Source organism: Ovis aries, chromosome 23, assembly GCF_016772045.2.
Source record: "Ovis aries strain OAR_USU_Benz2616 breed Rambouillet chromosome 23, ARS-UI_Ramb_v3.0, whole genome shotgun sequence".
Classification (NCBI taxonomy): Eukaryota; Metazoa; Chordata; class Mammalia; order Artiodactyla; family Bovidae; genus Ovis; species Ovis aries.
In genome coordinates this window covers 59,581,668-59,653,756 of record NC_056076.1, presented here as the reverse complement: position 1 = coordinate 59,653,756, position 72,089 = coordinate 59,581,668, and the positions used below count along the sequence as shown (strand labels likewise).

The following is a 72,089-nucleotide window of genomic DNA, read 5'->3' as shown; positions in this document are numbered from 1 at the left end:
CATTAAGAGCCAGTTAGTGCATTACATTGATGATATTATCATAATTGCTCCTCGGAGAATTAAGGAGCAGGAGTTAAGAACTGTAGTCACCTGCTTGACAAACACAGGCTGGCTGATAAATTCTGCTACAATTCAAAGCTCATTGAAATTCCTGGGAAATACATGGGTTAGAGCAGCCAGGGCCATTACCATTTGGTGGTTGAAGGCACAGACCTCTTCTAGTGGCTTTATTTCATTAATGAGAACACTGATCCTTGACAGCTCACTTATAGAGATAATTAAAGGCTGAAAAGGGATGAAAATTCAAGTTTTCTGACTTTCAGTTCATATTTTCCAACTACTCCAAAAATGAGTTTCTAATTTGTTTGAATACAAAATATTTTAATCATATAGAAGATGATTTAACAAATTTCCATTCACCCATCATTCAGATAAACAAAGCTTAATATTGTTTTTTCCGTTTGCTTGATAGTCAAGAAATGTAATTGGACAGACCCATCATAAGCACAGAAATTGAAACTGTAATCAGAAATCTTCCAGCAAACAAAAGCCCAGGTCCAGACAGCTTCACAGCTGAATTCTAGCAAAAATTTAGAGAAGAGCTAACACCTATCCTACTCAAGCTCTTCCAGAAAATTGCAGAGGAAGGTAACTTCCAAACTCATTCTATGAGGCCACCATCACCCTAATACCAAAACCTGACAAAGATGCCACAAAAAAAGAAAAAACTACAGGCCAATATCACTGATGAACATAGATGCAAAAATCCTTAACAAAATTCTAGCAATCAGAATCCAACAACACATTAAAAAGATCATACACTATGACCAAGTGGGCTTTATCCAAGGGATGCAAGGATTCTTCAATATCCACAAATCAATCAATGTAATTCACCACATTAACAAATTGAAAAATAAAAGTCATATGATTATCTCAATAGATGCAGAGAAAGCCTTTGACAAAATTCAACATCCATTTATGATAAAAACTTTCCAGAAAGCAGGAATAGAAGGAACATACCTCAATATACTAAAAGCTATATATGACAAACCCAAAGCAAATATTATCCTCAATGGTGAAAAATTGAAAGCATTTCCCCTAAAGTCAGGAACAAGACAAGGGTGCCCACTTTCACCACTACTATTTAACATAGTTCTGGAAGTTTTGGCCACAGCTATCAGAGCAGAAAAAGAAATAAAAGGAATCAAATTGGAAAAGAAGTAAAACTCTCACTGTTTGCAGATGACATGATCCTCTACATAGAAAACCCTAAAGACTCCACCAGAAAGTTACTAGAGCTAAAAAATGAATATAGTAAAGTTGCAGGATATAAAATCAACACAACACAGAAATCCCTTGCATTGCTATACACTAATAATGAGAAAGTAGAAAAAGAAATTAAGGAAACAATATTTCTGCTTTATTGACTATGCCAAAGCCTTTGACTATGTGGATCACAATAAACTGTGGAAAATTCTGAAAGAGATGGGAATACAGACCACCTGACCTGCCTCTTGAGAAACCTATATGCAGGTCAGGAAGCAACAGTTAGAAATGGACATGGAACAACAGATTGGTTCCAAATAGGAAAAGGAGCATGTCAAGGCTGTATATTGTCACCCTGCTTATTTAACTTCTATGCAGAGTACATCATGAGAAACACTGGGCTGGAAGAATCACAAGCTGGAATCAAGATTGCTGGGAGAAATATCAATAACCTCAGATATGCAGATGACACCACCCTTATGGAGGAAGCAAGAATCCTCTTGATGAAAGTGAAAGTGGAGAGTGAAAAAGTTGGCTTAAAGCTTAACATTCAGAAAATGAAGATCATGGCATCTGGTCCCATCACTTTATGGGAAATAGATGGGGAAACAGTAGAAACAGTGTCAGACTTTAATTTGGGGGGCTTCAAAATCACTGAAGATGGTGACTGCAGCCATGAAATTAAAAGATGCTTACTCCTTGGAAGAAAGGTTATTACCAACCTAGACAGCATATTGGAAAGCAGAGACATTACTTTGCCAACAAAGGTCCGTCTAGTCAAGGCTATGGTTTTTCCAGTGGTTGTGTATGGATGTGAGAGTTGGAATGTGAAGAAAGCTGAGCACCAAAGAATCAATGCTTTTGAACTGTGGTGTTGGAGAAGACTCTTGACAGTCCCTTGGACTGCAAGGAGATTGAACCAGTCCATTCTGAAGGAGATCAGCCCTGGGATTTCTTTGGAAGGAATGATGCTGAAGCTGAAGCTCCAGTACGTTGGCCACCTCATGCGAAGAGTTGACTCATTGGAAAAGACTCTGATGCTGGGAGGGATTGGGGGCAGGAGGAGAAGGGGATGACAGAGGATGAGACGGCATCACTGACTCGATGGACATGAGTCTGAGTGAACTCCGGGAGTTGGTGATGGACAGGGAGGCCTGGTGTGCTGCAATTCATGGGGTTCCAAAGAGTCGGACACGACTGAGCGACTGAACTGAACTGAACTGAAAGAAACTAAAGACCTATATATAGAAAACTATAAAACACTGGTGAAAGAAATCAATAGATGGAGAAATATACCATGTTCATGGATTGGAAGAATCAATATAGTGAAAATGAGTACACTACCCAAAGCAATCTACAGATTCAACACAATCCCTATCAAGCTACCAGCTGTATTTTTCACAGAGCTAGAACAAATAATTTCACAATTTGTATGGAAATACAAAAAACCTCGAATAGCCAAAGCAATCTTGAGAAAGAAGAATGAAGGAATCAACCGGCCTGACTTCAAGCTCTACTAAAAAGCCACAGTCATCAAGACAGTATGGTACTGGCACAAAGACAGAAATATAGAATAGAACAAAATAGAAAGCCCAGAGATAAATCCACACACCTATGGACACCTTATCTTTGACAAAGGAGGCAAGAATATACAATGGATTAAAGACAATCTCTTTAACAAGTAGTGCTGGGAAAACTGGTCAATCACTTGTAAAAGAATGAAACTAGAACACTTTCTAACACCATACACTAAAATAAACTCAAAATGGATTAAAGATCTAAGTGTAAGATTAGAAACTATAAAACTGCTAGAGGAGAACATAGGCAAAACACTCTCCGACATACATCACAGCAGGATCCTCTATGACCCACCCCCCAGAATATTGGAAATAAAAGCAAAAATAAACAAATGGGATCTAATTAAAATTAAAAGCTTCTGCACAACAAAGGAAAATATAAGCAAGGTGAACTGATAGCCTTCAGAATGGGAGAAAATAATAGCAAATGAAGCAACTGACAAACAACTAATCTCAAAAATATACAAGCAACTCCTGAAGCTCAATTCCAGAAAAATAAACAACCCAATCAAAAAATGGGCCAAAGAACTAAACAGACATTTCTCTAAAGAAGACATACAGATGGCTAACAAACACATGAAAAGATGCTCAACATCACTCATTATCAGAGAAACGCAAATCAAAAGCACAATGAGGTACCATTTCACACCAGTCAGAATGGCAGCGATCCAAAAGTCTACAAGCAATAAATGCTGGAGAGGGTGTGGAGAAAAGGGAACCCTCTTACACTGTTGGTGGGAATGCAAACTAGTACAGCCACTACGGAGAACAGTGTGGAGATTCCTTAAAAAACTGGGAATAGAACTGCCTTATGACCCAGCAATCCCATTGCTGGTCATACACACAGAGGAAACCAGAACTGAAAGAGACACGTATACCCCAATGTTCATTGCAGCACTGTTTATAATAGCCAGGACATGGAAGCAACCTAAATGTCATCAGCAGATGAATGGATAAGAAAGCTGTGGTACATATACACAATGGAGTATTACTCAGCCATTAAAAAGAATACATTTGAATCAGTTCTGATGAGGTGGATGAAACTGGAGCCCATTGTACAGAGTGAAGTAAGCCAGAAAGAAAAACACCAATACAGTACACTAACACATATATATGGAATTTAGAAAGATGGCAATGATAACCCTGTATGCGAGACAGCAAAAGAGACACAGATGTATAGAACAGTCTTTTGGACTCTGTGAGAGAGGGAGAGAGTGGGATGATTTGGGAGTGGGATGATTTGCATTGAAACATGTATAATATCATATAAGAAATGAATCACCAGTCTAGGTTCAATGCAGGATACAGGATGCTTGGGGCTGGTGCACTGGGATGACCCAGAGAGATGGTATGGGGAGGGAGGTGGGAGGGGGGGTTCAGGATTGGGAACACGTGTACACCCGTGGTGGATTCATGTTGATGTATGGCAAAACCAATACAGTATTGTAAAGTAAAATTTTAAAAAAAGAAATGTAATTGGTTTCTTCACTGTATCCTGGGCAGCAGTGTTAATTGTAGTTATCCTGTCAGATATTACATCCCTAGTGCTTCCCACTGGAAGATTAGACATTTTACCACCTTCCTACAATAGTTAACAATGCCCCCATGATATACAGGAAAATTATTGAGAGTCAATTCTAAGAGCTCTCATCAAAAGTAGAAAATTTTCCTTTCCTTTTCTCCTTTCTTTGTATTGTATCTACATGAGAAGATGGATGTTAGTAATCATTTCACAATGTACGTAAATCAAGCCATCATGCTGTAAGCCTTAAAGAAGGATATATGCCAATTATTTTTCAATAAAACTGGGAAAAAAAGAAACAGCAGTTTCCATGTTTTGTTGAAATGCTATTTCGACTGTTTCCTGTGTCAAGAAGAAAGTTATTAATCGTGAAATTGGCGCGTATCCTGCTCACCCATATTTTTGCTTTTCCATTACATATAAATGAATTCTCACTTTCAGCTCCAGCCATCCAGTAAGATACTGATCTGCTCCTCTGTCATAACCTGCGTCTGAACTACTTGAACTTTACAGAAAGTTTTGATATCCGGTAAGGCAAGTTCTTCTTCCTTATGCTCATACTTATGCTTCAGAATGACTTAGGTGTTCATGGTTCTCTGTTCCATTATCAGAAGTTTGAGATCAGGCTATGAAGTTTTGAAAAATAAACACAAAACCTCCGTTGAGAATTTGATTGAAACTGCTTTGAATGTAAAGATTACTTAAGAAAGCCTTCTGTTTTAAGACACTGAGTCTTCTTTTAGGTGAGCAAACACTGCTGAATGCAATTTGATGGTATTTTATTTAAAATATACAACTCAGTGGTCACAAGAGTGTTTGGTACAAAATGTAGTTTTATTATACTATTCTCTTTTGGTCTTACTAAAACAGAGTACATGTATATTTGGGAATTAGGGGTTACTTTCTTTTCTTATTCTGTGATGAAATTATATTATCTGTTTCTTGAGGCTGTCAAAAAAAACCCACCTACAAAAATACCAAGACTTATTGTCTGTCTCCACTATAGGGCAGCAAATTTACTGTGTCAACTGATTTAATGTTTTTACTTTCTTCTATTTTTATACTTCTTATTGAGAGTATTATGGGAATATGTTCTTCAAAATTATTAACATTAGTTTTTGCTTTGAATTTTATTATCATTTTTAAAATCTGTATTTGAGGCCCTGTTTCATCTTAAGTGTTAACATGTACTTCTATCCATTTATTGATCATTTTGCCAGAGGTTTGTTTTCTTTATTCAGAATATGAGAATACATCATTTAGTGAAATAATTTCTTTTTTATAATACTGAACTTATATCAGCAGTATAGAAGTCAAGAACTTTTGGAGGCAAATGTTTTTATATAAGCATTTGTTTTATCAAAACCTCATATTAAAGTTTTGACCTTTAGGTACAGACTGATGACATACATTTCAGACTTTTCCAATTTAGATTTATTCTTTATACCTTGAAAATAAAAGGATATTTTCTGAAATGCTCTTGAAAGGCTAGTTGAAATTAAAAACTGGATTCATTCTTTTTTGATTGTGTGTTTTATCTAGAAGAAAAAAAATCCTGAGGCAACTCTATTATAGAGACAAGAGGAGTTGTTGCCATATCCTTATTCCCCCCCCCCCTCACCGTAGCCCACCAGGCTCCTTTGTCCATGGGATTCTCCAGGCAAGAATACTGGAGCGGGCAGCCATTCCCTTCTGCAGGGGATCTTCCTGACCCAGGGATCAAATCCAGTCTCCTGAGTAATACGCAGATTCTTTATAGTCTGAGCCACCAGGGAAGCCAGACATCTATTCAAATACCAGAGATCTTTCTAAGAATACATTAAATGCTCAGATAATGAGCTCTTTGGGTCAACTGGATACTTTCAGTTCAGTTCAGTCGCTCAGTCATGTCCGACTCTTTGCAACCACATGGACTGCAGAGCGCCAGGCCTTCCTGTCCATCACCAACTCCCAGAGCTTGCTCAGACTCATGTCCATTGAGTCGGTGATGGCATCCAACCGTCCCATCCTCTGTCGTCCCCTTCTCCTCCCACCTTCAATCTTTCCCAGCATCAGGGGCTTTTCCAGTGAGTCAGCTCTTCACATCAGGTGGGAAAAGTGTTGGAGTTTCAGCTTCAACATCAGGCCTTCCAATGAACACCCGGGACTGATCTCCTTTAGGATGGACTGGTTGGATTTCCTTGCAGTCCAAGGGACTCGCAAGAGTCTTCTCCAACACCATAGTTCAAAAGCATCCATTCTTCAGTGCTCAACTTTCTTCACAGTCCAACTCTTACATCCATACATGACTACTGGAAAAACCGTAGCCTTGACTAGACAGACTTTTGTTGACAAAGTAATGTCTCTGCTTTTTAATATGCTGTCTAGGTTGGTCACAACTTTTCTTCCAAGGAGTAAGTTTCTTTTAATTTCATGGCTTCAGTCACCATCTGCAGTGATTTTGGAGCCCCCAAAAATGAAGTCTGACAGTTTCCACTGTTTCCCTATCTATTTGCCATGAAGTGATGGGACCAGATGCCATGATCTTTGTTTTCTGAATGTTGAGTTTTAAGCCAACTTTTTCACTCTCCTCTTTCACTTTCATCCAGAGGCTCTTTAGTTCTTCTTCACTTTCTGCCGTAAGGGTGGTGTCATCTGCATATTGAGGTTATTGATATTTCTCCCAGGAATCTTGATTCCAATTTGCGCTTCATCCAGCCCAGAATTTCTCATGATATTTCATTAGACATTGTGGTAGAGCAAAACATTGTGTACAATAAATGTGTACATTCATTCCCTCAAAAAACTAGCCAGTTTATTGATGGCTGTACGGAGAATAGAACTCAGTGAGGTCAGATTTCTCTATTTAACTTTATTGGCTGATAAGTCAGAGACTCAACTATAACTGTTTATTAGAATCACTGGGGATGTTTTTAAAACTATTCTGATCACAATCCCAGAAGTTCTCGTTTAATTTGTCTGGGTGGCTCCTTGCATTGTACCAAAAAAAAAAAAAAAAAAAAAAAGCTCCCCTAGAGAAAACTGAGTTGAATGAACAGACAGGGTCATGACCCAGAGTTTAAAAACCACCAGAGGCAAAATAAGGTTCAAACACCCGAAGTGCTGAATTCCAGCCAAGTAATCTCTCTCTAATAGAACACTGTAGAAAACTGTGTTTTACTAAAAAATGAGAAAGAATGCCACTAAGTCCTTGTCAATATAATGTGTGAAGAGTGATCAAATAATGTCACTATATTTTAAAAATTCTGGCTTTGCCTCCTCATGATACACCCATGTATAGCCTTGGAATTCAACATACTAAAGTCTTGCTTAGGGCCATCTACAATAATGAATGAATTAACTTTTGTTTTATATAATTGCTCCTGACTTTATGTAATTTTATATGTGTGTGGTTTATGTGTCATCTGCTCTTTGCATTAAATTATTCTGTACCACTTTCTCCTGTACCATTTCTCTACAGGACAGGGACTAAGAAATGACACGTGTTAAACCACAGAGAAAGAACAGTCCTAAATTTCATTATGCTATAGTTATCTAAACCTTGAAGCATTGCCTTTGTACAGTTAAGTGCACGACACAGCAATGTACTAGACATCACTGCATACCTATCACTTGCGAAGAATAGTGTCATCCTTGGCCCAAAAGAGGTTACTGTCCAGTGAGAGAGCCAGTTTGCCAAGCATATCAATGCCATGTCATGTATTCAGTATTTCCCATGTCAGTTGCTGCTGCTGCTAAGTCGCTTCAGTTGTGTCCAACTCTGTGCGACCCCATAGACGGCAGCCCACCAGGCTCCCTCATCCCTGAGATTCTCCAGGCAAGAACACTGGAGTGGGTTGCCATTTCCTTCTCCAATGCATGAAAGTGAAAAGTGATAGTGAAGTTGCTTAGTCGTGTCTGACTCTTAGCAACCCCATGGACTGCAGTCCACCAGGCTCCTCCATCCATCGGATTTTCCAGGCAAGAGTACTGGAGTGGGTTGCCATTGCCTTCTCCATCCATGTCAGTAAACATATGTTAATTGTATTCTTACTGTTGTTCAGTCGCTAAGTCATATCTGACTCTTTGCCACCCCATGGACTGCAGCATGCCAGGCTTCCCTGTCCTTCATTATCTCCCAGAGTTTGCTCAAACTCATGTCCATGTTGAGTCATGTAACCACCCAACCATCTCATCCTCTGTCACCCCTTTCTCTTGCCTTCAACATTCCCCAGCATCAGGGTATTTTCCAGTGAGTTGGCTCTTCACATCAGGCGGCCAAAGTATTGAGCTTCTAATATTCAGGGCTGATTTCCTTTAAGATTGACTAGTTTGATCTTCTTGCTGTCCAAGAAGACTCTCCAGAGTCTTCTCCAGCACCACAGTTTGAAAGCATAAATTCTTCAGGACTCAGCCTTCTTTACTGGTCCAACTCTCACATCCGTACATGACTACTGGAAGAGCCATAGCTTTGATTCTGTGGACATTTGTTGGCAAATAGATGTCTCTGCTTTTTAATATGCTGTCTGGGTTTATCATAGCTTTTCTTACAGTTATATTCTTGACAGTCACATAATTGGTCCTGGTTACAAAATGGTAGTCCTACAGGTCATCTTCATCTTTGTAGAGATAATTGCCTAATTGAATACAAGAAGTATCTATTATTGAAAGAAACATTATTTTAGAAAAAAATCTTGTAAATAAGGATATATATGTAAAGACAGAATTAAGATTCATAGCTTGGTTGATTATCTCTCCAGGCCAGTTGAGCAAGAACTTTCTCTTCTGCTGCAGATGAACAAGCAGCCGGAAAACCATCAAGCCGGTAATAATTGTATACTGAGCACAGTAGTAGGGTCATCAGTGGAGAATAGTGTGGAAATGTATGCAGTCCAGAGAAGGGGAAGGCAATGGTAACCCACTCCAGTACTCTTGCCTGGAATATTCCATGGATGGAGGAGCCTGGTAGGCTACAGTCCACGGGGTCGCAAAGAGTCAGACACGCCGGAGCAACTCACACACACACACACAAACACACACACACACAAACACACACACACACGTAGTCCAGAGAAGCAGTAGTTTACGAAGATCACTAGATCAAGAGGAAACAGTTTGCCAAGGTCTGACATCATAAACACTGATGGAATGGCTCAGAAGACAGCCTGCACAAAAAGAATTCAGACGGAGTTTGGAGCGATGTGTCGCGCTGCCATTTTTGATTAATCACATCCCCCTATCAAATACGTAATTGCGTTTCTAAAGAGCCGTAGTTAATAGTTTCTCCATTTCCACATCTCTGTTGTCATGGCAACAAATATAGAAGACCCACTGAGTGATCAGTCACCTGAAATGAAGGATAGAAAGGTGGACATGAGTTTCTCTGTTTTTCTTTGCTCGAGAAGAAGCAGCCAGAAGCCCATTAAATGGGGCCCTATTAAATACTGGTCTTTCTCTAATTTTTGTGACTCACTCTTATTTTAAGACTTCAGATCATCTGTCAAAGTAGATGTGTAGATTTTCTGCCAAAAGTGGAAGTTTTCCACATGGTTCTAGTTGTAAAATATACTTTTAATTATATTTGTAAACTCTTTCCCTCCTTTATTTACAAAATATTCAACTCAATTATTTGTCTCCATGTATCTTATCATTAGTGATTCAACTTAAAAATATCTATTAATAGATTTGCAAATTTGGGGGGTTTTTTTAGTAATAGAAGCAATTATAGGCATCTTTACCCCAAACCCAATGGCAATGGTATCTAAAATAGATATTACTTTTTGGATGAATGGATGAATTCATCACGAACTTTTGGATCCCAACATTTTATTTTGCATCCAGGAGTTTCTGCCTATAGAATGGAGTGAAAATAAAGTCCACCCATGTTATAAGCTATAATTAATACATCTGGTAAATAATTAGTATATCTGGTAAAATATATAACAAGCATGGCAAATCCCCCAATTTTTAGCAGTATAGTGGCAGGGTAATATTTTTGAAATATTTACCAGCACTCAGTATTTTGTGACTACTGTTTGTCTCAAGTTGACTCTCTAATCACTGAGTCAAATCATTGTATTGCTTCAGAAGTGCAACTGAGGACAAAGCAGTCATTACTTTGCTTTAATTTTCCAGATTGTTATTTTTTATTTTAAAAATTACGAAGGGTAAAATTAACTTTTTACCATATACAGTTCTCTGGGTTTTGACAAAGGCATAGAGTATCACATCCACCACTACTGTCTCTACACAAAATAGTTTGATCATCTCTTTCAGAGACCATCCCCCTCCCCTGTGACTTGCAATTCTTGAGAATCATTCATCTGATCTCTGTCTCCAATAATTTTGCCTTTTCCTACAATTGATGCATAACTGCTTTCACTTAACAAAGTGCATTGGAGAGTCATCTTTGTTGTTACAGGAACCAATAGTTTGTCTTTCTTACTGAGAATATATATACAATGTGATATATACTACAGTCGGTTTACCCATTTACTGGTTGAAGGACGTTTGGGTTGTTTCTTGTTTTTTGGTGATAAGAAATAGAGTTGCTATAAATAAACATTTGCCTGCAAGATTTATACAAACAAGATTTTATTCCTCTTAGACAAATAACTGAGAGTGGAATTTACTGAGTTTTATAAGAAGTCTATGTCTAAGAAAAGGCCAAATTCTTTTCTTACAGAATTGCACTGTTTTGCATTCCTATTAGGAATGCAGGAGAGTTAGAGTTGATCTGCATTCTGGTAAGCAATTGGTATTGCCAATTTTTTGAAGCCTGAAGTGATATTTCATTGCAGTTTTGATGGGGCTTTTACTAATGAATAATTATGTTGAGCATATTTTCATGCGCTCATTTGCCATCTCTGATGAAGTATCTGTTCAGATCTTTTGCCCGTTCTTTAATATCAGGTTCCTTCCTTTTCTTATTGCTGGATTCTGAGAGCTCTTATATAATCTGGAAACAAGTGCTTTGTCAGAAACATGATTTTTCTCCCAGTCTATGCTTATATGGAGCTTCCCTGGTGGCTCAGATGGTAAAGCGTCTGCCTGCAATGTGGGAGACCCAGGTTTGATCCCTGGGTTGGGAAGATCTCCTGGAGAAGGAAATGGCAACCCGCTTCAGTATTCTTGCCTGGAGAATCCCACGGACAGAGGAGCACGGTAGGCTACAATCCATGGGGTCGCAAAGAGTCAGACACGACTGAGTGAAAGTCCTAGGTCCTTATGCTTGTATGGATGTGAGAGCTGGACTGTGAAGAAAGCTGAGCGCTGAAGAATTGATGCTTTTGAACTGTGGTGTTGGAGAAGACTCTTGAGAGTCCCTTGGACTGCAAGGAGATCCAACCAATCCATTCTAAAGGAGATCAGTCCTGGGTGTTCTTTGGAAGGAATGATTCTAAAGCTGAAACTCCAGTACTTTGGCCACCTCATGTGAAGAGTTGACTCATTGGAAAAGACTCTGATGTTGGGAGGGATTGGGGGCAAGAGACGAAGGGGACGACAGAGGATGAGATGGCTGGATGGCATCACCGATTCGATGGATGTGAGTTTGAGTGAACTCTGGGAGTTGGTGATGGATAGGGAGGCCTGGCATGCTGCGGTTCATGGGGTCACAAAGATTAGGACATGACTGAGCAACTGAACTGAACTGAACTGAACTGATGCTTGTCTTCTCTTCTTAACTGTGTTTTCACAGACTTAAAGTTTTTAATTTCGTAAAGCTCCAATTTTTCTTTTATGAATTTCACTAAAAACTTTTTGACTGACCCAACACATTTTTCCTTCTATATTTTACATATACATATATATATATATATATATATATATATATATATATATATAAGTTGTGAGCTATGGGGTCAAGATTTTGTGTATGTGTGGGGTACCACTTACTTTCTGTTGTTGTGTAGTTGCCAAGTCATGTCCAACTCTTTGCAACCTCATGGACTAAGCACTTCAGGCTTCCTGGTCCCTCACCATCTCCCAGAGTTTGCCCAAGTTTATGTCCATTGAACCACTTACTTAAAAGATGATCGTCTCTCAATCAACTTATCCTTGAATCTTTGTTAAAACTGACTTACTATATTTATGTGGGTTTACTTTTATATTGTTACAATAATCCACATGTCTGGATTTTGACCAATACCACAGTCTTAATTACTTTAGCTTTATCCTAGGTCTTGTAATTGGGTTGCATGAAATCAGTCAAAATGCTTTTGACTGACAATAATTGTGCCCTCAGAAGCCTGGGAGACTCAGGTCACAGAACTTGGAGCATTGACCCAAAAGTCTGCAATAAAGTGTGTTTCTGTTCTTAGAAAACAAAAGCAACTTAAATTTCTGTGATTTTCATAAGTTCTAAGTGTCACAAGGAAATAGTAACATTTAGCCAGTTTCCACAAAACTACTTACACATGATTTCATTAGCTGGGTGCATTATTGTGAGGACTTGTGAATGTGCAAGTCAGTCAACAAATAACCCAGCTCCTCGTGGCCCCTGACATAGACCAGGTCCTAGACTGCAGCCATGAAACTAAAAGACGCTTACTCCTTGGAAATTTATGATCAACCTGCTGCTGCTGCTGCTGAGTCACTTCAGTCATGTCTGACTCTGTGCGACCCCATACACAGCAGCCCACTAGGCTCCCCCATCCCTGGGATTCTCCAGGCAAGAACACTGGAGTGGGTTACCATTTCCTTCTCCAATGCATGAAGGTGAAAAGTGAAAGTGAAGTCACTCAGTCATGTCCGACCCTTTGCGACCCCATGGACTGCAGCCTATCAGGCTCCTCTGTCCATGGGATTTTCCAGGCAAGAGTACTGGAGTGGGGTGCCATGGCCTTCTCCATTGATCAACCTAGACAGCATATTAACCTAGACAGCATATTAACAAGCAGAGACATTACTTTGCCAACAAAGGTCAATCTAGTCAAAGCTATAGTTTTCCCAGTGGTCATGTATGGATGTGAGAGTTGGACTGTGAAGAAAGATGAGTGCTGAAGAATTGATGCTTTTGAACTGTGGTGTTGGAGAAGACTCTTGAGAGTCCTTGGACTGCAAGGAGATCCAACCAGTCCATTCTGAAGGAGATCAGCCCTGGGATTTCTTTGGAAGGAAGCTGGTGATGGACAGGGAGGCCTGGCTACTGCTACACACACACTATCCACTAATACCTCCTACTACTGGAATATTAGTGGATAGAGTGTGTGTGTGTGTGTGTGTGTGTGTGTGTGTGTGTGTGTGTGTGTGTGTGTGTCTTAGCTGCCCAGTCGTGTCTGGTTCTTTGCGACCCAATGGACTGTAGCCTGACAGGCTCCTCTGTTCATTAAATTCTCCAGGAAAGAATACTGGAGTAGGTCGCCATTCTTTTCTCCAGGGATCAAACCCAGGTCTCCTGAATTACAAGCAGATTCTTTACCATATGAGCCACCAGGGAAGCCCTGGGAAAAGTAATAGGAACTAAATTTAGTAAAGGAATAAAGCCACTCTATATAGTTTGCATTCTCACATTTTTGTCAACTTACTTCCAGGAGACATTTAACTTTTCTATGCAGAGTCATTGTAACCAAAATCAAGCACAGTTGAATGTTCATGATAAATTATCTGTTAAAAGGAAATTTTAATTTATAACACAGTTACTGAATGTGTTTGCTGTAATTATACAAGGATCAGTCCATAGCATTTGAGAGGGGCTGGGTAGTGCTGATTTTCAAAGTTATCCATAAATCACCGAAATAAAGGACATGTCCTAAAGTTAAATTGTTTGAACAAAGTTGTACTTTTAATTATGCAAGTTTTTCCCTCAGCTCTGTGGTCTGGGCAAAGGGAATTAACATAAAGTACGAATTAGGTCAGGCTTCCCAGTGGCGCTGGTGGGGAAGAACCCACTTGCCAATGCAAGAGACATGAGATGCTGGTTTGATCCCTGGGTCGGGAAGATCTCCTGGAGGAGGAAATGGCAACGCACTCCAGTATTCTTACCTGGAGAATCCCATGGACAGAGGAGCCTGGTGGGCTACAGTCCATAGGGTCACAAAGAGTTAGACACAACTGAAGCAACTTAGCATGCGCAGATAAATTATGACATACCTCTGGAGTGATTGCCCTGCCCTAGAGGGTCTTCCAACCCGGGGATCAAACCCACTTCTGTTTAAGTCTCCTGCATTGACAGGCGGGGTCTTTACCACCAGCACTTCCTGGGAAGCCCTTTAAGTCCTTGAATAAATCAAACATAATTTGGATAGGTATGGTTTCACTTCTATTTCTATTTATGTTTAAATGATTTGACAAATGGAAATACAGGAGCTGAGACAGAAATACTGTGTTTACTACCTGTGGAAAGCTAAATTTGCCATAAAATATTCCCAAGGGACCACAATGGTAAAATGCTGTCAAGATTGCAGAGTCGCTGAGAGAAAATTTGAAATTGTGGGTCAGTTCCAAGTACAAGTTTCAAATATATGAGATATCTCTGCAGCCAAGATTATTTGGTCTGCCTGGGAATACAGAACCAACCTCAACAAACATAACATTCATTGTTTTGATACACACGGGTTACTGGCTGTCTCAAAAATTTCCAACTCTCATAAGTGTCTCCATAATTCACATGAGTAACCTTTATTCTTGCTGTATCTCAGCGTTTAAGACACCGAGACCACACGTGCTAAACACAGGAAACAGCCAGGAAAACTCACGTGGGTCAGGTACAATTCACGGATAAAATTCGTATAAAACTTCTTTTCCTGATACAGTTACGTCTCTTCATTCTAGATTAATATTATATTTTCTGATAAAGTCTGGTCATTTTATAAGAAAGATGATGTTCTTTGCACTTAGGAAATAAAATTATAAAATCTGAGTATAATTGAAAATTCTTTTATTTTTTCGGCTTTCAGGGACCTTAGCTTCATAAAGTACTGCTAGAATTTAAAGTACTGCTAGAATGTATTGACCACAGCCAATTCAATTTTTTAAATGTATTTTTAGTTGAAGGATAATTGCTTTACAATATTGTGTTGGCTTCTGTCGTGTATTCACATGAATCAGCCATAGGTATACATATGTTGAGCCTCCTGAACCTCCCTCCCACCTCCCACCCCATCCCACCCCGCTAGGTTGATACAGAGCCCGGGGCTGAGCTCCCCGAGTCAGGCAGCGACTTCCCACTGACTATCTGTCTTGCATATGGCAGTGCTTATGTTTCCCCGCTACTCTCTCCATTCATCCGACCCTCTCTTCCCCTCCACTCCCCGTGCCCATGAGTCTGTTCTTTATGTTTGCCTCTTGATTGCTGCCCTCCAAACTGGTTCATCAGTACCATCTTTCTAGATTCCATTTATATGTCTTAATATATGGTATTTGTTTATCTCTTTCTGACTGACTTCAATCTGTATAATCAGGCTCTAGGTTCTTCCACTTCATTAGCACTGACTCAAATGAGTTCCTTTTTAATGACTGAGTGATACTCCATTGCTTATAATTAAAAACCTGGTAAGGTATGCATCTGGGCTTCCGAAGGGGTGCCAGTGATAAAGAATCTACCTGTCAATGCAGGAGATACAAGAGAGGTAGGTTCTATCCCTGGGCTGGGAAGATCCCTTGGAGTAGGTAATGGCAACTCACTCTAGTATTCTTGCCTGGAAAATTCCATGGACAGAGAAACCTGGTGGGCTACAGCCCATCGGGTCACAGAAAGTTGGACATGACTAAGCGACTGAGTGACTTGAGCACACACACACGCACACAGAGATGCATCGAGATGTACCGAAGCTACTTTTTAAAAGAAAATTTTAAGTTATTCTTAATAGGATAGTTCAGAATACTGAGTGGAAGTTGCTAGCTGGTAAGACTGTTTAAATATCCAATGAACTGCAGAATTTAAGTCACAACGGTACTCCTCATGAATGCTTCATTAGTTTGAGAGTACACAGGTGTGGTTTAATGGGCTGTCTATTATTCCTATATGGAGTTTAAATAACATATCAGCATAGCCACTATCACTACTTTATCAAGGAAGTGTCTTGCAAAGTTTTTTTTTTTTCTACATGAAAAGACATTCCATGTGAGAGTGAAGGTCAGAAAGATGTAATGTACCTCTCTTCTTGTATTTGTGAAAGGAACAGTAAGATGGGGACCTAGAGATAAGAAGCGTCACATGAGATTGAGAAAATCAACTCTGATATTTCTGTAAAAATATTTATTGAATTTGTATCCACATCATGCTGGGGATTTGGATTAGGAAAAGAGCAGATATGTTTAGATGGACATTAAATATCACTGTTGATCTTCAGAGACATTAAAAATGGCATTGCAGAAACAATTAATTGAATCACTGCATGTAAGCTTGGTAGAAGCACAATTCCTTCTAAATAAAAACGCAAGGAGCAAAAGGCTAATCTGTCAGCCCTGTCATTCTCCTCTCTGACTCTCTGCTCCAGAATTCAGAACATTTCTTCCCCTGATTTATTGAAATAGAGAAACATCATATGCGTTACTTTATTTTTTACAGAGACAGAATGCTACCATATGATACTGAAAATGATTTGAACTTGGCAAGTCTTTATGCAATGAAATCAATCATGTAAATATATATTAACTTACCAGATTTTATAATGGAATTTCTTTTTTTGTAAGTGGAGGGATTTCTGTCTTTTTAATTTACTGATGTATTTTAATGCACCAAGAAATGTCCTTGACAGCTGTGGTGGTTATTCAGTTGCTCAGTCATGTCCGACTCTTTGTGACCCCATGGACTGCAGCACACTAGGCTTCCTGTCCTTCACCATCTCCTGGACCACGCTCAAACTCATGTTCATAGAGTCGGTGATGCCATCCAACCATCTCATCCTCTGTTGTCCCCTTCTCCTTCTGCCTTCAATCTTTCCCAGCATCAGACTCTTTTCTAATGAGTCAGCTCTTTGCATCAGGTGGCCAAAGTACTGGAGCTTCAGTTTCAGCATCAGTCCTTCTAATGAATATTCCGAACTAATTTCCTTTAGGATGGACTGGTTGGATCTCCCTGCAGTCTAAGGGACTCTCAAGAGTCTTTGACACCACAATTCAAAAGCATCAATTCTTCGGCGCTCAGCTTTCTTTATAGTCCAACTCTCATATCCATACATGACTCCTGGAAAAACCATAGCTTTGACTAGATGGACGTTAGTCAGCAAAATGATGTCTGCTTTTTAATACGCCATCTAGGTTTGTCATAGCTTTTCATCCAAGGAGCAAACATCTTTTATTTTCATGGCTTCAGTCACCATCTGCAGTGATTTTGAAGCCCAAGACAGTTGTGACTTTCCATAAATTTTACTGAATTAGTGAAAACAACAAATATATAAACAAACTTGAATCTCTATATCTGTCTGCAGTGAGCCCACTCCCCTGTCATCATCTTACATAACAGAATAAAAAAGAATCAAACATTCTAAAGAGAAGATACCATTTATAATATCCCTTTATTATCTTCAGCAAATAGATTTTTCAAGTTGGTTTTTACATTTGGTATTCAAGTTTATACTGCAGTATCATAAATCTTTCCCAAGTCTTTGAATTTCATCAATAAGATAGTCAACATCTGTTTGTCTTGTGGCAGGATTAGAAAAGACCATTCGGAAAAAATTTACTTTGTCCCCACAGGGCTGGTAGCTGAGCATGACTGTACCTTCCACTATCATCTGGGCTTTAATCTTTGGAGCAATCTGTGTATAAATGCAAACATCATTAAAAAGAAGGTTTACAAATAAATACTGTTCTACCTCCTAGATGACTACATGACTATCATTAGCTTGAGGTAAATTGCAGGCAATTTAAAACTGTCAGGGATAATTTTTAAGGAGCAGCTTACTACTGAAAAAAAAGCAGCATGTTCTAAACACCTTAACGCGCTTGCTAGTCCATGATTCACAATTACCAAACTCATAAAATAATGCAAGTGTACTAGGACACATTAAAGACGGTTGTGTGACATTCTGTTCACATTTTTATGCCGATCTAAACAGACATATCCGGGAGAGAGGTAACATGAACTAGAGAATGGAAAAGTAGGAATACCTCCTGGTATTCTAACTTTCACTCTTTGAATTATGACAATACAACTTGAGTTTTTCAACAAGGTCACTGTTTCACAGCAAAACATGGCTTCTTTGTCAGTTCTACAGAGGAAAGTTCTACCTGTTTAAAGTCTTGCGCAGCTCTTAAAACAATACCGCACAGGTGCTATTAGATTACATAACAGTCTGGGGTCACTATGGAAACTACAGGGCAAGGCGGCACCAAGATTGGGACATGCAGAGGGCATTCACACGCTGTTTAAAATGCAGTATTCAAATTATAACCCCCATCTCACACACACGCAAACTTACCTTTTGCAGTTCTTGATCTCTTTCAAAACTTTCTGGGATGTGTTTAAGTCTTGGTGGGAAATACCAGAAGCAGACATTGGTGAACTCAGGCTAAATCAAAAATTAACACTTTACAAGTATTCTTAAAGTTTCATCTACTTCTCTAGTAATTTTATGAGTATTCTTAAAGCCCTACTTAATTTCTTAATTATCCCAGAAGTATTTTAATTACCCATGCCATCAAGCTGCCAAGGAGCTGACTAGCCCTTGAAGAGGAAGATAGATATAATACTAGCAAAACTCTCAATTTTATCATTAATATCTATAATTTAGTATCTTAATAATAAATAACCACGGATTATCAGTTAACTTAAAGATCACTTTTTCCTATGTCACCTACTCTCCAGAAATCCAACTGCATAGTCTAACTTACATGAAAAATGCTAGGAAAAATTAAATGTCTCTGATTAAGTGCCATCAAAATCAGAAAAGCAATTATAACCAAATAGTTTTATCTTAATTCTTTTTTTAAATTTAGAGCCTGGTGGAATACTGTCCATGGGAACACTAAGAGTCAGACACAGTTAAGCGTGCACAAAGGCAAGGCAACTATTAAATTACTCTATTAGGCCCTAAGCCTATAGAAAAAGAGAATTTAATGGAAAAGTTTTTAAGATCTAAATGTTTTGCAGCACTTAGATAAAATACAATGTGTATGATAATTATTGCATATAACTTTTGAATTATCTCAAAGTGTTTTAGACAGGTAATAGATTCAAGAAAAAATACTCAGCAAATAAAGAAAAGATACATTAAAGTATCACCAAAAAAAGTCCACTAATAGAGTCCTTACCTCTGCATCAAATACAAGCTTAAAGTTATCTTTTTTCTTTAAAACTTTATAGAAGTATTTTGCCAGTTCCATATATCTGTCAATCTGTACCTCAAAGCCATAGGTTCCCTGTAGTTTAAAAAAAAAAATCAAAAGCTTTATTCAAGTAAGTACCTTTAAATTAAACCAAAGAAGCTCTTGAAATGTATTAAATTTATTTAAATGTACTTATTTAAACAAATGTGATTATTATCTACTAACAGCAGGTAGCCTCTACTCTCACTGCGTTCCTATTTCTGTCTCCTCAACCTGCTTTCCCTGCCTACTGTCTGCAGAACTTGAGGCAAGTTACTTAGCCTTGTTAAGCTTATATTGTCTAGATCTACAAATGTTTGATAAATATTTGACATGAGTTTTTAAAATAATTTTACTTATTTGTTTGTTTTTGAATATACTGTTCTCCCTTGCTGGGAGGGCTTTTTCTTTAGCTGTGGTGACTCAGGGCTACTTTCTAGTTGTGGCGTACAGACTCCTCTTGCTGTAGAGCATGTGCTCTAGGGAGCGTGTGCTCTAGGGTGCGTGTGCTCTAGGGTGTGTGTGCTCAAGGGTGAGTGTGCCCTAGGGTGAGTGTGCTCTAGGGAGAGTGTGCTCTAAGGAGTGTGTGCCCTAGGGAGCATGTGCTCTAGGGTGCATGTACTCTAGGGAGAGTGTGCTCTAGGGTGCATGTACTCTAGGGTGAGTGTGCTCTAGGGTGAGTGTGCCCTAGGCTGAGTGTGCTCTAGGGAGCGTGTGCTCTAAGGAGTGTGTGCCCTAGGGAGCATGTGCTCTAGGGTGTGTGTGCTCTAGGGTGAGTGTGCTCTAGGGTGAGTGTGCTCTAGGGTGCGTGTGCCTTAGGGTGAGTGTGGCCTAGGGTGTGTGGCTCTAGGGTGCGTGTGCCCTCGAGTGCATGTGCTCTAGAGTGCATGGCCTCAAGGGTGTGTGGCTCTAGGGTGCATGTGCCCTAGGGTGAGTGTGCCCTAGGGTGCGTGTGCCCTAGGGTGAGTGTGCCCTAGGGTGTGTGGCTCTAGGGTGGGTGTGGCTCTAGGGTGGGTGTACCCTAGGGTGTGTGTGCTCCTGTGCTCTAGGGTGAGTGTGCCCTAGGGTTCGTGTGCCCTAGGGTGGGTATGCTCTAGGGTGGGTGTACTCTAGGGTGTGTGTGCCCTAGGGTACGTGTGCTCTAGGGTGGGTGTGCTCTAGGTTGAGTGTGCTCTAGGGTGTGTGTGCCCTAGGGTGCATGTGCCCTAGGGTGCATGTGCTCTAGGGTGGTTGTGCCCTAGGGTGAGTGTGCCCTAGGGTGTGTGTGCCCTAGGGTGAGTGTGCCCTAGGGTGTGTGTGCCCTAGGGTGAGTGTGCCCTAGGGTGTGTGTTCCCTAGGGTGAGTGTGCCCTCAGGTGCATGTGCTCTAGGTTGAGTGTGCTCTAGGGTGTGTGTGCCCTTGGGTGTGTGTGCCCTTGGGTGCATGTGCTCTAGGGTGGGTGTGCTCTAGGGTGGGTGTGCTCTAGGGTGGTTGTGCCCTAGGGTGAGTGTGCCCTAGGGTGTGTGTACCCTAGGGTGAGTGTGCTCTAGGGTGCATGTGCTCTAGGGTGGGTGTGCTCTAGGGTGAGTGTGCTCTAGGGTGTGTGTGCCCTTGGGTGGGTGTGCCCTTGGGTGCATGTGCTCTAGGGTAGTTGTGCTCTAGGGTGGGTATGCTCTAGGATGTGTGTGCTCTAGGTTGAGTGTGCTCTAGGGTGGGTGTGCTCTAGGGTGAGTGTGCCCTAGGGTGCGTGTGCCCTAGGGTGCATGTGCCCTAGGGTGGGTATGCTCTAGTGTGGGTGTGCTCTAGGGTGGGTGTGCTCTAGGGTGCGTGTGCTCTAGGGTGAGTGTGCCCTAGGGTGCGTGTGCCCTAGGGTGCATGTGCTCTAGGGTGGGTGTGCTCTAGGGTGGGTGTGCTCTAGGGTGAGTGTGCCCTAGGGTGCGTGTGCTCGAGGGTGGGTGTGCTCTAGGGTGCGTGTGCTCTAGGGTGAGTGTGCCCTAGGGTGCGTGTGCCCTAGGGTGCATGTGCTCTAGGGTGGGTGTGCTCTAGGGTGGGTGTGCTCTAGGGTGAGTGTGCCCTAGGGTGCGTGTGCTCTAGGGTGGGTGTGCTCTAGGGTGGGTGTGCTCTAGGGTGGGTGTGCTCTAGGGTGAGTGTGCCCTAGGGTGCGTGTGCTCGAGGGTGGGTGTGCTCTAGGGTGGGTGTGCTCTAGGGTGGGTGTGCTCTAGGGTGAGTGTGCCCTAGGGTGCGTGCGCCCTAGGGTGCATGTGCTCTAGGGTGGGTGTGCTCTAGGGTGGGTGTACCCTAGGGTGCGTGTGCCCTAGGGTGAGTGTGCCCTAGGGTGCATGTGCTCTAGGGTGAGTGGCCTCTAGGGTGCCTGGCCTTCAGTGGCCGTGCCCCGAGCTCTCGAGCGCAGGCCCCGCAGTTGTGGCTCTCGGCCTCCTGTGCCCCACAGCATGCGGGATCTTTCCAGACCAGGGGTGGATCCCTCATCTTCTGCGTTGGCAGATGGATCCTTTACCACTCAGCCACCAGGGAAGCCCTTGACATCTGGTTTTTATCTGTCCAGTATGCAGAGCAATATGTTTCAAAACTTTCATACAACGCAGTGAGGAGCAGGGGAAATATGGCAAACGAAGCCCTTGGCATACTGGCTGGCATAGGATGTCTTAGAACTGAGAGTTGCTGACCTGTAGCTGTAGCCCAGGTAAGCAGTCCAGTGCTTTGCACTCTTGCTTTAATTCGCTCTTAGAGTGCTATAAAGTGGACAGCAAAGGCATGGAGAAACCAGCCCATCTCTGTCTCCGTTCGCCTTCTTTCCCTCCATGATTGCCACTTGTCTCATGGCTCCAAGCAATATGGAAAGGCTGATGACTCTCCCACTTATATTTCCACCTGAGACCTCATCTCTGAACCTCAGATTCATATGTTTGATTCCCTGTTAATATAACTAACATCTCAAAATGACATGCCCAGAACCGAACTCCTGACCTTTCTCCACAAACTTGTACTTCCCAGTGTTCCCAATCTCCATTCTATCCTTTAGTTGCCAAGGTGCAAACCATCAGCATCTTATCCTTGATTTTCTTCTTTTTTCACACCCACACCCAGAATTTTTTGGAAAATGCCATTGGATTTAACTTCAAAAGGTAATTAAATTCTAATATATCTTAACCTATTTGTTGCCACTATGCTGGACAAATCACCCTGTCCTGCATTACTGAATTTTCTTTCTAATGATCTCTGCTTCTGTCTGTGCATTCCAGATATTCTTTGCTGAGGGTACCCATTACTGGTTACTTTAGGGTATGCAATGTAGGGCCTTAACAACAATATGAGGCGGCACTTCAGCATCTTCTCAATACTTAAGCTTTTGTGACCAGGCGGACTACTGTCCTCGGGGCCGCAAAGAGTCAGACACAACTGAGCGCACACACATACCTGTGTGAAAGACAGTAGGAAGGAGGTAGGCAGACCGCGAAAGCTTTCAGACTGTGAATAAATATGACTCTGTGTGTGTGTGTTAGTCGCTCAGTCACGTCTGACTCTCTGTGACCCCAGGGACTGTGGCCCACAAGGCTCCTCTGTCCATGGGAGTCTCCAGGCAAGAATGCTGCAGTGGGTTGCATTCCCTTCTCCAGGGGATCTTCCCAACCCAGGGATTGAACCCTAGAGTCTCACACTGCAGGCAAGTTCTTTACCATTTGAGCCACCAGGCAAGCCCCAATATGACTCTAAGTGAAGGGGAAAGACGGGCAAAGGTGGAGTGGAAGCATCGTAGACTACAGGGAAATCTAAGATGTAGGAAGGCCTGTAAGGCCTCTTCACTCAGCTCAGCTATTAGGAACAGGCTCCTGTCTCTCAGCAGCTGTGTGCCTTAGCCTCCCTGGAAAGCACTGTCAGTCACTGACGGGAGAAAACCGGGACCCCAGCCTCAGGGCAAACGCAATTGTGACTTTAGAAGAAGCAGATGGGCTCTTGCGCAGTTAAGCTCGATGGCTTTCCCCTGGCCAAACACAGTCATTGTATGAATACGAAACTAGTCCAACTTTTGTAGAAAATCCATCCAAACAGAGAAGCTTGTTCATTAGATTTGCTTTTGCTGACAATAATCAGCGTTTGTGGAACCTTATATTTCTATATGATTTTCTTATTACTTAGTTTTATAACCTACCACAGTATTTTATGGAATTAATTTTACTTTAAGGAAATATGAATTTCATTAAAAATGGCTCCTCTTTTCTGTAATCAATGAGGTATTCATTCTGTAATTACAGCAAATGAGGAAAAAAGTATAAAATTTTCACTTATATCTCTAGACTTTCTTCTTAATCCCCATCATCTTGTCAAGAGTACTGATGGAGACTCACCCAGCAAATGTTTAAATATTTAGTAGTTATAGATCAGGCAACAAACTTGCAAGTCAACTCCTCCCGTTCAAGCCTGCCATGGATATTTACCTGAACTTGCATTTTAACATATAAACGTGTTCTTAAATATGAAAATAATTTCCATTCTGCTGTATACTGGAATTTTGTTTCCCTACTCTCAGGAATGGCCTTGTGAACGTAATATCTGTTTATACACCTTTTTTTGGTAACATAGTTTCCATATGCAAATGGTGATAAACCTGCTTCTTCATCACTATTCTAGATGAGTTTTAGCATTCCCATGGTGCTATGAATTATGTTAAGAAAGATAATACGGGTTTGTGGAAAAATAGATTTTGAATTTGAGAGTCAGCTGTGCTCCTTAGATTAAGTTCTCTTCATCTATCAGCAAGTTAATTTCTTTACCTATTTACCAGATATAACCAGCTCAACTGTTGGGACACGGAGGCTAAATTACATAAGTAAATCTTTAATATATGTTCAACGTATGGTAAACCCATGACTACTGAAGATCTATACTATTGAATAGATATATTTATTATTTCAATGCCTTATTATTGAAAGAATTTAAGGTGAGTTATCAATATATATACACTATTCAAAGTGGGTTTTTAAATGCTTTTTTCAAACAAGGTGATTATAAGGTTAAGAAAAAGCAGGTGATAAAAGATAAATTTGTAAGAGAAAATGCTGCCAATGTATTATAGATTACTAAAGAAGTATCATGAATTTGCCTCTGTGATTCATGTTACAGAACATGTTTTCCTATTTGTGTTTTGTACTAGGAATTCTATATCCACCAAATAAAAATCTAAGCAATTTTTCTGGAGAAGGATAACTACCTGTGATACACAGAAGAGTCCCCTTGAGATGCAGAGGGTGGGTGATGTGTTGTGATCAGGTTCCCACTGTATTAAAGAAGCTGTTGGTTCATGTCAAAGCTTTCATCTTCAGAGGACCTACTGCCTATCTTCCTATAGAGGATTAGGAAGGAGGTGATAGAAATAGCTTCCTAAAAGCATTTCCATTATTTAAGCTGAAAATTATAAATGGCAGAAGGAGGGTGTAGAGCATGCCCTGCTGTTGTGATCTTCGGAGAGACTGTGTCTGTTGGCCTTGACCCTGTGTGTGCATGTGTGTGTGTGTGTGTGTGTTTATTAATCACTCAGTCGTGTCCGACTCTTTGCGACCCATGGACTGTATCCTGCCAGGCTCTTCTGTCCATGGGATTCTCCAGGCAAGAACACTGGAGTGGGTTGCCATTTCTTTCTTCAGGGGGATCTTCCCGATCCAGGCATCAAACCCAGGTCTCTTGTATCTCCTGCCTTAGCAGATGGATTTTCTACCACTGTGCCACCTGGGAAGCCCCGACCTTGACTCTTCGGTAGACTGAATATTCAGGTAATTGATAAGTGTTCACAGCTGGGAATACATACTGACTGCAAGTGGCTTGACCTATTTCCAATTCCAATTAGAACCAAAAAAAGTTTGTTTTCTTTTAAACCTGCAGGCAAATTTATATTCCTAACAGATTTTACTCCTACCATTTGATAGAATACATATTGATGGTAAAACAAGCTAAAATCTTCTCCACTTCAGTGGGATTTTGAGCTCAGAACCAAGCTTGCCATTTGCAGTTAGAGCAGTTTTGTTGACAGAAGTTTAACAAAATAAAGGGACCGTAGGGCTCCTCTGGGGGCTCAAGGGTAAAGAACCTTCTGCGAATGTAGGAGATAGGGATTCAGTCCCTTATCTGGGGAGATCCCACCTGCCGCGGAGCAAAGAAGCCCGTGTGCCACGACTACCGTGCCTGTGCTCTGGAGCCTGCGAACTGCAGCTACCGGGCCCACGTGCTGCAAGGACTGGAGCCCCAGGCGCCCCAGAGCCTGCGCTCTGCAGCCAGAGAGGACACCGCAGGGAGAAGCCCCGGAACTAGAGCGCAGCCCCCCTTCGCCACAACTAAAGAGAAGCCCGAGCAGCGGTGAAGCCAAACACAAATAAATAAAATTTTAAAAAGAGAAAAACTTAAAATGAAAGGACCATAATCTGGGGAAAGACATCCAAAGTAAGCTCTAAAATATGGAATTAGTTACATCGGGTATCCAAGCACATAGGACCTCTTAAAAGATGGCAAATTCCTACCTTTGCCTTCCACATTAACCAGAGCTTAAAGACATCAACATGTCGGCCGCATTGAATAGTTTTATCCCCGGTGTCAAAGTTAATATTGTAGACTTTATCTGGCTGGAAAAGGTATTCAGCCTGCATCTGGTTGCATGCTCCCAGAAGACCCTGAAAAAGGAATGGTGTATCTACTGTGTAAGTCATCCACGTCTCAATAAGAAGCCACAATCACTTATTTATTTCAGTTCACTTAGCATTTCTACTTTACAGGCACATTTAAATAGAATTTTTGTTTAGTTTATATAAACATATGTTACTTTTTTAGGATTTTCATGGGTTCAGTTGTTCTTTGGATTTATCTGAAACAGTAGATGGTGTAATTAGACTGCCAGTTGTCTATATTTCTTTAACTTTTCTTAAAAACCTTGCTGCTTAAAAAAGTCTTAAAAAGTTTTGCTGCTCTTTTGAAATTATGTGACCAGCCTGCCTTGAAGTTAATTAGAATTGAGTGTCTGGTTCACTTTAACTAAGCTTTCTCATGAATCAACCATTTAGATGCCAGTCAAGCAAACTGCTCTGATGGCCACAGGAGGTAGAGAATAAAACAGTCCATTTATTTAATTTTGCCCTTTCCTACCATTTCCTCTTACATAAAAGGTGTCGAAAACCTTCCTCCTTGGTGTTGAAGAATGGAGAAATACTCCTTTTGAATGATTAAATAATAATCACTAGAGAAAAGAAATGTTTTCCATCAGCCAGTTGAAAAGAGGCTTTTCTCAAAAGATATGCATTGCCACAGCATAACAAAGGCTAAACCTGTGTGCCCTGACTGGGTAGAGTTTAAATCCATACCAACTATAACCTTTTGAATATGAAGCAAATAAGAATGTATTTATCACGTGCCTATTACATACTGGACACATCACAAACATACCATCTGATCCTCATGGCAGACTTAGGGCGTAAGTGCTACTATTATATCATTTTTATAGATTGAAGAAACAGAAACTTCACCACAGTAAGGAATGTTCAAGATCATATATCTGTACAGTGCTAAGTTTGAGCGCTAACAAGAGGGTAGTTCGTCTGGGAGTCTGTGGCAATCCAATTTCCAAGGGAAGAAAACTCACACTCTTATTTAGGAGCGGCTTATGGGTCTAAGGAAAGGATCACAATTGGTGATGAGATTTGAAGTACTGGGGTGAGATAGAGAAGAAATGATACCTTGCAGAGGAGAGTACTTTGTGTGTGTGTGTGTACAGTGTGTGTATATACACAATATACTACATATATATATATATAGTACATACACTGTTTTCAAATGTTTTAGTCTCCAGTTCCTATCTAACAAAATATTCAAGTAGCAGAATACCAGAGTGCGTAGCCATTCTCTTCTCCAGGGGATCTTCCCAACCCAGGGACGGACCCATGTCTCCTGCGTCTCCTGCACTGCAGGTACATCCTTCAATTCTTTGCCATCTGGCTCAGGAGAATTCCAGGGACAGAGGAGCCTGGTGGGCTACAGTCCCTGGGGTCACAAAGAATCAGGAATGACTGAATGACTAATACGCTATACACTATAGGGTACAATTTACACATGAAAAATATTTTCCCTTTAGTTTACTTCAAACTTTGACTTTAATATTTTGTTAGACAGGAAAGAGAGAAAGAAAGAAAGTGAAGTCGCTCAGTCGTGTCCATTTGCAACCCCATGGACTGTAGCCCACCAGGCTCCTCCATCCATGGGATTCTCCAGGCAAGAGTACTGGAGTGGGTTGCCATTTCCTTCTCCAGGGGATCGTCCCAACCCAGGGATCGAACCCGGGTCTCCTGCATTCCAGGCAGACGCTTTAACCTCTGAGCCACCAGGGAAGCCCCATTAGAACTAGAAACTAAAATATTTTAAAACAATGTAAACAATGTGAGTTTTAACTATAGTTCTTAGATATATGCTCAGTTGAGTCTGACTCTTTGCAAACCCATGGACGGTAGCCCACCAGGCTCCTGTGCCGATGAGATTTCCCAGGCAAGAATACTGCAGTGGGTTGTCATTTCTTTTCCCAGGGATCCTCCTAAGCCAGGGGCTGAACCCACATCTCTGGCCTCTCCTGCACTGGCAGCTGGATGCTTTAGACTGTTGTGCCACCTGGGAAGCCTCTGAGGTAAAAATTAAGCACCTAAAATCTGTCATACTCTGTGCTGGGACTGTGGATTTGTGGCAAGGAAAAACTTTAGCCTAGTTGAGTTTACAGTCTGGGTTGTAGGAAGCTGAGCAGTGAAGGGCAGGGCTATTTCCACATACTCACTATGAGTGAAGAAATGAAGAAAGACTGCAGAAAATTTGCTTTTGAGCCCTAAATATAAAAGTACCGGAAATCGGCAAGTGGACTATAGACCTGAGAGCCAAGTGGAGGGCTGTTGCCATGCAGCCAGCTGAGCAGGAGCTGCAGCAGAGCTCCTGGTCCCAGCCTGGACTGCTGAGAATGCCTCAGGGTAGGAGAGGACGAAGATGGTCTTAGAGCTAGAGAGGAAGTGGTGTGTAATCTCATACCTCACTCAACAGAAAGTGGGGAGTACCAGCTCAGGCAGTTTATAATAGGAAGACAAGCACTTTATTTTTAAGTTCAAGCCACTGGATTGCTTGTGAGTAAGAGAGAAAGAAAACAGAGCTATAAATAATAGCTGCGTAAAGTGTGTCTGCACCTCTGAGAACTAAGTAGAGACAGGGAACATTCAAATTGAACTTTGTAATTGTATCTCTTCTTGCAGGAGATCACGGGCTTATCTCCTTGTGTAGCATTACATTTACTATTGGCAGAGATAAAATACACAAGTGAAACAGTGAAGTCGCTCAGTCATGTCTGAATCTTTGCGACCCTACAGATTGTAGCCCACCAGGCTCCTCTGTCCATAGGATGCTCCAGGCAAGAATACTGGAGTGGGTTGCCATTTCCTTTTCCAGGGGATCTTCCCAACCCAGGAATCGAACCCACGTCTCCCACATTGCAGGCAGAAGCTTTAACCTCTGAGCCACCAGGGAAGCCTAAGCAAAAAATAATTTCATACAACCCGTAATTTTTTGCTTTTTATGCTAAATGTACATCACCGTTACTGATAGTTATCCCTACTTAAAACAAGTCTTGTTTTGGCCTTACTCTCCGAGGTAACAAATTGGTCAGCAGGCCAAATCTGACTCCAAAGAGGCCTTACATTTGTTCACGGTGTGTTTAGAAGGGAGGTCACAAATGACCACATTTTCTGTCATCTATTCTATTTCTCATCACTGTCTATTGTCTTGTCCCAGACCGCTTTCACACATTAACTTACTGCCTGCGGCCCTACAATCACTGGATTCTGTGACACTTTTGTTACCCACTGCCAGCGTTAGTTTCTCAGTCATGTCCGCCTCTTTGCAACTCCATGGACTCTGTCCATGGGATTCTCCAGGAAAGAGTACTGGAGTGGGTTGCCATTTCCTTCTCCAGGGGATCTTCCTGACCCAGGGATCGAACCCAGGTCTCCCACATTGCAGGCAGATTCTTTACCATCTGACCCACTAGGGAAGCCCAGTGGTTGATAATTAAGGAGCAGCTTTCCTCTAGAGGGCAAATGGTCCGGCACTACATGAATTCAGTGAGGCAATAATGATTTTGGTTTTGAACATGCACAATGAACCTAGTCATGACCAGGGTCTCCATTACATCACTACTCAAAAACAGGAGTCACTTACTTTTTCCCGGGTCAGGAGAGCAGAGCACTGAAGGGGCACACCCATGAGTTTGTGGGGGTTCCAGGTCACGGAGTCGGCCCTAGGCGATAAAACAGCAGTGCTCACAGGCTGAGGAGACAAGACAGAAGCCTGGAGAGGTCCTTCCGCTTGCACGAGCAGCGGCCCAGTTCTCACCTTTCGATGCCACTGAGTTTATAGGAATGCGTTCTGGACAACAGCAATCCACCTCCCCAAGCTGCCTACAATAGACACAAAGGAATTGTGTTTTTACGTTAATTGTTTCTTTTTACATAGCACTGACTGCTCTTTCCTATGTCATATTTATTTCAAAAGTTGATGAAGATTTGATTGCTATGCTAGATAACTATAAACTGGGCTATAATTATCTCATTTAAAAGGGCCATGCATTTAGAATTTTCCTCCTATGGATTCTCATTATCTATTCATGACATAGTAAAGTTTTAGGTTTCTATTGACAATTAATGCAAAGAGACAGCTTCTGTATAATTTCCAGAGACAGAATTGTTTTAAAGTTGGCATCAGATTTGGCAATACTACAGAAAAATTAAAGTATCTACCATATTATATAACTTTACATTTGTTCAACTCTAATCAAAGCCAAAGACATCTTTGCACAGTCATTGTACTAATAACATCAAAAGTTTTTACTTCCATAACAGCTATTAATTAAGAAATATATATTAGAGTAAGGGGCTAAGTCTCTTTGATTTAAAATCAGGTTTAACTGTTTCTTCAAATTGATCTTCTAAATTGTTGGTTGAATATTGATAGGCATTTAGACTTAAAAAAATATTGATACATATGTAGCTCTTTCTATGGGAGTGCATTGTCTATTTTAAGGTAATTTATGCAAGTGAGACTATTTTTTCTTGATATTTATTCATTATAAAAGTTAGAGTTACAGAGAAATTTTGGTCTTGCTTGTAATGTCAATTAAGAAATTATGAGGACTGTGCACAGGTAACATTCTTAAAAAAGGGAAATTATGAGCCAGACTCTAGGACGTGACTTACATCCACGTGCATCCAGAGTCTGTGTATCTCACAAATATCTGCGATGTCATGGAGCGGGTCGAAGGCCCCGAACACGGTGCTGCCAGCTGTGGCCACCACACAGAAAGGAGTCTGGCCCTGGGATGGCAAAAGCGGCATCATTCTTATAGTCTCGTGAAGTCCATCGTTGCTGCTTAGTTGCTAACTCACATTCGAATCTTTTGCAGCCCCACGGACGATAGCCCACTAGGTTCCTCTTTCCATGGGATTTCCCAGACGGGAACCCTGGAGTGGGGTGCCGTTTCCTGCTCCAGCCAGTCGTCTCAACTCAGGGGTGCAACCCACGTCTCCTGCACTGACAGGTGGATTCTTTACTGCTGAGCCACCAGGGAAGCCCCTGACTAAGGACATTAGATAGCTAATAACTTCAAATATTTAGAGGCACCTACAGTAACGGAAAAAGCAGCTTAACCATAAGATGAACAAATATCATTGCCTCTGAATCTTATTTATTGTTATTTCTCTCTGAATTTGTTTTCAGAAAATCATACCACAACAATAAAGATGACTAAACTCCTTTAGTAGTAAATAAACTACTTTATTTACTTTTGGTGATAACTTTTCTTTTGATATTTAACAGACACAAAATGGTCAGGGAAATAGTGCAATGTCATTGAATTATTTCACTTCAGCTTTAGAAGAAATTTCCTACAGTTAGAGATTACTTTATTTCCTGTAGCAATTCTTATCAGTTGCTTGCCACTAATGAAAGTCAGTAAAGAAAATACAGATGCATTTGCAAGTTAAATATGGAACTTCAGAACTTACCTTTCTTTTAGCTTGTAATATATTTTTCTCTAACTCAGCTGGAATCATCTTTCCCCTTAAAAAGTCAAATACACATTGTTTTCTTATGAGTGAACAAACATATTTATTTTACCAGTTAGAAGAATTAATAATATTCAAGATTAAAAAATTAGTTCTTAGTGACTCCCAAAGGTATTTATAGATGTGGAAAACAAGCAATAAGCAGTTCCCTAAACCAAGATAAAATATCATGTTATTCGAATTAAAGGAAGCTGAGTTTACTATTCAATCATCTTAAAATCTGCACTATTTACATATCAGAAGATTCTGATTTTCCTAAGATACATACTGGTTTTCTTTCTTCCCTCTTTTCTTTCTTCCTTTCTCTATTGATTAATCTTTAATTATAAAGACTTCTTGGGGCTTCCCTGATAGCTCGCTCAGTTGGTAAAGAATCCACCTGCAATGCGGGAGACCCTGGTGGTTCGAATCCTGGGCCGGGAAGATCCCCTGGAGAAGGGATAGGCTACCCACTCCAGTATTCTTGGGTTTCCCTGGTGGCTCAGCTGGTAAAGAATCCGCTTGCAATGTGGGAGACCTAGGTTCAATCCCTGGAACGATACCCACTCCAGTATTCTGGCCTGTATAGTCCATGGGATGGCAAAGAGTCAGACACGACTGAGCGATTTTCACTTTCATAAAGACTTCTTGGCATTAAGACAGAAAAATCAAAGATACAAATTGGTGGGGGGAATGTGGCAAAAATTCAGGTGGTCTCACATTTTTCTTCACAGCAAATTTCTGGGACAAAAAACCAAAAGCCAGTATTTTCCTGCTCTATCCTGTTATCAGACTGAAACACCATCTTCACTGGAAGCATTCCTCTTAAAGTCCAGAATCAAGTAAGGATGCCTACCACCATCAATATTACAGTATCTTTTTTTCTGAAGAAATATCTGTTATCTAGGGAAGTAATCATGATGATAATAGATGATAGAAACGAAAATAAGAAAAATCTCTAATTTAAGTACATATGGTTGTATACCTGGAATACCTAACATTGCTTATTGAAAAACTTTTGAAAACTATAAGAATGTTGAGCAATGGGAGGGTTACAATAGTAAATTAGGTTCCTATTTTTTTAAACTAATTGTTCTGAATAAACGTAGAAAATATCCTATTCGTAGTAGTAAAAACAGATACAAAATATCTGGGAAAGAGATTCTCAGCAAATGTACAGGGTTTATATAAAAAAAACCAAAAAACTTGAAGTAAGTATAGAATGACAAACTTATAACGCATGTTTGCAAAATATTTTATAGTCATATATTTTGCATTTCAAAATATCTCAATATCTAAATATTTTTACAAGCCAATAAATAATAAACTACCAATAAGAAACTGGCAAACGGAAATGAACAGACGTGTTGCGGTAACACACAGCTGGTTGGTCCGTAAACTAGACAGAAATAGTTCTAAACAACTGAAGGTCACCTTCATCTATCAGAATTTTCAAGTACAGAAGTATTGACAATATTCAAGTTTCTCCCAGTAGATAAGTGTCAGTTAACTCAAAAATATTTGAAGGGCAAATGAAAATCTATATGACATTTAAAGTGCAGACAGTCTTTGAACCTGTAATTCAACTTCTAGGGATTCATGTGAGAAATATTCAAATACAGACAGTCAAGTATACTTGTATAATTATATTCATTAAATCAGCACTTCCCCGATGCTGTGAGTAGTAAAGAATCCACCTGCCAATACAGGAGACCCAGAAGACTCAGATTCGTTCCCTGGGTCAGGAAGATCTCTTCGAGAGGAAATGGTGACCCACTCTAGTATTTTTGCCTAGAAAAATCCATGAACAGAGGAGCCTGGCAGGCTACAGTCCATGGGGTCACAGAGTCAGACATGACTGAGCACACACACACACACACACACACACACACACACACACACACACATTCATTTAATCATTGTCTTTAAATACTTAAATCTAGGTGAAAACCTTTTAAATAAGATATGTGAAATTATATTTACAAAATGGAAAACTTCAAAGTAATTAAAAAAGAATAAGGAAAGTCTGCATAAATCCACAGGCTAAGGTATCTAAGATATAGTCTAAAGCCAAAAAAATTTTAAAAATAAGTTGCAGATTGTAACACAGAATTTGATATGTATAAGTATATTTAATATGCATCAAAATGATCTTCCAGAATATATATATTTATCATATAGCTTATTCATGAAAAGTAAGATTCAAGAGAAATAGAAATATATTTTCACACTGTAAATTTCTGATGCAACTGACTTTTTCATCAAACATCATTGTATTGCTACTTCAACATACTTAAAACAAAGAAAAGGCATGCGACACTCTCACTAGCATAGGACTATATTCAGTCTAGGATACTGGGTAGGATCACCTTGGTACTCTTTCATAATTACTTCCAGTTAAAATTATTGAAACTAATCTGGGAAAAGTATTCTTGCTAAAAATTGGGACAATAGAAAAATGGGGTTTTAATCTTTATATGAAGGATACTGAGAATAAAAATCTTGAGAATGTGTTAAGAAACATACCTTTCATCACATTTTACTTCAATTACATTATCTGTTCCAATACCAAGAGTTGCTGCAGCTTTTCTTATGGAATAATGACCCTTGGGCAAAAATGAAAACAAGAAAGGCATTAATTTTCCTGCCTTAAATCATCACTTACACTAGTGTATCACTCAAATTAGGGCATATATGCGTACGTCTGAATGGATCTGTGCACATATACATATACACACACATACAGAAGTGTAGTTCTCAAGGCACACTTCCAGACCCTTGTCATGACATTAGTTGAGATGAGGAAGGCTGTAGCACCTCTTTCTAGGAGGCATTGTCACTCAGCACAACACTTTGAACGCAGGGATTTGATTATTCTTATTCTAGTTTTCTGTATCCACATGAATCGTGTCATTTATAAATTTACTGACAATATTCTCCAGGTAAATCCTTCCATGTTACGGACAGCTTTAAGTCTTGAATTTCCAATTTTTTTTTTTAGGAGGGGCCTAAAGAAAGGAATTAATTTTTCCTCTGCTTGTAGTTTTTAATTCTGACTTTGCTATCAATTTTGATTTCTTGCCTTCTGGGTGACTACTATCTCATGGCACAATTTGCATAATATAAACAGAATCAGGAAGATGGAGCTGACAGCTCAAAGATAAACTTTTCCTGGGTTATTTTTAGTTGTCTGGAAAAGACCACATATATGAGAGAAAAGAGAAATTTAAAACCCTTACGATGTTTTCATTTCAATGGAGAATATCAATACATAGATTAAATAGGAAATGATTTTTTTAAAATGACATTATGGGATTTCAGCTTATTTGCTCATAATATTGAAAAAGTATATGTCAAATGATCAAAATGACATTTATAAACAAGTATCTTTGATTGTATTGTTTTATAGTAAATTACATTAAGTATGCAGCAACGGAATTTGCCTGGTGGCTCAGTGGTAAAGAATCCGCCTGCAATGCAGGAGACTCGGGTTCAGTCCCTGGGTCAGGAAGATTCCCTGGAGAAGGAAGTGGCAACCCACTCCAGTACTCTTGCCTGGGAAATCCCATGGACAGAGGAGCCTGGCATGCTACTGCCCATGGGGTCGAAAAAGAGTCAGACAAGACTTAGCCACTGAACCAAAACAATGCAGCAATGGTCCCAATTTGATCATATGTATTTATATAATGCTAATTTGAGTTTAGTAAAGGAAGGGCATTGCAGACATAGGGACATTTTTAGAAAATCCAGTGTTTCCAAGTACTTTTAGGTACAATTCTCAAGCTGGGACTTCAATTACACTTTACAATTATGAATGTTACCAGGGTGGAAAAGAAAAAGTGATCAGATCTATCAGAGGGATTAACTGATTTTTATAAAGAAGTTCTGATACTATACACAGAGTCGGAACATGAAAGATAAAGGGGACCTCAGTGGATCTATTGTCAATTTCATAAACATTTGGCTGAGGGCATGTAAAAACAAAGCTTTCTCTTCAACCAACTCTTCCGGCCTAACTGGAAAAACAGGACATTAATCACTTTCTTCTTCTCTTCATGCAATGTTAAAAAGAAGCATTAAATATTTGAAATTTTTATGCCTTGATATTTTTTTGGTAAAGATGGTAGAATGTTTTATATTTACAATCATATTTTTTCCTGTTAGTTTCTCCTATGTTGAAATAAAATTTTTCCTGGATTATTTGTATTGTTAATCTATATAGTCTGTATAGACTGGAAAGTTGTTTTTCTCCTTTCCAATACTGATATATAAATCCAAACAGAGATTACAGAGTATTTTTAACATAAAAATGAAGCTAATATTCTCAATGTCTAAATTACTTTATCAGTATATCGTAGAAGATTCTTAAAGCTTAGAAAAATCTAGACTTGATACTTACTTGTTCAGAAACAAACAATACAATGCATGGAAGGACTGCCATGCCTCTTGCTTTTATCTCTGGATATTGCTTATAACGAGCTACTAATATACCATAGAGGTTTGATATACTCCCACCTATGGAAGAGAAATTGTGACTGTTAATCTAATTTCAAAAATCTGAAATGTTGATTGAGATGATTTGAGAATTTTCTGAAAGTAAAATGGTGCAAATCACTGATGTCGTTTTTAAAATAGTCTTCCTTGAAAGTATTAAAAGAAATCACAAACAACAAAATCCACAACTTTTAGATTTCAAAAAACTTTGTTTATGATTATAACCAACAATATGGCTTATGAACATTCAAATTAGTTCAATGACTCAATCATATTAATTTAAATACATTTTTACTTTCTCCTATTATTTCTTTTCACTTATAAACCTTTTTCTTACCAGGTGAAAATATTCCATCTGCTTCTGTTTCTCTCCAGCCAATAATTTCACACATTTTCTTAAGAAGAACTGTTTCCATGACAGTAAATACTGGAGCTATTTCATAGGTAAACCTATAATATATATAGAGAGAAATTCCACTGTGAATTATATTAAACAGAAGGAGATAAATAAAGTCATGTGCTAGGTAAGATTATATAGATTGTTGTATTCTACAACAGACTGTGCAAGAAATGGTTAAATTTTATATGCTCTTGCCCCTGATCAAGAGTATGTTAGTTCTCCAAAGTGTCATGGTTCCTATTGTTTTGTGCAATACCTGGGAATTTCATTTGCCACCAAAAGGAAATTGAAAGTAACCCCATCCCCTCAGCACACACACAACACTGTTAGGGACAGAAAATGCCCAGTAATCAATAACATATATACACATTTCCTGAGGGTCAACATATTTACAGCTACAGATAATGATTTGCAGAATTTGAAAGAGCTTTTTCTAAAAATTGATTTATAAATGTTATCGAGCTAAAGATTGTATTATGAGCAAACACATCCAAAAAAAAAAAAAAAAAAAAGGCTAAAAACTATTGTTTCCAGTGACAGCAAGTAGATGGTACAGGCAAGAACATTTCATCGAAAAGAATTCAAAGAAGACTGTTCTATACAGATGTATAGAATGGACTTTTGGACTCTGGGAGAGGGAGAGGGTGGGATGATTTGGGAGAATGGCATTGAAACATGTATAATATCATGTAAGAAACGAATTGCCAGTCTAGGTTTGATGCAGGATACAGGATGCTTGGGGCTGGTGCACTGGGATGACCCAGAGAGATGGTATAGGGAGGGAGGTGGGACGGGGGTTCAGAATTGGGAACTTACATACACCCGTGGCGGATTCATGTTGATGTATGGCAAAACCAATACAGTATTGTAAAGCAAAATAAAAATAAATAAATAAATAAAAAAGAAGACTGCTGTGGGGGACTCTCCTCTGAGTCACCCTGCGAAATTAGCTCTACAGAAAGAAGTTGAGATTAAAACAGAAGGCTTGACGCTTTTCTTTATAAATACCAAAATGCAGTAAATAATAATGGATATACTGCTGCTGCTGCTAAGTCATTTCAGTTGTGTCTGACTCTAGGCGACCCCATAGACGGCAGACCACCAGGCTCCGCTGTCCCTGGGATTCTCCAGGCAAGAACACTGGAGTGGGTTGCCATTTCCTTCTCCAATGCATGAAAGCGAAAAGTGAAAGTGAAGTTGCTCAGGCGTGTCTGACTCTTCAGGACCCCATGGACTGCTGCCCACCAGGCTCCTCCATCCATGGGATCTTCCAGGCAAGAGTACTTCTCCAATGGATGTACTAAGGACTCCCAAATCAAAGAGTGGGCCCAGTTATTCTCAAGAAATCCTTTTTATTTGTCCTCAAAACAAGTTTAAGGATCCCTTTAAGCGTAGTTCCATGTGGATCCCTGTACCAGGCACCAGCTATGTGCCATTTCAGAGGTGCTCAGCTTGCTCTCTCTCAGGTCTTCGGACATGATTCAGGCCCAGCCACCATGACCACGTTCACCTATAACATGATAGAGAATCACACGCTTGCAGTCCCTACCCTTCAGCCCTGGGACTTCCTTTCGCCTTTATGACAAGCCATGGAATCAGCTGGGAGTCCCAAGAATGCCCAGTGATGATGGGTGGGGCACGTTGACATCCTAATGTGTAGCCCTTTGGTTGTTAAGAGACCTGGAGGAGAACAAATGTGTTCCCTTGCTCCCTACAGAGGGCCTGCGGGTAGAGGCAGTTCTCTACAGGGGGGTGTACCTTCCCAGAGACCGAGCACTCGCTTCTGCTTGTTCTAAGGGGTAACCAGGCCTAAAAGGGCCCTCGTGTTACCCTCTGCCTTGTCCTGACTCTCCTCATTCCCCATCAATCCTGCTCCTCTGGATGGCATGCGCTAATCCAGTGATAATACATAAGCTCTGGCCCAGCGCTCTGTACAAAAACCCAGACTGAGAAAACCCACTGCCTATTAGAATTAAGCTGCTAGTTCTAAGAGGAACAAAGTTTACAAAGCAAGCCTTACAGACTTCTCTTTCAATGAGGCTCATTTTTGCCAGTGCTGTGTCAATTTCAGCTTCTTACACACATTACCTTTTGATCCTATTTCAATTCCGTGGAGTAGACATTATTCTTTTCAGACAACAGTCAGCCCGTCAGTTCAGTCGCTCAGTCATGTATGACTCTTTGTGACCCCGTGGACTGCAGCACACCAGGCCTCTCTGTCCATCGCCAACTCCTAGAGTTTATTCAAACTCACGTCCATTGAGTCAGAGATGCCATCCAACCATCTCATCCTCTGTCGTCCCCTTCTCCTCCCACCTTCAATCTTTCCCAGCATCAGGAAACAGTCTTTTCAAATGAGTCGGTTCTTCACATCAGGTGGCCAAAGTATTGGAGTTTCAGCTTCAGCATCAGTCCTTCCAGTGAACATTCAGGACTGATTTCCTTTAGGATGGATTGGCTGGATCTCCTTGCAGTCCAAGGGACTCACAAGAGGCTTCTCTAATACTACACTTCAAAAGCATCAATTCTTCGGTGCTCAGCTTTCTTTAGTCCAAATCTCATATCCATACATGACAACTGGAAAAATCATAACCTTGACTACACAGACCTTTGTGAGCAAAGTAATGTCTCTGCTTTTTAATGTGCTGTCTAGGTCAGTCATAACTTTCCTTCCAAGGAGTAAGCATCTTTTAATTTCATGGCTGAAATCACCATCTACAGTGATTTTGGAGCCCAAAAACTAAAATCTGACACTGTTTACACTGTTTCCCCATCTATTTCCCATGAAGTGATGGGACCAGATGCCATGATCTTCGTTTTCTGAATATTGAGCTTTATGCCAACTTTTTCACTCTCCTCTTTCACTTTCATCAAGAGGCTCTTGAGTTCTTCTTCACTTTCTGCCATAAGGATGGTGTCATCTGCATATCTGATGTTATTGATATTTCTCCTGGCAATCTTGATTCCAGCTTGTGTTTCGTCCAGCCCAGTGTTTCTCATGATATACTCTGCATAGAAGTTAAATAAGCAGGGTGACAATATACAGCCTTGACGTACTCCTTTCCCAATTTGGAACCAGTCTGTTGTTCCATGTCCAGTTCTAACTGTTGCTTCCTAACTTGCATACAGATTTCTCAAGAGGCAGGTCAGGTGGTCTGGTATTCCCATCTCTTTCAGAATTTTCCACAGCTTATTGTGGTCCAAACAGTCAAAGGCTTTGTTATAGTCAAAAAGCAGAAATAGATGTTTTTCTGGAACTCTCTTGCTTTTTTGATGATCCAGTGGATGTTGGCAATTTGATCTCTGGTTCCTCTGCCTTTTCTAAAACTAGCTTGAACATCTGCAAGTTCACAGTTCACGTATTGCTGAAGCCTGGCTTGGAGAATGTTGAGCATTACTTTACTAGCATGTGAGATGAGTGCAATTGTGCGGTAGTTTGAGCAGTCTTTGGTATTGTCTTTCTTTGGAATTGGAATGAAAACTGACCTTTTCCAGTCCTGTGGCCACTGCTGAGTTTTCCAAATGTGCTGGCATATTGAGTGCAGCACTTTCACAGCATCATCTTTCAGGATTTGAAACAGCTCAACTGGAATTCCATCACCTCCACTAGCTTTGTTTGTAATGATGCTTTCTAAGGCCCGCTTGACTTCACATTCCAGGATGTCTGGCTCTAGGTTAGTGATCACATCATCGTGATTATCTGGGTCATGAAGATCTTTTTAGTGTTGTTTTGCTATGTATTCTTGCCACCTCTTCTTAATATCCTCTGCTTCTGTGAGGTCCATACCATTTTTGTCCTTTATTGAGCCCATCTTTGCATGAAATGTTCCCTTGGTATCTCTAATTTTCTTGAAGAGATCTCTAGACTTTCCCATTCTATTGTTTTCCTCTATTTCTTTGCACTGATCACTGAGGAAGGCTTTCTTATCTCTCCTAGCTATTCTTTGGAATTCTCCGTTCAAATGGGTATATCTTTCCTTTTCTCCTTTGCCTTTAGCTTCTCTTGTTTTCTCAGCTATTTGTGAGACCTCCCCAGACAGCCATTTTGCTTTTTTGCATTTCTTTTGCATGGGGATGGTCTTGATCCCTGCCTCCGGTACAATGTCACAAAACTCCGTGTCACTTCCATTGTATAATTGTAAGGGATTTGCTTTAGGTCATACCTGAATGGTCTAACGGTTTTCCCTACTTTCTGCAATTTCAATCTGGATTTGGCCATAAGGACCTCGTGATCTGAGCCACAGTCAGCTCCTGGTCTTGTTTTGCAGACCAGAGCCCCATTAAAGGGTGTAGTTAGGACTTAAATTTGTTTCTCTAATCAATTCCATCTCACATGCTTTCCTATTATCTCACATTACGGTTGGGATTCCCAGGTGGCTCCAGGGGTAAAGAATCCACCTGCCAAGGCAGAGTGTGCGAGGGACACAGGTTCGATCCCGGGTCAGGAAGATCCCCCTGAGGGAGGAAGTGGCAGCCCACACCCGTATTCTTGCCTGGACAATCCCACGGACTGAGGAACCTGCTGAACTATAATCCAAAGAGGCGGATATGACTGAAGCCACTTAGCATGCATGCACACATCCGTTGATTCAAGTAAGAACAATTCAAACATATAGAACCATCTCTTAAATGATTTCTCTTTGTGTTTCTCTACTATTTCTCTATTTAAACCAAAACTCTATATTTCCTTCATACAGAGAATGATTACTTCATAGCAATAGGATTCCAAATAATTAAGATTTGTAAAATGATTTTTATGTAATAATTTATATAAAATGCATCACATTTTATATGTCACAAATGATATAGGTTCTTTAAGGGTCTCCTGCATTGCAGGTGGATTCTTTACCAACTGAGCTATCAGAGAAGCTCCCAAAAGTGTTACTCTATGTGTGTTCAAATAAAGAGCTACAATCAAGCAATGAAAATTAAAACTAGAAATAAACTGTGCAGCTTATTTTTCTATGCATTTCACATTTATAAAACCATGTGCACCATTAAGATCCCAATGACAACTAAACAGTGAAAATAAACCACAGCTTTCCTACACAGTAAAGCAGTCAGTTCTCATAAATGTTTAGTTCCTGGTTTTAAAGTTTAAATTTCTACCAGCTATCTCTTTTGATTGTAGTTAAATTATATTAACATCTGAGACAGACTATTCCTTCCAATTTCATGTCCAATCATTTCCCTATTCCTTTAAACTTGAAATATATTGCCCTGAAATTAATTTTACTTCTAAACAGTACAAGCGGTATATCTCATTCTCATATAACTGAAAGTTTTGTTGTGACAAAGGTCAAAATTTTTAAGGAGTCACATTGGAGTTCGATTTCACTTTAATAGTTTACTTTCTTCACCTTTGAGCAGATTGAAGTTCCAATTAATATTCAGGAAACTTTCCATACAGTGGTGTGCGTCATTTTTGGACTGTATGCTCTGGGCTGTTTTGGGTAGTATTGCAGTGATTTCAGTCCTGGAGCTGGACTCCCAGTCTGCACACTAAAGACTCAGGCTAATCAACTGAACTTTACTATTTACCAGGAAATTCGGACCCTAAGAGTTTCTAGAGAAGAGAGAAAGTCCAGAGGACCAGTTAAAATGTCCACCTGGGAACAGGACCATTTTCTTTGCATTTCTTTCTGGTATCACCTAGTTGTTCCTGATAGAGCAAACATCCTGTCCAGCAACACGGAACTTCAACAACTGACACCTTCACTCTTGCTCACGTGTCTCACAGGCTCACGTTCCTTAGACCCAGAAGGACACTCACATGTTGGTATTTGCAGTAGCTGTCAACCATTCCCCTGCAAGTCCAATCACATCTAGCCCACTGGAGAGCTGGTTAAAATAGCGAGGATGTCCTGGGAAAAGAGACAAAATTGCACATGGGTCAAAGTGTAGACACAGGGCTGAAATGTGGTTAAATTTTATAGCAGTTTGTCAGCGAACAGGTGTTATGGATCAAGTACACGATTTCATTCAGTGAACATTCCTGAGCGATTATCCTATGCTGGGAGTGTTCTGGGTTTTAGGGCCCAGCAGCCATACAGGGTGGACATAGCTGGGGTCTCACTTACTATTGAAAGGAGGAGACATAATCAAATAATGACAAAAATGTATTTAAGTACAGTAAAAAGCAAAAATTATGAAGCAAAGGATCAGCATGTTATAAGACCATTTCTAAGGGGTCAGGAGTAGGAGAGGCAGTCTCCAGAGAAGGCTTTTGGAGGAAGTGATCTTTCAGAGAAGGTCTTAAGTCTATTTCCAAACAGTGGAGGAGGAGGAGCAGCTGTAAGAAGGCACCAAAACGAGAAGGGGCTCAAATACGAGTGAGGAACCCAGCTGAAGTAGAAAGACCGAGGGTGGGGTGTGGGAAGCTACCTCAGTGAACGGGGGAAAGATCACCTGGGAGATGAAATAATCTTCCTTCCAAAGCTGCTTATACGTTTTTTGGATGAAATATCAGGTCCCTAGAGATTATCATACTAAGCGAGAAACACCATGTGAGAGCTGCGCCATAAAGAAGACTGAGCGCCAAAGAACTGACGCTTCCAACTGTGGTGCCGGAGAAGGCTCGGAGAGGCCCTTGGACTGCAAGATCAAACCAGCCAATCTGAAAGGAAATCAACCCTGATTATTCTCTGGAAGAACTGATGCTGAAGCCAAGCCCCATTATTTTGGCTACCTGATGGCAAAGAGCCAACACGTTGGAAAAGACTGTGATGCTGGCAAACATTGAGGGCAGAAGGAGAAGGGGGCGGCAGAGGCTGATAGTTAGACAGCATCACCAACTCAGTGAACATGGATTTGAGCAAACTCCAGAAGACAGTAGAGGGCAGAGGAGCCTGGCGTGCTGCAGCCCATGGGATCTCAGTCAGACACAATTTAGCAGCTGAACAACAATATGTGGAATCCGAAATATGACACAAATAAGCTTATCTACAAAACAGAAACAGAAGCACAAACACAGACAACAGACTTGTGATTGCCAAGGAGGAGGGGGTGGAGGGCAAACTGGTTTGGGAGTTCGGGGTTAGCAGATGGAAACTGTCACATGTAGGATGGATAAAGAGCAAGGTCCTAGTGTAGGGCACGGGACAGTCAACATCCTGTAAGAAACCAAAATGGAAAAGAATTCTTTAAAAATACAGGTAGCAAAAAAAAAAAAGATAAATAATTTCAACTATAAAAATACCAGGTTCCTCTTATAATGATTTTTCAAATTTTTCTATGAAGGACAACATTGCTTGTCAAATTCATATTCAACTCCATATTCAACTCAGGTTAAATTAAGCTTCTCCTCCTTAGGCCCACAATGGATTGTTCTGTACACCGGCTTTACACTCTATCTAAAAGGTAACATGTGTGATATGAAGCTCTTTGTGAATCTGTTTTGCCTCTACAGTTTTGTTCAGATATCACTTGCTCCTGGAAATACCATTGTTTTAAGAGATTACGTTCAGTTACAATAGTGTTATTTTAATCAGAAAACACTTTCCAAAATATAGGCTGTATATATAAATTACATATATATCTAATTTTAGCATTCTATGTTTTATTGAAGTACAGAGATAATAAATCAAGCATCCAGTAATGAATATGATCAAATAAAGCAAAAAAATGAAAAAGGTAAATAAAAACTGTATGTTATTTGCCATTGGGATATATCCCTCCAAACCAAAATCATTTGATTTACTTTCTCTGTTCATTAATAAACAATTCATATATGAAAATACCAATTTAAAATGAACTAGACAAATATTTTAAATAAAAATGAATGAAATTAGGGTATTTTTCAAACTTAAGGCTACTCATTCAGTCTCCAGTTTGGGCAAACAAACTTGAAAATTACCTGTTTTTACACCATATTTTAAGGTGTCTGTGCAATCAACAAGCAACTGCTCCAGAGATTCAGGATGGTCAGACAGTTCTAAGTCAAACCCATCCAAACCTTCAAGAAGCTGATGAGGATGATGAAAGTCCAATATTTTACTCTTAACATCAAAAGTTTTCTCAATGTAGTGCAGAAGAATATTTACCACTCGCAGCAGAAAACACTTTGTTAAATCTTCGCCCTCCTTGGATGGCAACAAATCTAGAGAAAAAAGAAATGAACAACAAGGTCAGTATCTAAAGAGTCAAAGAAACTCACTATCAGAATTTTAATCATAGAAAATTAAAGACATTTGAAGGCCATGCCAAATAGTAAATAAAGCAACATCTGTCCCAATCCTACAAATAATCTTCATTTGAAGTCCCACTGAATAACAATTTTCACTAAAAAGCAAGCCAATTTAAATAAACGCCATGAAAGTAATTGGCCCTTTAAGCTCTACCAGGTGGTCCTTATTTGACTGTCATCAAAAATGAGCTGGTAAGTTGTACTTTTAAAAGTCAGTTAAAGTATACTTATAAAAGTTAGTCTATAGATCTTAAGAAAATCAAAATTGCTTCAATAATATGTATATAACAGAATTTTATAAAATTTTTTGATTTTTTACTAAAAAAATGAAACAACATTTGTTAACAGCATCCATACCTGAAGCATAAGCATTTGATAAATTAGTCATTAGATTCTCAGCATGAGCTTCTTTTATCACGTCTTTGTCAGTTGATTGACAAGCATGAATGGATTTTTTTCTCATCTGTTTTTTATCTAAGTTGAGAAAGAAAATATTTATAATTATTAAAACATGCTAATAAGATGTATTACTGTAATCAAATCTGTAATCAAATGGATGCTTTGAAAAAACTCATAACATTTGAAATTTTTATTTACATGTGATCTCTGGTGGAGCGGGATAAACTGGAGAGAAGCATGAGTTCTACTGAAATTATGCAAGGTTCTTTTATCACCACACAAAGAGCAATGATACAACTGTTACACGCTAGCTTCATGTCAGCTTAGCATAGAGGATTGATAATGTAATAATAAAGACCATTCATGAAAGTAAAGTGAAAGTGTTAGTCACTCAGTCATGTCTGACTCTTTGCGACCCCATGGACTGGAGTCCACTAGGAATTCTCCAGGCAAGAATCCTGGAGTGGATTGCCATTCCCTTCTCCGGGGGATCTTCCCAACCCAGGGACTGAACCCTGGTTTCCTACATGGCAACTTGATTCTTGACTGTCTGAACCACTAGGGAAGACCTGTTACCTTTAACTATAAATAACAATGCCTGCTATGGGATAAGATCCTTGCATGGGTATTGACATTTAAGTACATATAACCATATCTACTACATATTAAGAGTCCTAAGTGCTGTGCACACAATTTGATCCTCCAATATAGGTAACATATAGTAACCATCCAATATAGGTACATTTCCCCAGTATGTCGATAAACAGATTTAAAGAAGTTAAATAATAGTAATAAACCAACTCTTGTTGAGCACTTTTTATGGCCCAGGCACTGTTCTAAGTACTTCACCTGTGACATTCTATTCAATCCTCATAATACAGGCTTATGATATGGATACTATTATTAACAAAAATAGCTTTGTATATGGTTGGACTGGAATTTATAGACAAGTGTTTAAATCCAAAGATCAATACATTATCCTCTTTAAAAATTAATATTTGAAAATAATAAGTCTTATGGTCTTCTTCAATAAAATTGTTAAACCAAATATCCCATCAAGCCAGCTATCTCATTGTTAATATCATTTCACGTCCTGAACAACGTAGGAGAATAAAGAAAGTGCAAACTGTAATTTATAAAATCGATTGTTTGCCAATAGCTATATAGAAAAAACACGAAGTAATCAGAAAATGCCCTGGGGAAAGAAATGGGAACCCACTCCAGTATTCCTGCCTGGGAAATCCCATGGACAGAGGAGTCTGGTGGGCTACGGTCCACGGGGTCACAAAAGAGTCAGACACAAGTCAGCGACTAAAAAACAACAGCAAGTCAGAAAATGACGTATGGCTAAATTTTGTAGCTTCTATTCTGTAAGCTTAGTAGTATTGTTTCAAGTTCTACTGGATTTTTCTTGAAATAAAATAAGCTATTCCCCTATATAATCCAGATTGCATTTGTTAAGACTGCAGCAAGATTAATTTGGTTTAACTTTTAAGCACTGATACATTTATCAGTTTGTAAAACACAAGCATTTTAAATGTTTCTGTATAATAGACAAAAAGTGTTTCAGTATAGCTTTCTCTGTAAGTAAAATCCTAATACATGAGAAAATTGCACATAAGAGAAGACAACATAAATTACAGAAATGTGAGATAATTTTGCAGAGAATTCAGTGTACTTAAAAACAGATTGTCATATTACATGGTGATCCAGTAGATATAAATTAATATTTTGTACAATTTTTTTTCTAGAGGAAAATTGCTTTTTCCAAGTTTCAGTGCTATAGACAGTGAGTAATAATTGATAATAAATAAATTTTAAAGTACTAAAGCTTTAAATGCATCACTTCTTATAAATAATGGAAACAAAAATCACAAGAAAAGTGAAATTAAAAAATTCTATCCATGAAAGAGTATTACAGAACATTTATTAAAAAGTTATGTAGCAACTAAAAGATTTGATATAGCAGAATAAGAATTATACTCCATTAATAGTTCAACTATGCATTGGCTCTACAACCTGAAATTAAATTAATATTTAATAACAAAATGCTTGCTTTAAATGTATAAGATGAAGATTGCTAATATGTTCTGTCAAAATATGTTAATAACTAATAATCATAGAAAATAAACAAGACTTGAGAGTCTGAACTTGTAATTTTCACTTTTTCTCACAAAATTTCAACTTACTTGCCAGGCTATATCCACACTCCTCAAGGTCCATGAAAAAATAATATCTACTTTAAGAGAATTCCTGCACCCAGAGCACACTTTGATGTAATGAAAAGAACTTGACTAAGAGTAACTGCTATAATTTATAAGGGACCCTTTCAAGGTCCTTTTTTCTTTTTCCTTTTTTGATGGCATAGAAATTTGGAGCAATTCCATTACTTGTAAAAACAGGCCGCAATACAATGCTCCTGTTTGTTTAGAGAATTTACTGAGAGAGAATTGTATGTAAGGGTTAGCCGCTCAGTCATGTCCAACTCTTTGCAACCCCATGGACTGTAGCTCACCAGGCTCCTCTGTTCATGGGATGCTCCAGGCAAGAATACTCGAGTGGGTTGCCATTTTCTTCTCCAGGAAATCTTCTCAACCAAGGGATCAAACCTGGGTCTGCTTTGCAGGTGAATTCTTTACTATTTGAGTTACCAGGGAAGTTATAATTATATGTATCGTGTTTAAACATCACTTGCTTTTTAAAAGTATGATATACTGGGAAAAGAATGTTAGGTATATTAATATTCTAGGGTACAAACAAAAATAATGCATGGGCATATTAATAGTATAATTCAAATGTTTGTAACACAGGAATTATTTTCTACTTTTGGATTGAAAATTCTAAAATAATCCAAAAATACATAATGATTGTCATTTCTGAGCCCCATTTCCAGATGAACCTTTTCTCAAGAGTTTGTCAACTAGTCCCTTGGAATTTACAACTATTAAATAACGTGCTGGTCAACATTGCTATTTTTTAAAGTTAAGCATCTTTTGAGCATGCTAATGAAAGAACATGAAAAGATGGGTGGCTCACAAAACAAAGGGGCCTGGAAATACGTTAGCTTCTCTTCCTCTGCGTTTCGTGGACTGTAGCCTACCAGGCTCCTCCCTCCACGGGATTCTCCAGGCAAGAGTACCGGAGTGGGTTGCCATTTCCTTCTCCAGGATAAAAAGATTCAGTGATGTCTAATTCACTCTGATAATGATGGGGGCGGGGGGGAAATGAGGGTTGTCAAAAGCCATTGACAAATTCCAACCTAATCTGGACCCATTATTACAATCTTTTCCTCATCAAGGAGTTTACTGGAGCCTCTAACAAATAAACAAAAAACACATTGGATGATTTGAAAACCATTTTCTCTGCGTGTTTCTTGCTCCTTTCATTGCTTGCAGGAGAACTGACTGATGACTGGGAAGTGACATAGAAGCGGGAGAATGGAAAACAGAAGCTCCCCGGCGTCCCGAGTCCGTAGCCGCTCTTCCGTTTCCTTCGATGGTCAGCAAACCTTCTCCGCCACATCCACCCGGCCGTGCTAAGCCGCTTCCGTCGCGTCCAGCTCTGTGCGACCCCATGGATGGAGCCCACCTGGCTCCTCTGTCCGTGGGACCCCCCAGGCAAGAAGATGGAGTGGGTTGCCATTTCTTCTCCAGGAAATCTTCTCAACCAAGGGATCAAACCTGGGTCTGCTTCGCAGGTGAATTCTTTACTATTTGAGTTACCAGGGAAGTTATCATTGTATGTATCATGTTTAAACATCACTTGCTTTTTAAAAGTATGATTTCGACAGATATGTTAGGTATATTAATATTCTAGGGTACAAACAAAAATAATGCATGGGCATATTAATAGTATAATTCAAATGTTTGTAACACAGGAATTATTTTCTACTTTTGGGTTGAAAATTCTAAAATAATCCAAAAATACATAATGATCGTCATTTCTGAGCCCCATTTCTAGGTGAACCTTTTCTCAAGAGTTTGTCAACTAGTCCCTTGGAATTTACAACTATTAAATAACGTGCTGGTCAACATTGCTATTTTTTAAAATTAAGCATCTTTTGAGCTAATGAAAGAACATGAAAAGATGGGTGGCTCACAAAACAAAGGGGCCTGGAAATATGTTAGCTTCTCTCCTCCGCGTTTCGGGTCCGACTCTCTGCGACCCTGTGGACTGTAGCCTACCAGGCTCCTCCCTCCACGGGATTCTCCAGGCAAGAGTACCCGAGTGGGTTGCCATTTCCTTCTCCAGGATAAAAAGATTCAGTGATGTCTAATTCACTCTGATAATGATGGGGGGGGGGGGGAAATGAGGGTTGTCAAAAGCCATTGACAAATTCCAACCTAGTCTTGACCCATTATTACAATCTTTTCCTCATCAAGGAGTTCACTAGAGCCTCTAACAAATAAAAAACACATTGGATGATTTGAAAACCATTTTCTCTGCGTGTTTCTTGCTCCTTTCATTGCTTGCAGGAGAACTGACTGATGACTGGGAAGTGACATAGAAGCGGGAGAATGGAAAACAGAAGCTCCCGGGCGTCCCGAGTCCGTAGCCGCTCTTCCGTTTCCTTCGATGGTCAGCAAACCTTCTCCGCCACATCCACCCGGCCGTGCTAAGCCGCTTCCGTCGCGTCCAGCTCTGTGCGACCCCATGGATGGAGCCCACCCGGCTCCTCTGTCCGTGGGACCCCCCAGGCAAGAAGATGGAGTGGGTTGCCATTTCCTCCTCCAGGGGGTCTTCCGGGCCAGGGATCGAACCCGGGTCTCCGGCACTGGCAGGCGGGTTCTTCACCGCTCGTGTCTCTACATCCACTAGGGAAGATGATCTCATTATCTTCATTCGGAGATCGGATCTGCTCTTGACTCCTGGACCCCCGCTCATTTCTGTTCATAAACCCGGCTCTGTCCCTGCCCTGCTTGCACTGTGAGAACCCCTCCCATGCACAGTTCATCCCACAAAGTCCCCTAGCTTCCTCCTCCTCCTCACCAGCCCCTTCCCCACACACCGACCGCGGGCACTCTGTGCTCTGAAGGACTCGGACAATCCCGGTTCTGAGCAAACGGGTCTCCCCACAGAGTACTCTCTGTCGCTCTATTTCTTCCCCTTCACGTCCTCACAATGAAACCTTTATGTCTAAACACACAGCTGACCCTCCCCAGCCCAAGGGGAAATTAATGTTGCTGTCTTTTTCACTTGATTCTAATTTTATGCATTTGTAAAACACATATAAATTGAAATGAAAACTCAATAATTTTTATCTACAAGGCATGTCCAAGATTTCTTGTATTATATTACACTATATTAGATAGGACTTCCAGAGGAAATGGGGATAATACTCTTAAAAAAACAGCCACTCAAGGTTAAACCTATAGCTTCTTTCCTATTGGACACTTACTGTATTTAATACAGTGCTAAATATAGTTCATATATTGACTCCTCATAGAACCTCAGTGATTTAGATATTATTACTGCTGTGTTCTGTTCCACATCTTCCTGTACTTCAGCCCTCCCATCAATGAAGTGGGCACCATAGTAATACCTACTCATGAGCTTTCAATATAAAAAGAGATGATGCTTTTGAAGTGTTTATAGCAAACTATGAATTCTTTTTCCTGACAGTCTTGACAGACAGAAAAAAAAACAATCAAAAGATGATTCTGATAATGCCATTGCCTGGACCAAAAACGTCTAATGATGATATCTACTATAAACTCCTTAAGTTGACACTTTTCTTGCCTTACCTCCTACCACTCAGCTACAGAAACCTTTGCATCTCAAAAATAGTTCCCTCACTCTCTCCCATTAACTTCACCTCTTCTTACCTCCTTGTGCTTTGTATAGAGCAACTTCATATATTTTAAATGACTTCTCTCTTTCTTTCTCCTAATTTGAAGCCCGTGAATCACACGTTTACTGAGTACTTATGTGCCAAGCACTCTTGTAAGAGAGATTCACATTAATCCATTTAATTCTCCCTGCAACCTTGTAAAATGCTATTTACTTCCCTCATTTTACAGATGAAGTACCTAAAGCACAGGGAAGTCAAGCTATTTTCCAGAAATCACACAGCTAGTAAGTGGCAAACCCAGGATTTGAACTTGATCATTCTCATTGTAGAGTCCACTCTCTTAATCCTTCCTCTTGTCATAGCTTAGTAACTCCATAAATATTTGCATATTTCCACCACTGAGCTGAAGTGATCTTTATTTCCCTCTGAATTATCAGAGCAACGTGTTTTCAATTTTTGTACAGCTCCTTTGGCAGTTTAAGGCATTTATTAGAAGTTCTATCTTGGTGTTGGAGGGGAGGTACAAAAAGTACAATCAAATCCACCCTCAAGGAAGTTACAATTAAGCAGAAAAGAGAGTAACAGACAGGACAAAACTCTACATATTTTAATGACATGAAAAATGCCACATTTATAATAAAATTATAATCAATTATAGTAGTGACCTGGGATGGGGCGCTCGATGAATGTGCCACCAAGTTGCTCTGAGAGAATTAACAGATGTCTAACAGTCTGAAAGGCCATCCGCAGCTCTCTGAAGAGGGTGTGTGTGAGCTGAAATATGAACTGAGTGACATTTAACGAGGTGATGAGACAGGAAAATCACATCCAAGAAAATTTTTAAAATGCACAGTATCTTGAGGTGCTAATTGAGGAAATAAGGGAAAATAAGTGTATGTGACATCCCAGGAAACCAACGGGGAGAAGTTATCAACAGGGGAAGTGGGAAGACCCATAAATGTGTTTGGCATTTAGCGGACAAAACCACACAGGATCTGGGCCGTGGGATGACGTGATCGTGGTTTCCTTATGGTTGTAGAAACAATTGTGAAGGGATTGTGGTTGAAAATAGTCAGTCTCTTGGTAAAACTTAGAGCAAGAGTTTGTTTTTTTTAATCGTCTGTGAGACTAGTGGAGATGCTAGAAGCAGCAGTGTAGGCTCTCCGACAAATTCTTCAAAATGAATCCCAATTAAAGGCATGAAATTGAGTGATGATGGCACTATGTAATACAAATATCTAAAATGGGCTATAGGCTTATGGAGGGAGAAAATTTCTTTCAGTTTGGAAATATATTAAGAGTGGTAAATCTTATACGCTTCGAACTTTTAGTATACTCTGCATGCGGGCTTAGTTGTGTCCGACTCTTTGGGACCCCATGGACAGTATCCCAGCAGGTTCCCCTGTCCATGGAATTTTCCAGGCAAGAATACTCGAGAGGGTTGCCTTTTCCTACTCCAGGGGATCGTCCCAACCCAGGGATCAAACCCACGTTTCTTTCGTCCCCTGCGTTGGTAGGCGGATTCTTTACCACTGAGCCATCTGGGAAGCTCCGGGCTTTAGTATATGGCGGGCTCTAGTCGAAGCCCTTCAGAGGCATTCATTCATTCAACCTTCTCAACAAATCTATGAAGTAGTTTATTAGTTAAAACAGTGTATGGCTGCCTTAACAAAAACAAAAATAAGAGTGATTTAAACCAATAATTTTATTTTCTCTTTTATGAAGAAATCTAAACTGGATGGAAGGTGTTCAGAGTTCTGCTCCATGAGTTCATCCAAAGACCTGAGTTCTTGTCTTCCTGTGGCACCGCCATTCCCTTCATCTGTGCTATCCATTTTATATGGCACTTAAAAGTAAAAGAAAAAAATGCTCAGAAAAATAGCATATTCAAAAATTTAAAAAACAGGTGAGTTAACTTTAATAATATATTTAAGTTTCATCATTTCAAGCATGAACTGCTTCTCAATGAAGATGTTAGATTTCATTTGAAATACTTAGTCTGTATTTAGATTTCATGCAATTTTCAATTAAAAAATAAATGAACATATATAAATTGTTTCAAAGATACTTAAAACTTTCCAATAACTAAATTGAGTATGAGTTTTTATATTTAAATTAACTATAAGGAAGTAAAATTTGAAATTTATCTCTTCAACTACACCAGCTACATTTCAAGTACTCAAAAGCCACACGTGGCCACTCACCACTGAACTGGCAGCACAAGTCAAGATTGCTTCTTTTACCTACTTTTTATCCACAAAGCTAGCTTATTAGCCTTGTGCCTGAATTCTGGACCAAGGAATGGGGGGGAAGAAGATGAAAGAAATTAGGCTACTGTTTAAAGTGTGAGTTAGAACTTACGTATATCCCATTGGCCAGATCTTAGTTCCACGGTCAGAGACAGCCACCCTGGTCATACAGAACTGCTGGGAGGCTAGGTGAGAAACCATAGTCACCCTCTAAACAAACTTCTTCTTTGGTGACACTTTGTGCATAGGGTAAGGAGGAGGAGAACGGGGGAAGGAAGGTTTTCCATTTCTAAAACAAAGAAGAGAAGAGGGATACTAGGGAAAATTAACAGGCTATGCCATGCACAGATACTAGTGTAGAACTTTCTTTAGATAAGTAATGGGAAACACAAAATGATCACACGCCTTGCGCACATTTATAGTTTTTAACGAGTAGAGTTGGAAAAAAAAATGATATCTGGACCATGATAGAAGGATGTTTGTAATTTCAATATATTGTTAAAAAAATAACGTGTGGGTCATTGCCATTTAATGTTTTATTATTTTTTTTAACGTTGCCTGTGTTGATATTCTATCCCTTACACGGCATAAACTTTGAAGACAGAAAAAAATATTTGAGTGTTTTTTTCTGTCTTCAGAAAATCATTTAATTATTTTCATATCTATATGATGCTTAGTCATACTACAAAGTCCAAAGAAGAATTGTCACTGCTTTCACTGGAAATACTTATTAGCCTTTCTTTCCATATAATGTCTGATTATCTGGGTTCAAATAGAAAGATACGTTTGAAGACAGAGTAAATAATTAAGACTGTGGAATAGAAAGATACAAATAACACCCAGGAGACATATTGATGTGTGTTTACTTTGTAAGGTTTGACTTCATTTGTTTTCATTAGTCACTGATTTCTTCTGGGAGAATTTGTTTTTGTCTTTGAGAAACGATTTTAACAATACCATGAAGCACAATGTTCTGAATATACAAAGGACGGAGAGAACAGCTCTTGCTTTCTGGAACAATCTGGTCCTTACAATTATGTGATTCTTTCATCTTACATTTCACTTTAGTTTTCCGATCCGCACTTGCAAACCTACTGTTTACACACTGTAAGGAGAAAAGATTATAATCATTCAATATACTTGAACCAATATTTTTCTTTGTACTTTTTGTGTCTAGACTATAGGACATCTTTCTTTTATCAGCTTGCTTTCTGCTGTAAAGCAGAAAAAGAGCTTTTTTTGTTTTGCTTTGTTTTTTGTAGCAAAGCAAAACAAATGCCATTCCCATTATTCAGATATATAATTCTAACAAAATACCAACAGTATAGAAACTATTTTCCAGAAAACTTAAGGAGTTTGCCCCCTACAAAGTATCACTAACAACTTTCAGAACAGAGATTCAACCCCAGACCAAAACGCAGGTCTTCCCACTTTAATCTCTTCATTTTATTAAATAACACAGCACACCATTTCCCATTTCTTTCCACCGAGTGAATTTTTAAAATCCGGCCTATCGTGTTACCAGTATTTTCTATTGCGTTCAGTTGGTGTGTGTTTTCACTTCAGCATTAAATATGAAGATGTAAAGTAATACTGATGCTTGGCTTTGCAAATTCCTGACTTACCCCCTTCTTCAGGGTGCCTTCCCAACCCAGCGATTAAGGCCGGGTGTCCTGCATTGCAGGCAGACTCGTTGCCATCTGAGCCGCCAGGTCAGCCCCTCACCGGGGGAATGAACGGCCATCTCATGTTGCTACTTCCTATTTGTTAACACATGCACTTTATGTTTCTTTTCTCAGAAGCTCCCGCATTTTCTCACAGCCTACATTTTGAAGCATGATTTTAGAATACGGACTAATAGCAACAAATAATTCCAAGCTGAATTTCACAGAGTTTAGTGTAACCTGGCCTGAACCACATCTGTGACATCTGCGCTAAATGACTGACAGCAGCTTCAGGGAACAAAGGCAAATCTCAGGTGACCCCGGTCACGGAAGCCGGAAACAGCCAAGTGTTAATAGTATCCAGTTTGCTACAAATAGTTGTTACGATGAGTTTTAGATTGGTTTTGGGAAATAGAATTATTTTTTATAAAAAAACATGTTATTTCTGTTAATATATAATGCATTGCATGCAGATTCTTTACCATCTGAGCCACTAGTGAAGTGCAATATATATAATAGATTTGCAATTTTTGCTTTTAAATAACTGATAAATATTTTAAATTTACTAATTTAATTTGGAATATTTCTAGTAGAACCAGATTATTAGATATAACCCACATAAAGCAAATTCGTTGAGGTTTTCACTAATTTTTAGGACTATATGTAAAGAGATCCTGAGACCAAAAAGTTATCAAGTGCTGTGTTTGTAAGCTTCAGTGTAGATACAAAATTGTTCTGAAATACACAGCAGGGTTTCAAATGGTATTGTCTTATTGAAAAGGAGGCAGTAAGTTATTTTTTTTCCTCATGAAGGTGTATTATTCATTTTTTAATGATGGACAGGTATGACAACTACACCTAGTGTTTGCATTTAAACCTCAGATGATCATTACTGAATACAAAGAGGAAAAAAATAACATCTGGGTATCACGAAATAAACCAGTAACACAAATTGGCTCATGAATATTTATTTGTGCATTATTTCTTCTATGGATAAAACAAATGAATAAACTCATAAATATCCCCTGAATTATTTATCTATGCATCATTTTGTAGAAGATGCTTGATACAAAAATTTTTCTCCTTATATAAACGACATTAGAATAGTTTTAAAAAATCCTCTGCCATTATAATCACTGGATACCACTGTACTAATAAAAAGCAAAGACGAAAGACAGAGATTTGCATAACTGAACACTATTTGAAAATGAGATATTAGCTTGATTCTTGTTTACACATTAGAAAGCTTTAAAACTGTCCGAGATAGCCATGATTAACCAGAAAAGAGCAGAGGAAAATACATTTATCTCTCATCTTTCTAGTCTGCAGTAGGAATGAGGATGGAGTTCTATTTATCTATTAACTGTCATTCACTTAGTCTACAGTGTGAACTATATATACAAGCTGAGAGGACTTCAGTCACTTGAGTTAATTAATTATTAAGTGTATTTGTTTTGCTGTTAACTCAATTTTGCATGTCTTCCCCAAATTCCCTTTATTATTTGAAAAGTCCTACTTATTCTTACAGGACTTACTTATTCTTTCTCAACAGCATAAGATGAAATAGTTTTCTGTTTCCTCATTATTGACACAGAATGTTTTCTCAGTATTCTGGGATTTTACCTTAGAGTGTTGATTATCTTGCGATGTAATTATTTGCTTTTATACGTTCTGTTTCATTGACTACATTATATCAGTTTCTTGAAGTAACTACTATTGCGTCTTTCTCACCCTTGTCTATATTGATGTAGTTCGAAACTGAAAACTTAGTAGATGGCTATTTTGTGTTAATGAAGTGAATTAAACAACCTCAGAAAATTCTATCAGCTTAGTCCGAATCACCTAGTGTGAGGACCAAAAATTAAATTTTAACCAAGGAAATAAAGCATCAAGAATACCATCATTATATTTTATATTATTATTGAATAAGAATTTAAGAACACATCATATCTTACCATGAAAGAAGAAATATAAAATGCATGTTTTTAAGTCTTGGAATAAATGCAAAATATAGACATAGAATTGAGGCATCTGTGACACCAAGGTTCCATTTTGGGGAGTCAATTTAAATCATATCTTTGTCCCATTTTCTTCTAAGTTGCCAGCAAGATTTCAAAAGTTCCCTAACTGAATTTATTCTCTGTAATTATATTTCTTTCTTTTTTCTTTTCATTTTTTAAATTATGAAGGTATGATAACACATTTACAGGAGATTTGGAAAATTCAGAACAAAGTAACATTAATTAAATTTTATTCAACGCTTAAAAACCACAGTAAAGTGAGTATTATGTTAGTTCATTGATTTCTTAAAAGGACATTTATTGACTATAATGTGTCTGTAGGGGAGGAAAACATGTTTTTCTTTCCAGAAAACTCTAGGTTCTTGGCTAGACTCGCCTGTAATAAAGACATATTCAGTTCAGTTCAGTTCAGTTCAGTCACTCAGTGGTGTCCGACTCTTTGTGACCCCATGAACCGCACCATGCCAGGCCTCCCTGTCAAAACAATAATAAGTTTAATAACTTGTTTACCTTCTGCATACATAAGATTTAGCCAGGAAAACCTTTGTAACTCCCAAAATGGCCCAAGCTACCACCTTAAATACCATTTTCAGCTAAAGATAAAAGAATATGTTGGAAGTCTGAGGGGAGACCAGTTGTGGGAAGTTGTCAGGAGCAAGAAGACTAAGGCCTTCTCCGCTGATGAGAACTTCTAGAGATGTGTGCATGTGGGCATGCTCAGTCGTGTCTGACTCTCTACAACCCCATGGACCGCAGCCTGCCAGGCTCCTATGTCCATGGACTTTCCCAGGCAAGAATACTGGAGTGGGTATCCATTTCCTACTCCAGGGGATCTGACCCAGGGATCGAACCCAGGCTTCCTGCTTTGGCAGGCAGATCCTTCACCACTGAGCCCCCAGGGAAGCCCCCTGGCTGCATACTTGATGTAATTTACTATAAACCAATACAATTGAAGATGCTTGTTTACAAATGTCATTCAATCATCCAACATATACTTTTTCAATATTATGTAGCATCCCAACAATTTCCCTTTTCTGCTATGCTTAATTCTTCAAAACTGAATTATCTTAAAGACTTCTTTAATCTTAAATGGCCACATAAAGATTAGTTATTTCTTTCTGGAGAAAAATCATGGGGGAAAGACTTTCCCTATTCAGAACAGATGTGAACTATGTTTTAGCATTTACACACTTCTCTGTGTGTCTTTGGATTATTCCCTTTGCCTGGAATACTTTCCTTTTTTCATACCTAGCCAATTTATACTTCAAAGTCAGTTCTAATCTTATTTATGAAGATTCCCTACTTCTTAGAGTACTACTAACAGCTTACTCCTCCCAAGATACCTATGAACCTCTGCTGCTGCTGCTAAGTTGCTTCAGTCGTGTCTGGCTCTGTGTGACCCCATGGACAGCCGCCCACCAGGCTCCCCTGTCCATAGGATTCTCCAGGCAAGAATACTGGAATGGTCTGCCATTTCCTTCTCCAATATGAACCACTACAATTGTGTAATTGGTTGAGCCATGGCAACCAGTAAGTTCAAACCGAGTCGTATCTTTGACTCGACTGTGGCCTTTTCAGTGTTGGCAGTAGTGCTGGCTTCATTCCCTATCTCCGGGCTCCACCATATGCCTAGGACTTAGTACATGTTCAATTAAGACTTTTCAAATGAACAAAAATATTATTTCAGCCTCAGAACTGGATCAGAACTGGATTGCTTCCCTTCAAATAAGCTGTGAGGAGGATCCCTACATCATCCTCTTTTTACTGAATTTTACCTGGCTTTCTCCATCCATCCCAAAACAGATTTTCCATCTGCTCATACTGGTCCCCGTAAAGCAAATGTGAATGAGTCCAGCTGATGAATCCAAATTCTAAATTTGAACCCAAATTCTAACTTTTAAAATTAACACTGAGACTCAAAACTTACTCCACTCTGAGGTTCAGGTTCCACTTAAGTTCATCTCAGCAGGATCCTTGCATCCATGGAAGGCTGAAGGAAATGTAGCTGAGAAAGAAATCTGAAAAAGGGTGAGGAATATGAGTGGAACTCTTTGAGGTAAAGACTGGATGAGCACACTGCTGCTGCTGCTGCTGCTGCTGCTAAGTCACCACCTCAGTCGTGTCCGACTCTGTGCAACCCCAGAGACGGCAGCCCCCCAGGCTCCCCCATCCCTGGGATTCTCCAGGCAAGAACACTGGGGTGGGTTGCCATTTCCTTCTCTAATGCATGAAAGTGAAAGTGAAGTCTCTCAGTCATGTCCGACCCTCAGCAACCCCAGGGACTGCAGCCTTCCAGGCTCCTCTGTCCATGGGATTTTCCAGGCAAGAGTACTGGAGTGGGGTGCCATTGCCTTCTCCCTGGGTGAGCATAACCATGTACAATTCATTTAATTCCATTTTCTAAATCATCAAATAACCTATTTCTTTGTAATCAGGGACAGATGGAGCAGGAGTGAAACTGCAAAATCAGGAGATTGAAGGAAGCCTCACATTTCACGAGAGACATTTGTAAGTTTACATTACACCAGCAACAGTGGTCAGCAAGCAGTGGAGGTGGTCAAAGTGACGAACCATCAGTGGGGTTTTCGTATCACATGACGCACTAGCTGTACTTTTGGAAAATAAATTTTATTTTAAAGAATACACTACTTGACCTAAATGCCTAATAAATTCATAGCTTAGTTTTCTTGTTTTAAAGGTATGAATTTTAACAGACTTTAATAATTGTACAGTACTAACTTACAAGTAAGGAGCTGAAAAACAGTTTAAACTACATGAAGCAGACTTGAAATAGACATTTACAACCCAGCCATAATTATGTCACTCTCTTTAGCTCTCATTTTATTTACTTTGATGCTCTTGCAGGGGAGATTTATTCCCCACCCCACACCCACCATTGTTTTCTGTTCCAGAGATTTCTTAAAAAATTATTTTTCTGCCTTCCACTTGTAGGTGCCCTCTGCAATCTCTCATCCTTTGCAAAGAACAATTTTCATTAGTAGTCATGGACATTTAAACCCTCAGTTCTACTCCTTCAAAATAAGTATTATATTCTCAAATCCAAGGGCACTGTCTTTCAAAACATCATAAGATAGTAAACAAATATGCTTTGTACTGTAAATAAGCCATACCTGGTATAAAGGAGGTACTGGGTGATTGTATTAACCTCTATGAAAGAGCAAACAGCTTTCTTATATAGAGAGTTTAATGATGTTTGGAGATGATAAAACACTGATAGATTTAGCTAATAATAAAAGTTAGGGAAAGCAAAATCCCATAGATTTTATTTTTCAAGTGAATCAGCACTAAATCATGAGAGCTTCAAGTTCTCAACACTTGCTTCACTACCTTCCCATTAACGACTTCCTGTCTTTAGTCCCTTCCCAGCTAGCAGAGGCCCCACAGTTCATTACTGCAGTCTCTCGTCAATATTCTCAACATCTTGCTCTATTGTTTTGTAGCCTCTTTCCCAGCCAGCAAATCTTCCTCAAAATTTTAGCCCAACTCCTCTACCATATTTCTTCCTGCGATGATAAAAGCCATCGAGCCCCAGTACCTGAGTACACTAAGAGCAGCTGCATCTCTCTGGTTTTCAGTTTCTGTTACCGTAAAGATCCCTCCTCTATGGCCAAGCCTCACCTGCATCTTTTTCCATCCTATCTCCCACGGGGACTTCACTCCCTCTTGGTTCCCTTCTCTCTCCTCTGACTTCGACTCCTTCCCCTTTACAGGAAACAAAGCTCCAACAGAAGGTTTGGGGGGTGGGGTCGTGTCCCCACAAATCCCATACGTTGACGTCTCACCCCCCAGTACCTTAGAATGCGACTGCATTTGGAAATAGGGTCTTTAAATAGCTGATTGAGTTAAACGGGGTTATTAGGATGGATCCTAATCCAATATACCTCGTGCTGTCATAGGAAAAAGAAATCAGGTCACGGAAATACACAGAGGAAAGAACAAATAAGACAGAGAAAGACAGCCACCTACAAAGCCAAGAAAACAGAGCAGACTCAGAAGAAACCAGTCTTACTGACATCTTAATCTCAAGACGTCTAGCCTCTAGAATTGGAGAAGGCAATGGCAGCCCACTCCAGTACTCTTTTGCCTGGAAAATCCCACGGAAGGAGGAGCCTGGTAGGCTGCAGTCCATGGGGTCAAGAAGAATCAGGCACAACTGAGCAACTTCACTTTCACTTTTCACTTTCATGCATTAGAGAAGGAAATGGCAACCCACTCCAGTGTTCTTGCCTGGAGAATCCCAGGGACGGGGGAGCCTGGTGGGCTGCCGTAGAGTCAGGCACGACTGGAGTGACTTAGCAGCAGCAGCAGCAGCCTCTAGAACTGAGAGAAAATAAGTTCCTGTTGTTTAAGCTACTCAACCTATGGCAATTTGTTATGGATGCCCTAATGAACTAATACAGATTTCATTCGTCCTTATAGAAAGTCAAAACTTTTCCAACTTCAAAACTTCCTCTATTTGTGAACCCGTATGATTCACTGTTATCATACAGTTTTTTTCTTCCTCTTGAGCATCAGGCTTCCTCACTTGTGGGCCATTTTACCTGTGTTTCCTCCACTTTTAGCAATTATTCAATTAGTTACCATTTGCATTCTACCTCGCAGGTATTGAAACTTTTTTCCTTTCCTGTCTCTAAATTTTAATCCTGATGACCACTTTCTCCTTTCTCAAATGCTTCCTTACCTTGTTTTTTATAATATCATATTATGTTGCTTTTCTCTCCACCGCTTCCTGATGATCACACCATCTTCAGCTCTACTGGGCTCCTGTTTCTCTTTGATATTTGTTTATTTAGAGTTCAAGCCATGACTCTCTTCAATTCTTATTTTACTTACCATGCTCATCATTTCAAAGTTCTAGTTCAAGTTGCCAGGCTTTAAACTCATTGGAAACATAAACTAATATTCTAAGATGACATATTTAAGCCAGGACTCATTTTCTGTCCTTCCTGACCTTTCTCCCATTCCTGTGAATATAGCATTGTATATTCGCTTTCCCAGATGAGAAATGTGTCGGCCCTCACTCCTTCTCCCCAACATCTCCCGTGAAATAGTTAAGTACTTTTGGCTTTACTTCTTCAGGAGTTCTATATTTTTATACTTCTCTTAATTACATCTGTACTATCTTGATTCCCTAACTTCCACTCTTGACAGACACTGCATTTATAGTCATCAGTTTGAAGCATTAATATGACTTTAAAGTTATCTTACCTAAAATCTCTCAGTGGTACAAAGGCCCAAATTACTTAGTATGATATATAAAGTCCTTTCTGGTCCTGTCTATGCCACCAAGTTTAACACTTCTCTTTCCGCAGCCTTCATAGGCTATTTTCAAGGGGAATCTTACCCCCAGGGGGTAAGATGTTTAACACAATTCCATGCTCTCTGATCTGGCCCATTTAAAATGTAATCCGGTTGGCCTGCATCCTTCTCCCTAACCCTTTGCTTAGCTAATTGGTATTCATCCTTCTGGTCATAAATTACACTTGTTCATTTTCCATGACTTCCCGGAGCGTACAAAACTGAATTAGGTTCCCTTCCTATGCAATTCCTTGGCATTTTATGCTAACATATTTCGGTATTTAGACAGGTAAGCAGTCACTGACTGCTCATTGTCTTTCAGTTCACATCCATTTCCGGACTTCTTAAGAGACAATAAATATCTATTAAATGAAATAATATGTCAATGTTTGAGTTTTGCATTAGAGGATATTTCTTAAGCAAGACTGATACAGCTTGTAAAAAAAAAAAAAATTATTTTCAACATCTCCCTACTGTGTTCCACACAGCATGGAGCTTGGCATATTATAAATTTTTAAGGACAATGTGAACTTGATAAAAACAAAGAAACCCTAATAAATATAACTATTTTAAAATTAGCTTTCCTGCTTCTATATTAACAATGATATCTGTTGTTAGGGAATGCCTGACAAAATATTTTGGAAGAAAATTATTGAGATTTAGCAGTGACATTCCTTAAACACGCCACTCTGGTGTCCCATTAATAATACCCCAGACACCACCTTGTGTTCTTGTCCTCTGCTGTGACTTTGTCAGTCTTATATTTGTGTCTCCTAACATGTCACTGTAGATAAAATAAATAGCAACAAGTCTCTCACATGACTTCAAAAATCAATTTTTCTTAAGTAAAGGCATGTTCATAAAACTAGGCTCTTTATGATGGGTAAAGAAAATTGCTAACTTTCAATCTTAACATGAATTCAAAGAGCTACTGTGTGTCAGTGACATCCATGAGAAAATGTTTTACAAAACAATGTGTGTCTTCCAATAAAAGAAAAAGAAATGTATTTACTTAGCTAAAAGCATGTTATAAAAATAAAATACACAGCAAAAATAAATATGATAAGGTGCGGCAGCAATAGAAAGGAGTGAATGAGGACAGAATGATAGTCAGCAGCCAAAACCAGTCAACAAAGAAGCAGCAGGAAATGCTAAGTCTTTGCAAAGCTATTTACATACATGAGCGATTGAAACTACAGAGACTGACGGGTGTTTGCAAAACCTTTGAGATGCAGTCAAGTTTCTCAAACTTTTAAAGTCAAGTTTCTCATTGGTGAGATTGGTTTAGTGATAATTGCTAAAATCTCAGAAAATCACACAAAATTGTGAATATCAAACTAAATAATGGGTGGATGCTCTTAAAAAAAAGAAAAAACCAAGTGCAAGAAACAAACACTGTCTACTATGGGCCAGGATCAAAGGCTTAATTATGGGAGTAAGGGAGAAAAACATCTGCTGCTGCTGCTGCTAAGTCACATCAGTCGTGTCCAACTCTGTGCAACCCCATAGACGGTGGCCCACGAGGCTCCCATCCCTGGGATTCTCTAGGCAAGAGCACTGGAGTGGGTTGCCATTTCCTTCTCCAATGCATGAAAGTGAAAAGTGAAAGTGAAGTTGCTCAGTCATGTCCAACTCTTAGTGACCCCATGGACTGCAGCCTTCCAGACTCCTCTGTCCATGGGATTTTCCAGGCAAGAGTACTGGAGTGGGGTGCCATTGCCTTCTCTGGAAAAACATCTAGATTTTTCTAAAAGTGCTCAGGCACTTTGACTTGGAAAACTGAACTGTAATCAAATAACTTGAAATCAATAGTCACAGTAGAATAGATAGTAGATGGAAACTGTTACATACAGAATAGCTGGACAACAAGATCCTACTATACGGCACAGGGAACTGTATTCAATAGCCTGGGATAAACCGTAATAGAAAAGAAAAGAATGTTATGCATATGTGTAAGTCGCTGAGTCACTTTGCTGTACGGCAGAAATTAACACAGCACTGTAAATTAACTCTATTTTATTTAAAAAATACAAACTATGACAGACAGAAAAGAGCCAGACTTGAAGCAGCATGGGAGCATGGGGAGAGAAAGGCCAGCTCTGCTTGAGAGTTGGGAGGTTTCGGAAGGAAATGTAGTTTTCACTAGATGTGTAAGTTAAATGGTAAAGAAGGGTAGAAGAGCATCTCAAGCAAACGGAACTGTGATGTGAACATAGACGGCTGAAGGCCTCAGTTATGCATATGCACCGCAGCGTGTTGAGTGCATTGACCTCAAGTTGGGGAAGCAAGGATGCAGATCGGAGCTGTCTGCGTTCACCCAGCTCCGAGGCAGTCCTCGCCTGGGTCGTGTGCGTGTGTGTGTGCGTGTGCTGAGTCCCTTCAGTGGTGTCCGACTCCTTGCAGCCCGGTGGACTGTAGGCCTCCAAGCTCCTCTGCCCGTGGGATTCTCCAGGCAAGAACACTGGAGTGGGGTGCCATGCGCTCCTCCAGGGGGTCTTCCCGACACAGGGATTGGACCCACGTCTCTTACGTCTCCTGCACTGGCAGGCGGGTTCTTTACCACCAGCGCCACCTGGGAAGCCCCGGGGCTTGTGAGTCCTGCCTGTGATACAGCTCCTGCCACTCCCTGTGGACAGGAGGATGGGAAAATGTAGGATGCTGGTCCCAGATACCTGTGTTAGTCGCTCAGTCATGTCTGACTCTGCGACCCCATGGACTGTGGCCCGCCAGGCTCCTCTGTCCATGGGATTCTCCAGGCAAGAATACTGGAGTGGATGGCCATTCCCTTCTGCAAGGGATCTTCCTGAGCCAAAGATCAAACCCAGGTCTCTTGCATCGCAGAAAGCTTCTTTACCATCTAAGCCGTCAGGGAAGCCGATCATGTGAGTGCTCAGTTATAGAAACTTGCCTGAAGGGGAAGGAGCCTTTGTATTCTCCCTTGAGCATTGCCAGTTAAACTATTTCAGCTCTCTGCAGGGGTCCAGCCAGTAAATTTCCAATTTTCGAACTTTCACTCCACTCTGACCTTGACTTGCTATCTCCCTACTCTACAGTCAGATGTCCAGTAGGCTGCTCTGTCAAGACCAAGGGCCAATTATTTTCTTACCATGAAGACCAAGAAAAAGGTGACTACAGGTGATTCAACCGCTAACACACACACACGCACACACAACGTGGACAGTCAGAGAGCTGAGTTAAAGCATAACTATTTTACCTCCAAATTACCGCTAATGCTGAAAAGTACAGGTATTTATCTAAAGTGTTTCAGGGTCATGTGTGGGAAAGTTGAATGTTAGGTGGAGTTAGTTTAACCAGCAGCTATTGTGAGATGAACTGTCAGAAAGAAACTTGCTTTTTAAAAAAAAATGTTTGTCTTTATTTAGCCTCTCAAAGATCAGGTCAGCAGGCTTCCTTGGTGGCTCAGAGGCTAAAGAATCCACCTGCGTTGCAGGATCCTTGGATTGGGAAGATCCTCTGGAGAAGGAAACAGCAATCCACTCCAGTATTCTTGCCTGGGAAATCCCATGGACAGAGGAGCCTGCTGGGCTATAGTCCTTGGGGTCATATAGGGTCAGACACAACTGAGCACACATAAGCACCCACACAGTCTCTCAAAATTCAGAAGGTCAGCCATTCTAAAGGATATTGTTCTATGTTGAATATAATGAAATCCATGCTTTGTGCTCTGAGACAATGGGAATATGCTTAAATTTGGCTGATGGGGCATGAAATTCAATTACTGTTCATTCAAGTATTGTTTGAACTATTCCTTTGTTCTTTTATAAAATTTACCATATGGAAAGGAAGTACAATGTCTTCCAGTTGAAAGATATAATTGGCATTAATATACTATAATTAAATTGGCTTTATTTTCCATTAATTTTTTGAAGACTTGTATCCAGAAAGACAGTGAGAGAGAGAGAATAGTAAAAAAAAAAAAAAAAAAAGGCAGAATAAACTTGAATAACTCAACTAGATGGCTTATAATCAACTTGATGCTGAGCAGTACCTTATTGGACTTCCCGGCATGTCTTGCATTTCTTGCAGGCAAGACTCCGGCCTCCATGACTTTTCCTGAGTTCCAAGGGGCAGATCAGTTGCTAATCAAGGAAGCTCGAGTGATGAAACTACCTGGGGCAAGATTAAAAAGGCCAGGGAGACTCATTAAGATTAGGAGAGCCACCACTCTATGTCGTGTGTTCAGCTGCCAAGTCATGTCCAACTCTTTGGGACCCTACGGACTGCATCACACCAGGCTTCCCTGTCCCTCACTGTCTCCCAGAGTTTGCCCAAGTTCATGTCCATTGAATCTGTGATGCCATCCAACCATCTCATCCTCTGTTGCTCCCTTCTCTGCCTCAGTCTTTCCCAGCATCAGGGTCTTTTCCAATGAGTCAGCTGTTCAAATCAGGTGGCCAAAGTGTTGGAGCTTCAACTTCAGCATCAGTCCTTCCAGTGAGTATTCAGGGTTGGTTTCCTTTAAGATGGACTGGTTTGATCTCCTTGCAGTCCAAGAGACTGTCAAGAGTCTTCTCCAACACCTCAGTTCAAAAGCATTAATTCTTCAGCACTCTGCCTTCTTTATGGTCCAGCTCTCACATCCATACATGACTCCTAGAAAGAACGTAGCTTTGACTACACAGATCTTTGTCGGCAAAGTGAGGTCTTTGCTTTATACTACACTGTCTAAGTTTGTCATAGCTTTCCTGTCAAGAATCAATTGTCTTCTAATTCCAGGGCTGCAGTCGCCATTTGCAGTGATCCTAGAGCCGAGCCGCAGAGATCAGTCACCTCTTCCACCTTCTCCCCCTCCTTCTATTTGCTGTGAAGTGATGGGGCTGGATACCATGGAGTTTTTTTTAATGTTGAGTTTTAAGCCAGCTTTTTCACTCTCCTCTTTCACCCTCATCAAGAGGCTTTTTAGGTCCTCTTTGCTTTCTGCCATTTGAGTGGTATCATCTGCATATCTGAGGTTGTTGATATTTCTCCCAGCAATCTTGATTCCAGATTGTAACTCATCCAGCCTGGCATTTTGCATGACTCTACACATTCTAATCTTGTCAGCAATCTCTTCCTTTTGGAACTTTGCAGCAGAAAGAATGCAAAGTTGCTGTTAGTGCCTTGATCCTTATCACATAGCCTTGCCTGACTATATAGCCTCTCCTTACTCACCAGGGAGAGGGGCGCAGTTCTTGGGGCACTAGGCCACTGTGTTCTCTCTTTGCCTGGAAAGTAATGAAGCCATTCTTTCCTTCCCCTCTGTAACTGTTTCTGTATTTCTGTTTAGCACAGAGGCACAGAAAGCCAAGATGTTAGCAAAGAACTCAGCAAGTTTTTCAACTTAATTTTTTGTAGCAATCATCTACAGTATAAATAAGTTAGCAATACATTTCATCATGAGGTCATCTCATTTAATTACTCTACCAAAGGTAGAGCATCTCTTCTGAAATTTCTGTGTCAAATGATACATCATATTCTCTTAAACTAGAATCTGCCTTCGTATTAGTTTCTCTGGGATCCGAATAACTTCATCCTGCTTGCAAAAGTGAAAACACTGGATCAATCTTCCCTTTGAAACCTCCAATTTCCACATGATGGATTACAGTTATTTTGGAGACTAGCAACAATTTTCTTATCAGCCAAGAAAAATATAGAATGTGTTATTGGTTTCATGAAAGGACTGCGGCATGATTTTTATAAACCTGCAATTTCAACATCTATTAAAAATGCTGGGGCTTAATTTAGACTTCTCCTGTCTTAGAATACAAATCATGAATCTTACAGAATTGTATTTACAAGCAGCCATTATTCACTAGAAGGTCTGTTGCTAATGCTGAAGCTCCAATACTTTGGCCATGTGATGTAAAGAGATGACTCACTGGAAAAATCCCTGATTCTGGGAAAGATTGAGGGTAGGAGGAGAAGGGGGTGACAGAGAATGAGATGGTTGGATATTGTCACTGACTCAGTGAACTCGAGTTTCAGCAATCCATGGGAGATAGTGAAGGACGGGAGACAGGCATGCTACAGTCTGTGAGGTCACAAAGAGTCCAGAACATAGTGACTGAACAGCAAATTGTTTTACTTAGAAACTTCACAGATATCAAGCTCAATGTTTGCATATGAACAGTAGAACCTTCCTTATAGCCTTATCAGGGAGTAGGCGTGGTCAATAGCAATTAATTTCAGTTTGTTTTTTATGCTTAAAAAATAGTCAGGGTAAAAGACTGTTTTGAAGGAAAGCATAAATATTAGATAACTAAAACAAGAAAAATAAATAGCACATATGTTTTAATATCGATTATCTAAATTCACCTAGCTTTAAGTATGTTACAGTATCAGACTTTTAGTTAAAACACAAAGTCAGTATAAAGCAAAGACCTCAGACTAGCCACTTACATGTGATTTAAATAATTAAGAATTGTTAATTCTTAATAATAATTAAGAATTGTTTCACACCCCAAAAAAGGTAATTGAAAGACTGCTGCTGCTGCTAAGTCGCTTCAGTTGTGTCCAACTCTGTGTGACCCCAGAGACGGCAGCCCACCAGGCTCCCCTGTCCCTGGGATTCTCCAGGCAAAATCACTGGAGTGGGTTGCCATTTCCTTCTCCAATGCATGAAAGTGAAAAGTCAAAGTGAAATCGCTCAGTCGTGTCTGACTCTATCCTGTGGACTGCTAAAACATTCTAATTCCAAATTGTGTCAAGTGTCAAATCCAATGCAAAAATAGCACCAAGCTATAATCCCGAACTTTCCTTATGTCAGTTCCCTTTTTTTTTTTTTTCTTGCATTCACCCTGTAGAGATGAGAATAAGAATAATAATTTCTACGTTCTCACACCAGTGGTATTAGTCATATGAGTTTTGGTGCAATCCTGAATATTGATACTGCCTCATATTCTCAGACAAGTCAGTGAGAGCTCCCTCTGTAAATTATCCATTCCTCATCATTCTGACCTGTAACTCTCATGTCACTCGGCTGTAATTTCTCAGAGCAGTCAAAACTATCTGAAAGTGTAAAATTCATTCAATTGTTGACTATTTGATTGTCTGAACACCCTCTCTAACGTCCCCATGAGAACGAGGCTCTCAATTTACTCACTTCTGTATCCCTGGTTCCCAAGATGGGATGGTGTATATTGTTGTTTAGTCACTGAGTCATGTCCGACTCTTTCGTGACCCTATGGACTGTAGCTCGCCAGGATTTTCTGTCCTTAGGATTTCCCAGGCAAGAGTACTGGAGTGGGTTGCCATTTCCACCTCCAGGGGATCTCGCCAACCCAGGGACTGAACCCACGCCTCCTGTACTGCAGGCAGACTCTTCACCGCTGAACCACCAGGGAAGCCCAGTGGTATATGCTGTGCTGTGCTTAGTTGCTCAGTCTGTCTGACTCTTTGTGACCCAGAAGGAAATGGCACCCCACTCCAGTACTCTTGCCTGGGAAATCCCATGGACGGAGAAGCCTGGTAGGCTACAGTCCATGGGGTCGCAGAGTTGGATACGACCAAGTGACTTCACTTTGGACTGTTGCCCACCAGGCTCCTCTGTCCATGGGAATTCTCCAGGGAAGATTGGCGTGGGTTGCTGTGCCCTCCTCGCAGTGTTATTTATTAAGTAGCTAATTATGATCTGGAAGAAATCAATTATTGTTTTTTCCTTAAAAACATTTACAGTCCTGAACTTCTTCGTCGGGACTCAAAATGTTTACCTGTGAAATAATACCTTTAATGACAAAATAAAATTCTCCATCTAATGAAAACTGTTGATTCATATTAATTAGGCCGCAGTGACCATGTACCAAGCTCAGAGGTAACTGAGTCAGCCCTGCTCAACAAACCGCTTCCTCACACGTCAGTACCCTTAACCATCAGACTGAATAAGAACACTGATTAACAAAAGTGGAGTCCATCAAAAGAAATTGCTATGTTACTTTTATTAAGAGAAATCATCTAGAAAAGGGTGCTATTTCTAAACATATGAAGCTATCAAGTAAAGATGACTAATGACAATTAACAGCTGGCAACTGAAGAGTTATTTGATCTCAAAGATAAACATAGTACAGGAGCAAGTTTTCCGGAAATCTAATTCCAAGCAGCGACAACCTTTAGAGATCACATTAAAAACAAAAAAAGAAAAGAAAAAATTACTTAAAATTCAGATATGGCTTTAAAACTGTCATAATATGTAAGATTTTTTTCCAGCAACCTGTACCAGACACCTATCTTCTTAAAAGAGCAAAAGGTATTGCTGATTTAGAAATAGAAAACATTGAGAATTATGTATTTTATATGAAAGATTATATGACTAAATTTTTCTTGCTATACCCATTTTATTTTGCAGATGTAAATCATAAATCTGAGGTCAGAGTTTGATCATTCTGTGTTGTTTTCCAAATGCTGGAATTTTGTACAGAAAATGGGAAGTAGATGGCACTCTTGGACTTGCAATCAGATGTGGGAAGCCTGTGCAGGATGGAATTCAAGCAGTTAGCTCGGCAAGGTCCACTTCCCTCACTTTGTTTTTACCAAAACTATTTTTTAAAACCATTTAATAGCTTCTACTACATGCTGCTTCTCCCTCTCACAGTGCATTAAGAGACAAAAGTATCTTTTAACTATTGATAGTCCAACCTGAGCTTTTCCCTTTCTCAGTGCATTAAGAAAATTGCATTGCTGAATTATTCATACAGGAATTTTTTTACAAATATAGCAAAATTATTAATCAAATTACTTAAAATGAAGTGGAGAAATTTATAATGGGTCAAGTGGTACACGTTTTTCAGTTCTGGGGAACATATGTGTTGGCTTGGAGAGATCACATTTACAGAAAAAATATGCTTTAGATGTGATTATCCAGGATTTCCACAATAAGAGAAAGTATTTCTTTATCCACAGTCAATAATCCTCAGTTTGTTCATGGCACTCATTTTTTGATGCAGGCCATATATATTTAATTGCCTCTTTTGATTGAGATAAGTGCATTTTTTATCCCATTTCTTCTCCTTCCATCAAAAATGCTGCCAAACTGTTAGCAGTCATGAGAAATTTCACCTTAATCTCCAAGTCTTTTGGTACCTGCGACCCACACATTCTCTCCTGAAAGGAAATCTAATCATTTTCTTCCTTTCCCCACAGGGACATTCTGTATCCTGCCATATCACACCTCATATCACAGTCGCTTGTAAGCATGTGTTATCCCCTTGCTAGACTCTCGAGACCCACGGTCATGAAGCCGCAGTCTAGAGACCCCAGAACCAAAGCCATCCACCTGTCCTTCTTGGTCATAGGTGAGAGGCCTCCAACCAAAGGCCCAGCAAGGGCCTACTTGGAGAAGTGTAACAATTTGCGCAGCTTCCATCTTCAGCCCCCTTTCCCCCACCCGTGATCACATTCTCCTCTCTCCCCCAGCAGGTGAGCAGCCTTTATCTCACCCTTCCGTGTCACTTGGGCTGGTCCTCACTAGACCAGGTATACATATGTGTGTGTGCTGAGTCGCTCAGTCGTGTTTGACTCTTGTGACCCATAGATTGTAGCCTGCCAGGCTCCTCTGTCCATAGGATTCTCCAGGCAAGAAGACAGGAGTGGGTAGATTTTTCCTTCTTCAGGGGATTTTCCCGACCCAGGAATCAAACCCTGGTCTCCTGCATTGGCAGACGGATTCTTTACAGACTGAACTACATTGCTTCTTGACCAAGGTAAATATAAAATTTTCTGTTTAAAGGCTTGAGAATAGGAAGATTACTACTAAAATACACAGGCCTGAAACTTGCATTAACAAACTGAATGACGTTTAGCAGGATAATTTCACATATGAGAGAAAGAGAAGTTATTGGTCCATTATCATACAGCCTCAATTACCCACTATGTGCATAC

At 39.9% G+C, this 72,089-nt stretch overlaps 1 protein-coding gene, 1 long non-coding RNA gene and 1 other non-coding gene across 3 annotated transcripts in view; all 3 read right to left on the bottom strand.

The window, feature by feature from the left end:
- Nucleotides 1-17,785: 17,785 nt before the first annotated feature.
- LOC101117810 (glutamate decarboxylase 1-like) lies at nt 17,786-44,699 on the bottom strand (the record flags this gene model as incomplete). Its single annotated transcript, XM_027960851.3, has 13 exons — nt 17,786-18,047; nt 18,711-18,800; nt 19,543-19,650; nt 26,103-26,252; nt 29,815-29,893; nt 29,989-30,053; nt 30,849-30,965; nt 31,656-31,710; nt 34,221-34,300; nt 36,094-36,209; nt 36,526-36,638; nt 42,362-42,452; nt 44,444-44,699. Coding segments are annotated over 13 exons (1,494 nt in total), but the record flags the coding sequence as incomplete, so codon positions are not given.
- TRNAS-GGA (transfer RNA serine (anticodon GGA)) lies at nt 27,885-27,956 on the bottom strand. The gene has a single exon. It is a non-coding gene; the product is annotated as a tRNA-Ser (tRNA).
- A 7,957-nt stretch (nt 44,700-52,656) lies between the features above and the next one.
- Nucleotides 52,657-72,089, bottom strand: part of LOC121817749 (uncharacterized) — a 21,278-nt gene continuing 1,845 nt past the window's right edge. The window contains exons 2-4 of the long non-coding RNA XR_006057789.2: nt 58,825-58,915; nt 53,325-57,371; nt 52,657-52,809 (exon numbers count right to left, since the gene is read on the bottom strand). This is a non-coding gene — a long non-coding RNA (uncharacterized LOC121817749). The remainder of the gene's footprint in view (nt 52,810-53,324; nt 57,372-58,824; nt 58,916-72,089) is intronic.